The following is a 71,554-nucleotide window of genomic DNA, read 5'->3' as shown; positions in this document are numbered from 1 at the left end:
TTGGCTGAAGGCATAGTCATGTATCCACCAAATGTTGTTTTCATCTACCAAAATCTATTATTTCCTTGATTAACATAACTAGGAGGACCTTACTGATTTGAAAGCAGAGTGAAAAACCTTCTCAGCAGAGATCAAAGCCCTGGAGGGGACCGGTATGTACAGGAATGGCATTAACAACTAATCCCCTCTAATCCAAGATGACATCCTTATCGCATGAGGGCATAAAATGTAATTAGATTTATATAGTGCTATCTGCAGAGCACTAAGCAAATATTAACCAATCCATCTTCCCAGTGCTCCTGTGGGGACAGCCCAGTTACCCTGGCTGTGCAGGTGAAGAAACCAAGGCACAGGATGGTGCTCTAGCAGAGTCCCTTTCAGGAGAAGGCCACACAAACCATGTGCCCAGAAAAAAAAATTAGCAAAGCATTTATGACTGCTGGGTTTGTTTTCTAACCTTGCTTATGCCCCAGGTTCATCCCATTTCACACATGCTGCAGGAGGCACCTTTGCCAGGGGGAGCATTGCTGTTCTCCCCTTCCCTTGGCTATCCGAGGTTAATTGGCCCTGACATGGGTAATACAACTGATGGTCCTTGCCTGTGTGGAGTGATGCCCCTTCCTTTGGGACTAAAGCCAGAGTGCAGGTTTTAGAGCCTGAACTGAGGTCTCTCTCAAGTGCACGTGATGATGTGCAGGGAGTTCTGCCTCAGCCCCTGCCTGCACGATGCCTTTCAATGGCCTATGTTGTTTCTTTCTTTGGAGTCTGATCCCCTTTGGGCAGCAGGATCATTTTCAGCTGTGAGGGATGTGATCTTCTTATCAGTGTTGGTTAGCGTTGGGTGCCCTTGACAAAATGCTGCTTGTAATGGAGGAAGACACTTAAAAACAGCCACTGAGTTTCTCAAGGCCTTGGGATAGGATTATATTTCTTGGGCTGGCAATGCTCTCTGCTTTAAAAACAGTTGGATGTATTTGAGTGTGAAGTATAATTTCCTGGGCTTGACCAGTCTCTAAAATCAAAGGCACCCACCAAAAGGCTACTGGCATTTGAAGGACAAAAAGTTTAATAGGCTCCTCTCTGGTGGCGTTGTTCCCTTGACTTGCGGACATCACCCTTGAAGCTCTATCACAACGCACATTTATCAGAGGTCCTGGGAAGGGCCGTGTGGTGTAGGGTGAGGAGAGACAGTCACAGTGTCCTCCGGGTGCTCCCCAGCTCTGGGTCACCTCTCCCCACTGAGAGTGTCTCCTGGCACTGCTGGTGCAGCTGAGGGGAGAAGTGCTGCATGTCCTGCAGTGGGTGGAGGGAAGTGCCTGGGGCGGGGCATTGCAGCTACCAGGGCAGGGTTACCCACAGCTGCTAAGAATTCAGTGCCACTGCAGTTTGTGCCTGCTGAGGAGCTGCTGCTAACTGTGTTTACAATGGCCAAAGAATCCCTGTGCTAAGAGCTTGCCCTCCAACTGTGAGGCGGTTAAAACCCCAAAATGCCCAAATGCTAGCATGCTGCAGAGGAGGGAGCAATCTTTGTCCTTTTAGGCAGCTCACCTGACACTGCTTTTCTAGCTTTATAATGCCACCAGTGAACTGCTGTAACATGTGTGACTTGGCCAGTGCGTCCTCTAAGAGCCATTGAAAATGTTCCCTTTCCTTGCCCGAGGGCCCCTGGCTCCAGAGTCGCTGGGTTTCCTCCCTCTGCTTCTGGAGCTCAGGCTGCCCAGATTAAATCATGTATTGAAAAATTCCATAGCAGCTTCCGACCTCAATGAATAGCACATTCAAGGCCACTGGAAGGCTTTTGCATTATCTAGTTCAATGGTTTTCAACCATTATTTTTATTTTTATTTCCAGTAGAGATGGGAATCCCCCAAAAGTCACATCTATAGCCAGCTGACCTGCTCAGTGCAATCACTTTTCACAGGAGGGGAAATAACACCAGGAGCAACCTGGGCCCTTGCAGGGTCTCCAGATCATTGGCTGAAGTTTGCTGTAGCATGACCCCCTCATCCAGGAGAAGCCATGGGATTGCATCTGCTGGCATCTCAATCACCAGAGGTGAGAGTCTGCAGAGGAACTCCTTTGGTCACATTTAGACATGCCCAGCTGAGCTGGACCTGGAAGAGATACACCTTCGGGCTGGATCAGACAAACAAGGGATGATCTACAGCAAAGGAAACCTACATTTAGGTTGAAACAAAGCCTCAGACCATCAAGGGGGTGATAGCAGGAGAATAAAGTTTGGAACTGGAGCCTTGAGGCACCCAGAGGCACTCTGATGACCCATGGAGGCAGGGTGGGATGGAGAGATGGAAGAAGGCACTTGCTGTCAGCTCCAGGGTTCAAAAAGCACATCCCAAAGCAGTGAGTGGTCACCAGCTATGGAAGGAGATCAGGATAAGGACTACAGAGCTGTGTCCCTTCCCCTGTTTCACTGTGAGGAATCCTGAGCAGGCCCTGGATATACATGTTTTGGTGCCTGAATGATGGACAGACACATTTCTTCTGGTTGTGAGTATGTGGATGTGAGTGAAAATGGGTTTGTTTTAAAAATAAAATCCTCTTCCTGGCCTCCAAAATCTCATCTTGAGACTTGCTTTGTCACCATTAACCAGCAGGTGAGTATTTGAATATTTCCTATAGTTCCTCTGCAGATTTCTCACTGTGAGTATGCTGATGCTCTCTGTCCTTACCCATGCCCTGTGCTCCTGATTGGTAATATTAAAACACTCTGTGGTTTTTTGTGGTTTTTTGTTTGTTTGGTTGGGGTTTTGTTTGTTGGTTGGTTTTTTGTTTGGTTGGTTTTTTACTCTGAGCTTGGCGATTTGGCGTCTCTCACGTGTCTTCCTCAGTCCGTATCACTCAGGCAATCTTTGTATGTTCTTATAGTTAATCAAAATTTAGATTTTTCTAAGTGCTACTAGAGAGACTTGAGTTGGTGAAGTTATTAATATTTGCAACTGAGAGGTCTAAGAAGTTACTCTTACTAAAAGGACATTTCTTTTGACTAAGAGGTGCCAGTCTGTGCTTGTTTCCAACTCCTCGCTGCTGAGCTAGGATAATGCCTGGTGTGCCAACCCAACAGCCTCCACCAAGAGACATCTCTCCATATCCCCATCTTATTTACCATTGGCTTCCTCAGATTTGGGCAGTTAGCAAGCTACTTCTGTTTTGTAAATATTATCACTATGTGGGTTTTTTTCTGGAATTCCCCATGGATTCCAAGTCACACTGAACACTGGCACTGATGGTAAAGACTGTTCTTCAATACAGTTTATTCTTGGATTGCTGGATTAAGACCATGTAATTTTACTTACTGCTAAGGTTAGAAAAGTCCAAACAAGAAACCTGCAGGAAGAAGAACTCAAGAATAGTTTCATTTATGCTTTTGAAGAAAAAAAGCAGAGGAGGCATGTATAATGATAAAATCAGAATACTAGGAGCTTCAAATAAATGGAGACTATTGAAAAGCAGCTATGAAGATTAGATATAAATCTGCTTGACACTATCAAGTAGTGTCACTTTGGGTTTAGTCTATTTATTCATCATAAAAATAACGATACTGTCTCACCATTAATAATCTTGGTGACTGCTACTGCTCACACCAGGTGTTATGAGCTGGACACTGCTGGAGGGGCTCAGCTTCTCCTTCAGTGCTACCACCTCCCTTCTGTTTGTGTTAAGTGCCTTCCCAAGAGATGTTTTATAAATTGTGATCAAGTTTCCTAACCTTGTTTTGATAAGTGAGAGCAGATGTTTGGCAGGATTCATCTGATTCATCTCCAGTGTTTATAGACAGTGGGATTGCACTGGCACAGTCCAGGGAGTGTAGGATGCTGTGCATCCTATCCTAAACAAGTGTTTACATTATGTCAAACAAAGAAGGCGGAGTACACCTTTAAGTAACTAAAACTACCACAGCCTTATCCTATTTCACAGTAGTATTTACAATTTTCATATCTTTAATCTGTCGACAATAACCTGTCTTCAAGACAACAAATTTCTTTTGCAATGGGCCACCTGTACTTGTAGAACAAAACCCTTGATTGAATTATTCTGTGATAACAGAGTTGTTTAGCTGATGCCTTGTAAACAGACATGTCAGGAGTGGTTATTCCATTCCCTGCTCAGGATCAGTTAGGAGCGAGTCCATGTTATATTTCAGTGTCAGAGGAACTCATGTCCTGGGATGAACCAGCAAAACTGTTTTATGGACAGTATAATGGTGCATTTATAGGAACATATGCAGGGGTTGGATAGCAATTTTGTGTCATCCTGGCTCTAGAGATGGAAATGGAGGTGGTTTGTGCGTTAGACTTTTTAATCTCATTTCACTGATTGCCAATTCATCTGAGGCAGTTAATAGGTTAGGAGAAGCTGATGCGATGTCTGTCTCAGGACATAATTATTTCTGTCATTCCTTCCTTGAGCTGAAACTGAATGTTGGTTAATTGTCACTGATTGATTAAAGTAGAACAAAGGAAAACTTATTCTGGAAGTCTGAGACTTGTTTTACTGTGAAATATTGGAGTGCTTCTAGCCTAAGATAAAATCCTGCTGAAGACAACAGTTTCTGCTTGGTCCAGTGAGCCTCAGTTATATCCTTGGTGTTTGTTTTCTCTCTAGTCCAACAGCTGTTCAACAATCAAACCCAAAGGTGGCAAAAAACAGGTAATTTTTACCATGCTATAGCCAGCAGTACCAAATACTGTGCATCTGAACTGCTGCTGACCTTCCCTAACTACATCATGGGAAAAGTTAAACTAATGGTCCCCAGGAGGGTTGGGCAGTGAGGTTAGTAATTTCACTATGAAAACAAACCAAAAAGCCTTCTTTTGGAAGTGAAGACGTAGCAGTTCTGTGCTTTGGTCACTTGGATCATCTTATCTGAGGATATTCATTACTGTTCATGCCCTCAGATGCTATCCCATCCTGCTCTGAGAAGTGTTTATGAGCAGCACAAGGGTATCTCAGTGGTCAGGTGATTTGTGTATTGAAGAGACTTGAAATTGGTGTGGATTTGTCTTAAAAAATTTGGACACAACAGTGTTGTAAACCACTGCCCTAGGCTGTGTGGGAATGTATTAAAACTGTTACATTTCTATTGATCTCACTAAGGTTATTGTAAAAGACATATCAATGTACCACATTGTTCATATGGAAAGATAAAGGGTCTAGGTTAGATAAGAGGATGTTAGAAGAAAGGTTCTTCACCCAGAGGGTGATTGGGCACTGGAACAGGCTCCCCAGGTGAGTGGTCACAGCACTAAGCCTGACAGAGTTCAAGAAGTATTTGGACAACACTCTCAGGCACGTGGTGTGACTCTTGGGGCTGTCCTGCACACAATGAGGAGTTGGACTTCGATGAGTCTTGTGGATCCCTTCCAACTCAGGATATTCTGTGATTCTGTGATCTTTCTTCTTTCTTTCACCTATGTGGTTTTGACATTTCTGTAACTCCAGTATTTTTGTCAAACAATTCTTAAGTTTATCCCTGTGTGCATAAGAAGAAAGTGAAATCTCAGACTTCAGTACAGTGTATCCCACTTTGAAAGGGATGGCTCCTTGGTCTAACTGTATGGCTCTTAAGGAGAGCTAGACTGGGACTCAGCACTCTGGATCCATCACTGTCTTGCCCTTAAATTTCCTGTGAGGTAAGATTACTTGCTTGTTACCTCATGGTGATGGAATATTTGCAGATGTAAGGTGCATCCACACTCTGTGCCACCATAGGAAGTTAGTAAAAATGTATTTACTTGTTAATACAAATGTGTTAACTTACCCCACAAGACTTGCAGAGATGAAAGGTGACACCTTGTACAAGCAGGAAGTCTGGAATATCCTGAGGGAGAAAGAAACACCAAAAAAAAAAAAGCATTTGTAACTAGCAGTAGAGATCAGTCTCCACTGACCTCACCTTACCTTAACTTGCAGAAAACTTGTGAGGCTTCATTATTTGACTTAGAAATTGCTGTGCAGACGCAATAAAAAAAAATTAAAATGGGTTTATAAAAATTAAGGAAATAACATGTTATTAGAATAATTGTAAGAATTACTGTCATTGCAAAATTGCTTTTATGTATGGATATTCCAGCTGAGAATAATTACAGACAGACTACGTGTAGCTAATATAAGAAAACCACACTCCCTTTTCCAGTCTATCTTCTTCTTAGTTATGAATTTGTTGTGTGAATCATCTACCTGGAACATTTCTATATGAAAAACTTCATTTGATGAAAGCTTTGCTTTGAAGCAAAGAAGAAATATCATAATAATTATAATAATGGTCATTGTTTTATCATATTTTGAGTTTTTAAAAGTCATAGTGTTTGTGAGGGACTAGTGGTCTTGTATCTGTAAACTGTGATTCTGCTAAGGTACAAAGTATTCTCTGAGGGACTATTGAAAGGCATTTTGAGTACGTGAAGGATCTTAAAATGTTTTCCTATCACAGAATTTAAAAATTCTCCAAAGTGTCTAAGGGGAGATGAAAGACTCTGTAATGTACTTCATGCTTTGTACTGTCCTGCAACAGATAAATGCCCTGGGGTGGAGCATTTCAGACCTTTCTACATGCTCAACTGTGTCCAGTAATAATCCCAGAATAATTTAATATCTGAGGAGTTTACATTGGAGAGGATGGGTCTACTTGACACTGTTACTTTGCCAGGTCCCAGTTAAAAAAGCCTTTCCTCCAGAGTTAAAAATAACCACTTTTCAGTGGCTTTTTGCATAGAAATTTCACCAGGGCAGAACAGCATATGCAGTAGAACAGTATGTAGACATTTCACCATGAGTCTCTTCAGAATGTGTGAAGCTGTGGGCATCCTACATGTGCTTGGGTATTACACATGTGGGAAAGACCTGGACATTGCCTTGAGCAGGAAGGGCACTGTGGGCACGTACACTAAAACCTGCATCAGGACCACAGTATCCCTTGCAGGATTTCATAGACTTGTTGAAATGTTGGTGGGAAATGACCTCTGAATGTCTCTAATCTAAACTCCACCTCTAAATAGGGCTGGAGCCTCCACTGGATTGCATCAGCTATGGCTTTGCTGCTGGAATCTTGAACACCTCCAAGGATGGAGATGCCACATCCTGTCTGGTAACCTGTTCCAGTCCTCTAGTGAAGAAGTTTTTGTTAGTGCTCAGTTTAACTTCCAAGTCATAGCTTGTGGACATTGGCTTAATCACTGCTACTACTGAGAAGGGTTTGGCTTCATCATCTTTTTTAATGCCTTTGCATAGTGGGCTGTTACTAGGTCCTGTCTTGACTTCATCATCATCAAACTCAGCAAGACTAATGCCCTTAAGTTCTCCTCACAGAAGAAGTGTTCTATGCCCTGAGTGTTTTAGCAGTTCACTTTCTGGATCCCATCCAAATTCTCCACTTCCATCTTCAATGGGAGGCTCAAATATGTGCAGTCCCAGCAGCACAAAAGAGAAAGGACAATAACTTTCCTTGATGTCCTGCACTACAAGGAGTTGTTTGCCTCATTTGTGGCAAGAGGGATCTGTTGTTTCCCATTTAATCTGTCTTTCAAGGTAACACATGGATCATCCTCAGTAGGGCTGCTCTTCAGTTAGCTGGTTCCCAACCTGAACTGACACACGTGGTTATTCCAGCTTGGTGCAGGGCTTTGCATGGTTCTACAAAACTTAATGATGTTTCTCTTGGCCTCAAGTTTCACAAGATCCTGCTGGATCAAGGCACTGGTGCTCAGTATGCCAACCACTCCACCCGGTTTGGTGGTGTCTGCAAATCTGCAGAGGGTGACTTCCGCCTCTTGTTCAGGCTTTTAGAACTCTCTTTCCATGAGGAGAGAGGACACAGCCTTGGTTTGTGGGATCTATGGACTAGACATCTTCTGCCACCTCTTCTGCTTTCCCACACCCACCTCTGGCAAAGCTGGTCAAAGTAGTCAGTTCTTGCCTCAGCCCAGCTCCTGGCCACTCCTTTCCCCCTTTGCTTTCCCTGCTTGTGCTGACACCAGGGTTTGGGGCAGGGTGGCAGACCAGGCTGGTGGGCAGATGTGGGATACTCGCAGCCATCACAGATATTTTTGTCCTAGCTACAATTTTTCAGCTGTGGAAGCAAAGCTCCCTCAGACAGCAGAGCTGTGAGCAGAGCTGGGCTGTTGTTGGCTCTGGGTGACGATGCTTCGCCTCCTGCCACTGCTCCCCACAGAACACTGGGTGGTGACGGGGTACATGCTCTGCCAGCCTGGTGTGTGTGAGGGGGTGATGTATTCATGCTGTTCCGGCCAGGACAGCCGAGGCTGCTGGAGCTGGCAGCACACACGGTGACCTCGGGCAGAGGAACCGTAACTAACCCCCAGACACGTACCGGGCACAGATGTTTGCGGAGTCAGTGTCTGCTGCCGGCCAAAAAGTACACGATCTTTCTCTGTTGTTGTTATTTCTTTTTTTTTTTTTCTTAAAGTCATGTGCTCCTTTCCCACTAGTGCTGTCGGCTCCGGAGGTCTCTCTTGCAGCGATGTAAACACGGCTACTGTGTGTCCCTGCGATTGCAGCCCGTAGCTCACAATGAGGCAGCCAGTGCCAATAGATGTATAATGAGCATTTAAAAAGCACTTATTTTGTCATCCAATCATCGATCATCCTCATTGTGTAAATATTTTTTTTTGTTTCCACAACAAAACGACTTTAAAAGAAACGTTCACCAGGAAGAAAAATAAAATTGATTCTGGTGATAAAATCAGGACAGTCAAAATGATTAATATGACATCAGGGAAAGCTCGCAAATGAGGTTTAATTTCTGTGGCAAAAAGACCTCGTGGATACATCAGTGCTATGTTGTGCTTGGAAATTTAGTGGCAGCTGGAAATTTGATGGTGACCTCCGATAAACGAGAAAATGGTGAGAGTTTTAATGAATGACTTGAATAAGAAAATAAATAAGCTAGTCTGTGTGGTATTCTTCAAGATATTTGTTTTGCTATTAAGTTTGGTTAATGTGGTTCTCACTGTGTCATGGTGATCGTGTTGACAGCACATCATGACATATGAGCTTTGTGGCTGTTTGACTGTCAGGGAAGGGGATACATTACCTCAAACTCTCTAGGTAGAACAGGGAGGTGATTGTAATAGGAGGGCATCTGGAAGCCCTTGGCAGAAGATGTCAGAGATCGTAAAGATATAAAGCGTCCTGTGGATCGTCTTTGCTCTCCTCTGTCAAACTGGCCACAGAACCTAAATGAATTCCTTCCTGTTCACCTTTTTTTAAATTTTATTTTATTTGTGAAGAAAATTTAGTCTGGAATTACATCTAGAAAATGGGGATGAGGTAAGGGGGCTTTAACCACAAAATTTGGAAAAGTTACACTCATGGTTGATTACGTTCATTGTAGTGTGTTCTTAGCCTCACTGTTAAATTACAGTGTTTATTCTGTGGCTCTTGTATCTTTGTTGTGAGGTTTAGGAGCACTCTTATGAAATGTTGATTCCCCATGTGAATATTTATAGACTATGTTTGAGTCACCTCTTAATCTTCCTCTGGGTAAAACCAAACCAAACTCCATGTTTCTGTCACTATAAGGCACGCTTTCAAGGCCTTGCTCATTCTCAGTTTTTCCAGTTCAGTGTCCTCCTCCTCAGCTGTAACACATTCCTACTCCTGGTGGTAGCCACTGCCCAGAGCTGCTGGCCACCAGCTACACCCTGAGGTGCTGTTCAGTAGAGGGCAATGGGAACCCGCCTAGGCTGGTTTTCATCTGAAAAGTGGACCTGCATGGAATAGATGAGGAGACCTCAGGGGCCAGTGGGCTACCTGTGAGAGCCTGTACTTGCCACTAGAAGCTTTCCCAAACGCTGTCAAAGGCAAAGCAATGTTTTTCCAGCTTTTAGAACAGTAAGGGCTGTATAAAAGCTGTTACTTTCTTCATTCATAATATTGCAATTGATTAAAACCTCAGGTTTTCAGTCCTTTCTAGTTTCAGCCTAGGGAAGGTAGAGCAAATCAGCCTGTCACAGTTCAGTGACTTTTCTTGGTGATCTTGCAGAGCCCACTTAAATATAGTTCCCCCAAGAATTCCTTAGTTGAAGGCTGGAAACTTGTGAGCTGAAATACACACAGAGGGAAAACAAAAGGCATCATGCTGACATTTTTTTTATCTTAGAGCATATTCAGTTCTTGGATGACCATCTCAGTAAGCCTTCCCAAGACTCTGCAACTCATTTCAGATCCCTGCAATTCATCCAGACAGGTCGTAACTCCATGGTCCATGCATCAGGAAAGAAGTGCAGTAATCCCTGAATAACCTTGACTAATGCCATAATGAACTAATGGCAACTTTTGGAAGCTCTTCAGTACAGTATAATGTTCAGCCTTGATCCTTTGAGTTTATCTGGGCCTTCATGAACACAGAATTGCTGAACTGACATAGAAGTTCCTGTTAGACTTTTCAGAAGCAATTCAGATGTTTGTGGTGGGAGCCCTAAAGGTATAGAGATGCTTTGTTTCTTTTCAGTTTGGTGAGAGTTAAGTGTTTAATTTCTTTTACAGATCTAAATTTTTACTTAGCCATCTCTACACTGTTCTAATGCTCCCATGCTGACATCCCTCCAGCCCCCTGGCTAATGGGAACACCTTTCTTCTAGAGGATAAAGGGAACAGAATATGTGACTGTGTCTTAGTCACTTCATTGTAAGTTCTGCTAGTTTGTCTCTAAGTGCTGAGAAACTGATCAAAACTTCTTGACTCTCCAGTGAAGCAGATGAAGGTCATACATGTTTCCCACTCAGTGCTTAGCTAAAGAGATTGCAATGACCAGTGAAGCAGCAGAACAAACTTTTGAAGCAATAACATCTTAAACTGAAAGTGCAGATACTAATGCTTGAAGGTTTTGTGTTTGTTTTAGTTTTGGTTTGGTTTGTTTTTGTGTTTTTTTTGTATATGTGTTTGGGGTATTTTATTGTTGTTTTTCCTTTTTTAAAAAAATCAAAAGAATTTACAGAGTTAAATAATTGTTTCTCTTCATACCAGCTTGAACTCACTGGCACAGTACTTTAGTGTCCAGGCACAAATGGCGACAGAAAAAGATACTTATTCTTAAAATACCTCTTTTTCACACAAAATGTATCTCCAGGTTCTTCGTAACATTACCTCTCGCAGAAAAATCCAGCAAACAAAATATTCACTCAATCCCTTTTAATCATATGATCAAAGTATTTTACCATGGCAAATTGAACAAGCATCTAAAAAGAGAGATGAAGAGCAATGAGTACAGCAGAGGGAAGGAAATTACTTTGATCTGGGAGGGAGTAGGAGAGCAAAGGGAGGTCTGGGTGAGAAAGCTGTAGGGGAGAAGAATTCTTCACTGAGGGGCTGTGTTAGGGAAAGAGGAAGAGCAGATGCTGGGTGATCAAGGAAGCCCCAGAGGGGAGCAGAGGAGGACTTGGTCTCTATGATGTGGTGGATTGTGAAGATCAGGAAAGGGTATTTGATGCTGTGGTACAAGTTTCCATGCTGGGGGAAGAGCAGCAATTAGACCAGAAGGTGGTTGAAATTTCTTTCATGAGATGTAGACAAGGAATAAAGATGTCTTTTTCCTCAGATTTGGCTGAGCAAGGAATGGCAGGGACAGAAACATCTGGAAGACAAAGCTGCTGCCAGAGTGTTTGCAAAATTAATTAGCAGATCTCACCTTATTTTCTCCATTCAGCAACAGGCCAGAGAAGAAATAAAGCAGACTATTTTAATGTAATTTTTACTCCAACATATTTGCTTTCCAGAAAGATACTAAAGAAAATACTGACATGCCAGTCTTGATGAGATCCTTTGTTTCATGTGATGTGGTAATTTACTCTTACATTGGACTTCATATTTCTCCAGTTGGTGCAGCAAACTACTCAAACTGTGGGAGGATATTTACTGTTTAAAGAAGGACAGTTTAGCAAACTTTGTCTTGTTTCTCTGTACAAGAACTATATGTAGGCTTTGCTCAATCAAGGTCTCAGATGTTGTGTGAACAGAGCTAAGTATTTTTAAGAGTATAAAAAAGTGACAAGATAACTCCAGCCATTTGGCTTTGTTAGAACCAGGAGTTTGTCTAGCTGTGTAGTGACAGAGAAGGAGAAACTACCTTAAAGGAACATTGATTTGTGCTATTTCTTAATGTGAAACTGGGACAGGCAGATATAAACAATGCATCTTAAAAACTTTAGACTCATAGCATCTCTATGAACCTGCTGTTACCTTTCAGGTTACCTTTTCCTTCAGTTCAAGATACAAACAACCAATGCCTATACTATGTCTGACTCTATTTAGCTTGACCTAAAAATGATCTATAAATGCTGTGATAATATCAATATTCTATAATCATGGAAGAAGAATAGAAAAATCATCTGTCTGAAAAAACTCACTGGCAGTAAAATCTGACAGTGAATGCCAACAACTACCCTGAGTAAACTGGCTTTTTCTCAGCTGAAAGATGACCAGGAACCTGATGGATAAGGTTCTTCTTCTGAAAGAAGCGATTAAGCTCTTTCTCCTGAAAACTGATTGAAATATGTTTAATGACTCAAAATAATTGTTTCCATTTCTGCTGGTGGATACACAAGAGAAAATGACCAAACGGGGAACCCTTCTACCCTTTTGTTTCCCCTCCATAAACTATCAGACCAGAGGATTGATGGGACAGGAAGGTGCCCTGAGAGCAGGGGGTTAGGAAAATGATGGGTATGGGTAGCCTTGTGTGTGACGGATCAGGATCTGCAACTTGAAATGGCAAAGAAACAGATTTCTCCTTACTGAGAGGGGGAGTTGAGATAGGAAGCCCAGGAGGGTTTTGAAGGTTTAGGGGTGAGTTTAGTCCTTGACACTGTCCTCTTGTTCCTGCACCTCCTCTGGCAAATTTTGCCTCTGGCTCTCTCGGAAAACACCCCGACACAAAGGTCACATGAACATGAGGCACAGGCCGGCGTTAAGAGACAGACACCACTACAGCTAAAGCAATCAGCTGTCGTTCGCTCACTCAGGGACCTCCGCGGAACCTGAGCCGGGCTTCCACACAGATGTCGGATGGAGCTCTCAGGTCGCTCCTGCGGCTCTGCTTAAAGCCCGGGCAATTCGGAGCCCAGGGCAGGTCCAGCAGAGCCAGGGGTCGCCGGGGTCGCCGGGCTATCCACCTCCATCCAGCCCTTCCCTCGCCACGGCCCGTCAAACCCCGCTCCGTGCCGGGCCCGCCCCCGCCCTGCCCTCAGGGGCGGGCGCTCCGCCCCGGGGATGGCGGGCCGTGCCCGCCCGGGGGCCGGGGCTGGCGGCGGGGCGGGCTGGGGGAGGGCTCGCCGGGCTCCGGAGCTCCGGCACGGCCAACCCGCGGCCGCCGGGGCTGAGCCATAAAAGCGGCGGGAGCCGCCGGGGCCGCGGCTCCAGTTGGCGGCAGCCGTGCCCGGCACGCCTGGGGTGGGCAGCGCGGCCGCCCCCTCCGCAGCCCCAGGGACCGCCGCCGGGCCGCCCCCAAGATGCTGTTTTGGCACACGCAGCCGGAGCACTATAACCAGCACTCGACTGGCAGCTACCTGCGGTGAGTCCCGGGCGGCGGGAGCCCCAGCGCCCTGGCACAGCGGTCCGTGTGTGTGTTTGGGGAGCGGGTGCCCCCGCCCCGCCGCCACCCGCCCGGCGGCACCCCGGGCTTAGCGCCGCTCCCTCCGTCTGAGAGACCGCGGGTCCTTCTTCTTGGTTTTCCCTTTCTTTTTTCCTTCTTTGTTTTTTAGCGCCTCGTTAGACAGCTCTGTGCAGCTTTGCTTTACCGCTTGTGCCGGGTTCCCTCTCTCCCCTCCGTGCTGAGGTGGTGCGGCTCCAAGGGAGGAGGTGAGGCGGCGGCGAGGCGCTGTCAAAAGTCTCTGGAAAACGCCTGCTGGCAAACTGAGAAGGCACGCAGTTTTCTGGGGACGGGATTTCTTCCTCTGCTTTTTGGGACGATGTGTGAAAAGCTCAGAATTTCACTTTCTGAACTTGCCTAAACCAGCTTTTTCCTGCCTCCGCACAGTTGCGTTTAATTAAATGTGCCTAATTTAAGTACAAGGGCTGCTAAACAATAGTCTGTAACATGTGTAGCACAAACCCGTGTTTCCTCCCTCTAAGCGATGTGAAAGCAGGCAACTTTGGGAGTTTCCTTTTTGCTGGTTGCTTGTGAATTATTTGTTTTCCGAAGATGTAAAGCTCGGCCCCCAGCTGCTGTCTGCTGCCGCTGCTCCGCTAAAGCAGGGTTTTACTGAATTTTGACAGGGGAGAACCTGGCCGTGGCCCAAGAGCCTGACTTTCAAACGTACCTCCAAACAACCCCTCTTGGGGGAACATCGAGTTTGTCTGGGGAAGTACTTACAGATAATACTTCCTTTTCAAGGAGACACTCTATCTTGACTATTCCTACTCCCTATCAGTCTATTTACAAAGGAATATTTTTTTTTATACCCAAACAATAATCTCCCATTATCAAATGATACAATACTGTAAGATTCTTGCTTTCTGGCAGCTTCTCCACTTCATACAAGATTCTTCATGTCGTCCCTCTATATCAGTAAGTCAGTTTCACAGCATGTATGTGCCAAAAGTCTTGTTCTCTTGCTTTGTGCTTGCAAATCTGAGTAGTTTAGGAAAGTGAGGACGGCAGTAGCAGAGGAGCATCAGCATTGATACTTGTGTGTATTCTCAGCGTTAGAGAGTGTTTATGGTGCTCAGGCTGCTTCATTAACTCCATGGATTTGTAGCACAGTGCTTCTATATCATCAAGTCTGGGTCAGGTTTGAGTCCACAATTTAAATTTCGTGTAATTGGCCAGAAAACACATTCACTTATTTTTGCTGGCTTGATGCTAGCTGGGGGATAAAGGATACCTTTCTGTCAGGAAGGCTGCTGGTATGGTGGTGACCTGTCCGTGTTTTAGGAACAAAATTCAGCTTTAGTGAGTATCTGTTACTGTGACCATAGTGTTTTTGATTTGGTACTAAAAGCCCTAAAATAAGTTTTATGGCAACAATGCCCTCGGGTGTTTCAGGGAAGATTGGTTGAACAAAACCCTCTTTTTTTTTTTTTTTTTTGTGTAGAGACCTCTTAATTCTGGCCAATTTACTTTCCATGAGAATGTGTCAAGACATGCATTTCTAAGAGGGGCATTTTTTACTGAGCTGTGCCTTTCTGAAGGCTTTTCATACCCCCTTGTAGCGACTCTGCACAGGAAACTGAAACAGTATAATTCTTGAAGTTGCTGTAAGAAAAGTTTATATAAATTATACTTTGCAGAGATCAAAGGCTTTCTGTGTATCTGAGACATCCATGTAAGTTCTACCATACCTCAGTGGCATTTGTAGTTAGAGCAAGGTGATATTACAGAAAAGTCCTTGTAAATTTTCATTCAGTTTTTAGGAAAACCGGTACATGTTTTACTTTCTGTTCTGTCAGCTGACTGAACTCTCAAATAACTTCTTCTCTTCTTGGGTAAGCAACGGTCTAATTGTTGTTTAAGACCAGAACTGGAAAGTTTTAGCATAAAGGTGAAACTTGTGAGAGTTCTAAGAAGTTCACCTTTTTTTTTTTTTCTTTTTTGAGAGTTGACTATTGTGATGGCTTATATACTTAACTTAAAAATTCTTTTAAGCCTTCACCTCCTAATTTCCAAACACCTCTAAAAAGGTGAAATGTTTTAGAAGGTCCTAACCCAAAGCCATGGATACCATGGGCCATTGGTTCAAATGCTCCAGGAATAAAAATGTGATTGAATTGTGTGGCTTCACTGGGGCTTTAATATGGTGAAGTTTTTCGGAAACCAAATCATGAATTCCTCCATGCTTACCATCTTCAGCAATCAGACAGCTGTTCTGGCAAGTGCAGGGGTGCTGTCAGCCTGATGTAAAATATGGTATTGGTGGAATTTTGATTTCCTCTTGCCTACATTCCTCAATTGTTTCAGGTGAGGAGGTGTACAAATTACTCATCCCTAACTGTTAAACCCGGGCCAGACTTTGTGCACTGTTTCTGCTGAACTGCAGAAGTTTCGGGCTTTGGAGTTTTTGACCTGTTCTCGTCTGTAAAGCCGCACACATTCCAATGGCATTGTGCGGATGAGTGTGTTAAGAGCAAATGTTGGCATCCTGGGTGAGCAAGATGACTCTGGAGCACTATCAGATCCTGCATGTGTGTGGAGCAATGCTATCTATTTCAGAAATCTACTGCAGGCATTTCTGTCACTTCATTACTGTAGTAAATCATCACTAAGGAAAAAAACCCTCTCTATGGCAGCAGTTAGGCAAGAGCTGTGATTATGTCAGTAATGCCAGTAAGCAAATGGGGCTGGATGCCTTCGAGTGGGTGATAATATGGAGGGCGTGGGGCTGGAATGGAGAATGGAAACAGAGATGGGTGTTTCTTTTCTCCTGTTTGTGTCTGAAATGGCACATTTTGCTCTTTGGCTTTATTTTGCCATAAATAGGACTACCGATGTTTAAACCAGGCACTTCAGCAGTTTGCTCTAAACTGCTGCACCGTTTCACTCATGACCTGGGTAGCCTTCAAGGTTGTGGGTGCTGCAGGTGGATCATTAACTGAACAGGCAAGGCAAAAATTCTTAATGCCCTTTCAGGGAGCATGCCTGTACATGCTGGCGTGTGCCTGGATGTTTTTTCTTAAAGCTTTTTGTGTATGAGATAATCAAAAGGAGCAGAACTGCAGCCTCTGTAATGGGAATCTTAAGTCTTCACACATCTGGAGGAAATGGAGGAGAAAAACAATCTTATTCTGAATTGTCTCTGTGTTCAACATAATCCTCCTAATTTGGAAGGATATTAATGTCTTAAGTAGGTGGACACAATGATCAGAAGTGTTTGTGACTTGGGTAAGACTAGTGTGGTTCTTCAATATCAGACAAGCTGAGACAAGGATGCTTATTCCTGGCATCTCATTTTGTACTAATCAACTAATCATTTGTTGAGCTCTCAGCCTTGCTAATACCAGTTCTGCTTAGGGATTAGCGTGGGTTGGGATCAGCCTGACACTAAATCAGCAGGCAGGTCAGCATCAACATCTTGTAATGAAGTGAGGACAGGGACTATGTGCAGGTCCTGGTGAAGATGCTCCTGAACACCTGTGTGTGCATTTATGGAGGTGGCCCAGTGCTGACTTAAGAGCTATGTGGTTACTTGGGACCAGGCTTATTAGAGTGCAGGAGATCTCATGAGTCAATTAATCCAGCAGTTCATACCATTATTTATCTGAATGTCTCCTTTTTACACAAGAGCTATGTCTGTTCCTTGGCCTTGGTTGGTACTCGTAGACATTTTACTAACCAGGCATTCAGCTGTCAGAGTGCCCTTTCTTGCTTTTTTGTTCCTGAAAGGCTTTCATCTGAGAACCCAAGAACTCTTAAACACGTACTTCCACAAGGATGAAGAATCTATTTTTGGTATTTTTTTCCTCATCAACAAAACTGCTTAACTGAAAAGTAAATCTGATTTAATTTTTAAAAACATAAATTAATTCTCATACATTCTGTATTACCAGTGCTGTGTTCTTTTTTGTGCTGTGCTGCTGTCCTAAAGGCAGAAGTTGCCTGGTTACTTTATACAGGCAGAATTCTTTCTCTTTTAGCCATTTTAACTCTGTTTCTTCAGAGACCATCTCCATGAGAACCAAGTGCAGATTTAGGCTAGGATGTTCCATATACTCTTTGTGACTGAATGTGTGTGAACTGTATGTTGCAGAGATGTCCTTGCGCTGCCGATTTTCAAGCAGGAAGAACCTCAGCTGTCTCCTGAGAATGATGCCAAACTGCCACCCTTTCAGTACGTCCTCTGCACAGCCACATCACCTGCCGTGAAACTGCACGAAGAAACCCTGACCTACCTCAACCAAGGTAGGGTTTGCACTACACTGAAGAAGAGCACATTTCCTGGGAACAGTTCATGAGAGATTTAATCCCATGCTTGTCTCACCGGGAGGGCAGCGGGATGGGAAAAGAGGGATAGAGATGGGGAGGGGGCTTGAGAAAAAGAGGAGTATTTAAATTTTCATATTTAGATACCAGTTTATCAACTATTATAAAATAATGAAGTACCACTGATTTAACTGTTGACTTAAAGCAGTGTTGTAGCATGTACAGTTCCCTGTGGCCAAGTCCTGGTGAGATATCAGACAACTTAAACTGCAGCCATAAGGCCAGACTGATAAGCAGATGGGCAAACTTTGGGTTGGGGAGGACTCTTAACACTGCAGTTCCCCTGGCACTGCTGGAGGGCATTGCCAGAAGATAGTTAACAGGTATCCAAGAGCTGCTCTGTGATCTGGGCAGAGCATGACATCACTCACACTGGCTTGGAGATATGGCTCTGCTCAGTGCCTAACTTGACAAGTTGCCAGGGTTCAGTGCATCAAGGTCCTCTATAACTGACCTCATAGGCCGGTTTTTACTCCTGGATAAACAAACACTGTGTGTTTCTCTTTCTCTACACTTTCCCCCCCTGCCCCCCCCCCCCTTTGGCAGAATTCATGCAGACACATCTCTGGTTGGTGTTTGGCTGTCACTTTGCAGCACCTCCTGCATGTGGGTCTTGAAGGGATCAGACCTCTCCAGGCACAGATTATGCTAACATACTATGCTTATTTTCTGCAAGGCAGTAAACAAGGGCATTAGCCTGACAACAACCTGGAGGGTGTCTGCACTGTTACTGAGATCCTCTCCTGCTTCAGGGCACTGCCCCAGCTCTTTAAGCTTCATGCAGAGTAGGATGCTCACTTGACTGCCTCCCTGGATAGATTTCTCTCAATGCTGGTAGAAATCAGAGCCCTGATCTCTTTTGGACTCTGACCTTAGGTGCAGCTGGCTGCTGGATCTGTGGTGGTAGCTGGTAGACCCATGGAACCCCACAGAAAGATCATCTGAGTACTGCAGGCTTTACCCAAGGAGCCAGGTGTTTCCTGTCACATCAGCTGGCACTGTTCTGTGTCCCAGGATCAAAAAAATGCTTTGGATGCCTCCCAGTTTATCCATCTAAACACAACAGACTCCAGGAGGCGACATGGGGCATATCAAGGGTGAGATTGAGATGAATCTTCCTGTGAAACACGATTCTTTCCTGTTTTGGGATAAAAGATTTTGTTGTGAAAAGCAACCAATGGCCAAATATTTTAGCATACATGAAGCAGTGCCTGCTGTTTTACCTTGGTGAGGAGAAAGCTAGACAACTCTTTATACAATTCCATGAGTTTTAAAAAACTTTGACTGGAGTAGTTTATGTTTTTCTATGCAAAGTAAGATGGTTACTGCTCTTCAGATAAACCATGCTGTGTTTTGGCTTTGTCCTGGCTTGTTATTGCAAGGAGTTGTTTCTTGCTACAGCTTGACACAGTATTGACCTGTTTCCTTGGCATTTCTTGGGTATCATCTGTCTTTCATCCCTCAAGGAGAAAGGCGGGATGTGTTCTTGTAGAATGTACCCTGGAGAATATGAGGCTGGACAGGCCTGGAGGACCAAAGCAGAGATGAGGCTGGGAGGAACTGTGCAGTGAGGCAGAGTTGGTAAGCTGCTGGGAAGTGGGCACTCCATAGTTCTGTTGGCTTGCCACAGTGCATGGAAACAGCACTTTCTCCTCAAAGGGTGATTAGTAGTAAAAGGTGATGCATCTTCTGTCAGTTGAGTGGCTCACAACTTTCAGTTCCCCTTGGCAGGAACTCTGCATCTGCCTGCTACCTTCTCATGAGCATCCACACCTCACTTATTTAAGCTCCCAAGCAGTTTGTCTTCCTCCTTACACCAAGTTGCTCTGGGTTTTTTTGAAAAACCTCTTAAAATTCAAGGGTCTCTGTATGTAGATTGTTTGTTTGTTTCTTTTGGTTTTGTTTTTTTTGTGTGTGTGGGGTTTCTTTTTTTTTGTTTGTGTGACCTTGCAGTGTACTTGCTTTAAAAGCTGTTCTGCTCTACTCCAAGACGTTGTTTCAGAGTCCATGCCATTGGCTGCACTCTGGCTCCCAGCACTGACCCTCTCCCGTAGCAAGGGCAGACCTTGACTGTAAATTTGTCTGACATGTAGTTTGCCTTGATACCAAATCCATTAGACCAAAATCCCTTGCCTGTGCTAGTTAGTAAAAGGGGCATGGAGTGTGGTCGCATGTGGATATGAGCTGCTGTGAGAAACCTGTGGGTTCACTAGAGGTAACTACAGATACGAGGAGACAAGGATGCTGGACACACCTTCCAACGAGCTGTGGTCAGAGCTGGGGTGTCTAATTGCTGTTGGTGGTGATACCTTGGAGTTTTGATGTTTTAATTTTTTATTTTTGTAGACCTTAGAAGTAGTTATGTAGTAAATGTAGATTTTAGAGTAGCAGCATATTATCCCTTTACCCTTAACACACCAGCTCAAACCCCTGTTACCCATTCCCCTATCAATTCCCTAAATTCCATAGCCTGTTTAGTCTCTTTTTCAAGGTAGAATTGTAGAAGAACACCCTAACCCTACGGAACAAGATATAGCCATAGACCCAACAACCTTCAGGCCTAGAATTCTGGAAGGCCTCCAAGGACATTATGTGCTCTGAGGAAGATGAAGATGAAGAAGAGGGGGTCCCAAAACGCCCCCAGACCCAATTCCCAAGAGGCGTGGCGGGGGCAGAACCTGGGTGGTGGCTGGACTGGATTGGGTGAAAATCATTATAAAAACTGTGGACATCTGTATTTCGAGAGCGCGCGCGCGCTGGGGTATTCCAGAAAGCCTGGGGGCTCATTAAAACTTTTGTATCCTTATCTTATCTCCTACCTTGGAGTTTTGATGTTTTAATTTTTTATTTTTGTAGACCTTAGAAGTAGTTATGTAGTAAATGTAGATTTTAGAGTAGCAGCATATTATCCCTTTACCCTTAACACACCAGCTCAAACCCCTGTTACCCATTCCCCTATCAATTCCCTAAATTCCATAGCCTGTTTAGTCTCTTTTTCAAGGTAGAATTGTAGAAGAACACCCTAACCCTACGGAACAAGATATAGCCATAGACCCAACAACCTTCAGGCCTAGAATTCTGGAAGGCCTCCAAGGACATTACGTGCTCTGAGGAAGATGAAGATGAAGAAGAGGGGGTCCCAAAACGCCCCCAGACCCAATTCCCAAGAGGCGTGGCGGGGGCAGAACCTGGGTGGTGGCTGGACTGGATTGGGTGAAAATCATTATAAAAACTGTGGACATCTGTATTTCGAGAGCGCGCGCGCTGGGGGTATTCCAGAAAGCCTGGGGGCTCATTAAAACTTTTGTATCCTTATCTTATCTCCTGATATCGGTGAGACCATTGCCTTGGGTTAAAAAGAGATGAGGATTAAAAGGCTCTGTTGGAAAATTAATCCCATTAATAGAATTATGTTGTATGAGCTTGGGGAGGTATGTGAAGGGGACCTTGAGGCAGCCAAGGTTTCTGGAATCAATACTCCTGGCACGGCAGAGGAGCTGACTGACTCCAAAGCACTGTGACCCAGCTGCAGTGCCACAGACATCTCATGAAGCAGTTTAGACCATTCCCTACACCTTTTCCTCTTATGCTGACTGTAAGCCAAGGGACACCTCTTGCACCTTACCCTCTCTCTGTGTTTATCATGGCTTGGTCAAACACTGTTACATAAAACTTCCCGTCTTCCTTGTATGCTTGGGTGTTGGGATGGATTGCTTTAGCAAATGGGTAACTTCATTAATGAATGTCCCTCCACCCTGCCTGTGTGTCAGTCATAGCTGGCTCCTGGTAAGGCAAATAGAAAGACACAGTGACTGTCCCAGCACCAACAAAGCAATTCACATCCAGTGTGGTTACTTTTCCAAACTGTGAGTAGAGGGTATGGGGTATTCTCATTGCTAGATACTCTTGCCACTTGTTCAGAAGGAGCATCTGAAGAGCTTGAGTTCTTCACCACGCAGTAACTGATCTTTTGTCATTGTGAAACAGCTCTGCTTATTGCCCTGAAACACGTTCTCCACATGTGACTGGTTCAGTGGTGGTGAGTGGACCAGCTCAGGAGGTAGTTCATAGGCAGAACTGGACGGGATGAAGGTCAGGCCTGACAGAGCTATGGAATGTGGAAAGCTGGAAGTACTAGGTAGAAACTTGAAGGCCAAGTTGCGTAGCAGAGATAGAAGAGGAACCAGTGGAGAGTTTCAAGTGAGATCTGAAAGGATTTCTTAAGGGCTAGGAAGAAGGACTATCCAGTGGCTATATTTGTATTCAGGGGAGAGGGCTCCAGGCTTGTGGAACACAATGACTTCTCATGAGCCTTGCTTCTTGCTGGATAGATCCAGAGAGATGGCCAGTGGTGCTGAGGAGGAAGAGGTCTTTGACCTGGGCTTGTCACAAGAGTGGAGGCTGAGAGGACTCCTGAGCTGGAGACCAGAGCCCAGTGTTTCCAGCAAAGGCAGGGGAAGTATTTGTGAGGGAGCACAAGGGAATGAGTTTAGCTGTAGTGTTAAGTTGACTTGGGGACATTCAGCAGTGGCAGAGTCCCAAGCTTGTCTACTCCAGTTTGAAACCATGAGTGCTTGCTGGCCACAACTCTAGAACCAGCCTGTAAATGAAGTAACTAGAGTCAAATCCTTAGCTTGGTTTCCAAAGACTGACTCATTACACTTGTCTTTCCTGATCTCTTACCCCCCTGCCTTCCCACATTCCTTGGAAAACTGGAGCCAAATTGAACACAGGCTTAGTTTGCTATTCTCCTTCATTAAGAGGTCTTTACTGGATCTCAGGAGGATTACTCATCTGATGGGACAAAGTGTAGGCTTATTAGTATGGTGTCTCAACACCACTCCACCTTCAGTCTACAAAACTGGTAAAGGTGCTGTCCTCACATTAGAAGCTGCTGCTGGCATTTCTCCTTTGGTCAGGAATCACATCTGTCAACAGAGCTACACTGTCCAAAAGTCTGCAGCACAAACATGGCCTAACGTTTCTGGAGCTAGCCTGCCTTTTAGCACTATTTCAGTGTCTCTTGTGGATAGGGATTTTCAGACAAACAATCAACCAGCAACCATATTACAAACCACTGCTTTAGCAAGACAGTTTGATGCAGTGCATATTCCATGGTCTGCAGTCATATGGGGTGTGGTTTGACCATGGCTGGTTGAAACCAGTTTCAAACATGGAGAGAAATGGGAGCAATGAAAGGTGGTTCCAGAAATTGCAGCAGGAGGAATGTAGAGGAAACAAGCACTGTGTACAGTAGATCTGAATGCTAATAAATGTGAGGAAATAAAATCATTCCTTTAAAAAATAAAATGCCAAAAATCACAAAAACCTGAAAGTCATTGCTCAAGAAAATCAGCTTGTAGTGCCAGAACCACATGTGGACTTTGAGCTGTTCAAATCGTGATTTTGTTTCATGACCAGCATTAGGCTGGCTCAGAGCCTTGGATCTCAATTACTTCAAATAGAGGGTGGTTAAGGTTGATGGCAGAGGGTCACTGAGAGCAGGCTGTGTGACAAATCCAGCCCAGTTCCCCAGTGGTACTTCAGAGTAACTGGCCGTCACCTGCCTGTAAAGTTTTCCTGGGCTCTGTTCAGCTCTGCAGATCTGCAGTGTGTGACTTGTGGTTCTTGGCCATGTGAGGATTTTAGTATACAGCTGGTTAGGGTTTGGAAGGCTGGCCGTCTCTGCTTTACTGTGTCTTCCAGGAGTCAGCCTTATTGCCAGTCCTAGATGGTTCAGAAAACAAACAAGCCAAAATCAAAAACCATGAGAGTAAACCACTAACACCTGAGGAAACCTGGGATGATACTGGGAGTGTTGCTGTAGAGGTGCATGAGCAACAGATGCCTCATGGAGCTAAAGATGAATTAGTTTGAGTCTGGATCACACCTAAACAAAAGCCCCACATTTCAGTCCAGGCTGCAAAGGCATATATCCAGGTTCAAGACATATGTTCATAAGCTGGTGCACTTTAAACAGTGCTGCATTTAAAACCTGCTGGGTCTTGTCCTGTCTCAGCTCACTGCAGATGTGTTCTGGTTTCTCCTCCAAAGAAAGGTGTAGAAAGCACTGGGCAAGGAGCAGCTGAGGAGGACACTTTGGAGTCAATTGCTAATTGTTTGGGTAGGAGATGAAACTGCTTACAACCGAAGGCAAAAGAGAACCTTTGCCTCCCTTAAAAAGTCTAAAGTTCAAATTTGGTTGTCTAATCTTCTACAGCCAGAGAACCCAGTTTTAAACACTGGGATTTACAGTAAATGAAAAAAAGCTGTTTTGTATTGACGTTAACTCCTACGTAATTGAGTTTTTATGGGGTCACAACTGCCTGGATGTTTGTAGTTTTCCTGGAACAATTCTTTATTTGCCTAAATGAAGTGTAGAGAAGGCTGAGTGACCAGCTCTGGCTGGGTGTGCTTCTGGTTTAATTATAGCTCTGTTTGTGGGGATATTTTTGCTTTGTCCTGTGCTAGTCACTACCATCACTGACCAGGGCCTGGGCATTTGTAGGAGCTCTGCTGCTGGTGGCTTCTCCCTGTGGACATGCACTCCACCCTTGCCTGAGATGACAGGCACAACAATGCCTTTTGTTGTTGAGACTGAGCACCAGGTACTCCATGGTGTCTCCTCTCCTATACATCCTTGTTCCCTGATCGTTGTGGGCTGCCATACTGCTCCTTGACCCCTTTCCACTCTGTTCCTGGGTTTGGATGGCTTAAAAAATGCCTAACGAAGCTGGTTTGTCTTTCCCATATCTGAGACTGGCTGCTTGGTGTTTTTGGTTCTTGTGGTGCACTTCATATTCAGAAAAGGAATTTGTCTCCTGCCTGACTTTGAAGACAGCTCTGAGTAGGTTCTGGTGTCTCAGCCGAAGCCATTAATTGTGCTAGAAGCAATTTCCCCATATGTTTGGCAGCTCTGTCTTCACTTGGCAGCCCAGGATAAACAACCCTGTCTCCAAACCACACCATCCCTCAGCTCACTATGAATCTTACTTCAGATGACAGGGCACCTCTGCGTAAGTAGAGCATCTGACTTCTGTTGTCCCTAGGAAGCTAGAATCTCAGTTGTCTTTTAAGCAAGAGGCTGTTTTCTATTCTTTTTGTAATCCTTTCTTCTGTTGCTAACATCTGGATAAAATTCAAATGGAACTATGAACTTGCTGGACTGTAGCCTGTGCACAACTCCTACTGGAAGCCCCTAGATTGCATTTTCTTCTCCCATAAATCTTAAATATCTGTGAAGGAAGGGAGTGCTCAGAAGTTTCTCTGACTGTAGTGAGAAACGTGAGAATAACTGGAAGATTTTTCCCTTGTATTCCACGTAATTTTTTTACTTTACTCCATTACTCGTATTTACTTTGAGATTCCTCTAATTATGATAGTGAAAATTTGCCTGTGATTTTACAGGCTTTGGTGTTTGTATCAATGTACCTACCAAGCCGAGAAGATGTGGAAATTTTCCAATTAGTTTCCTCTAATTTGCAGTGTCCTAAAGGATCGCACTTTGGTAGCAGTAAAATGCTTGAGAAATACTGGAGGTTTGACATGATTTTTTATAGAAGTAATATACTTTTTTATAAGAGAATATACTTTTTGTTTTTCCCCTAAAGAGGTAGGGAAGAAAGCCACTTTTTCTCCCATTTGCTTCCTACCAAGAATTTAATGTGTGATCCTGAAACTAGACAGCAAGCACTGGAGCAATGCTCTTGTACTAGCTTGGTGCCACATTTGTGAGCAGTGTGGAAGGTACAGTGTGCTTTGATAGGGTGGTTGCCAATCACATCCCCTCCCCTTCCCTCTGGCAGGCACTGATTGAGCAGCCACATGCAGGACTGGGACTTGCTTTCTCCCAGTTTATTAACTGCAGAAGTGTGGTGAAGGAAGGGACATACCTAAGGGCATCTGAGGGAGCTGCCAGGTGGGGTCAGGAAACATACTCAGCTCTTCTGCATCCCTCCTCAGCACCCTCACCCAGGACCATTCTTTTCAGTTATCTGAAACTCAAGTAAATATTACACACAAAGCTACTCTTACAGAGCTATAAAACCTGTTGTCCAAACTGACTTAGAACGGGTTGAAACCAGAAAAAGCCTGTATTTTTTAGTTACACAGAGGGGGCTGAGGTTTTCTGAGCTGGACAGATGTGACTAAGATAATCCCGAGTGTTTCAAGTATGTGCTAGAGAAGTGGAAATACAGGAAGAAACTGTTTTCACAGTGTAGATAATTTTTTTCAGCTTTCAATTAGAAGTCCATAATTTCTTCACTGATTAATTTGTATTAAAAGTCAAAGTTTATAACATGGGTTTAGATTAGGTGGGATCCAATAAAGTAGATGAGGTCTATGCAAGAGAAGCCCAAGCGCACACAGTGAGTTTAGCACCTGGGGTGTTTCTGTGTCTTCTGGTGTGTTTTGTGTCCTTGATTCAAAGCTGGACTGTAGTCTTCAGTTGTTTAAATGAACCTCCCCCTCTTTTGAGTGGAAACCACTGTAAATGAGTATTTCTGTTTAGCTATGAATTGTCACCACTGTAAAATAGACCATCTTCAGAAGTCTGGGGAGAGTAGGGCTCTGTCAGATGTTCATGTAGTAAATGAGCAGTGAAATTTTCCTGCAGCAAACTTGGCTCTGAGGCATGTGTTGGCTTTGCCACAAGAAAGAGGTAGGAAAAGAGAAACAGGGGGACAAAGAAACTCCCTTGATTGGGGGCAGGTTGTAAAAGGAGGAAAAACATAAACATGATGGCAGTGAAGCTCTATGATGTGGTAGTAGAATTAGGAGTTGAATTGCTCTGCTGTGTTCCTGTGGTCTTGCGGCCCTGGTGGCAGCGGGAAGTAGAGCAGGTATCCTCGGTGCTGAACTCGGGACGGGTACCAGAACACGGTAGAGCTAAGGCACCTTTGCTGCCGGGGGAAACAGGCAGGAGGCAGGTGAAGGGCAAGACTCTGAATACTAAAGCAAGGTGTGTAAATTGTGGTTCTGACTGCCACAGTATGAGCAAGTTCAGAAGGAGACCATACAGGAGTTTAATGAGCATTGGTTGTGACTGGGCAGTTTAATGGGGATGCAATCTGGATACTGAGTATCAGAAACTGGGAAGATACAGCAAGGAAAAGGCACTGGCAGCATTCACTCTGCTCAGTCTCTGACTGCTGTGTTGAAGATAGGATGTGGGGCAAGATGAGCCTGCAGTGTGAGGTTGTCTCTAATGATCCTTTTGCATTTCCTGGCCCACAGCTTGTCCTCCTTTGCAGAATTTCCATGTTTCTAGTGTAGTGGGAACTTTCAGGGTGGCCTATTGTGTAGCTGGTGAATTCATAATATCCACTGGATAAACATCTACAGCATTTTGTCAAATGAGGCTGCAGCAAGCAACTGCAGAATATCTACTGCCATTTGTGGCTCAGGGATTGAGGATTCTGCTTTTGCTTCTTTTCCTGCAATTTCCACACATGGGACACTTGAGCAAGTCCTATGCTAATTTTTATTTTTGCTTGTGACTGGCTAAAAAGGTGTGGGTAATCAAGCATGCAAGTTCAGATGCCAGCTCTGTCACTCTTGTCTGTTTACCCTGGGGTTTTATTAATCTTTCTTGTCAGAAAAATCTTTGCCTGGTGCCCTGAATAGTTGTGTTTGGCTGTTTCAAAGGTGATCCTCCTGCCTGCTGGATGTGCTTTGGTTTGGGATGATAAATGCTTGCTTTTTTCCCTCCCCCTCCTTCTGCATGCTGCGTTTTACTGTCAGCATTCCTTTACCTTTATCTGTGCGCTCTTGAGGATGTCCATATAAAGTTGCTAAATGGAATTTTTATTGGCCAGCTTGGCTTAATAATCAAACAGTTTCCAGGCTGGTTCTGTCCAGTGCTGTGTGGATCCATTCTGAGAAAGAGGATTCTCTGTTGTTTTTCTTCTTTCCACAGATTTTGTAGGGGATATATTGCTTGGTCGAAGGTTAGGGTTTAATTAATTGCTGGAAAGACAAGCAGACTACTTTGCTAGATTAAGTAAGACCTGAGTCATATCAGCCTGGAACATCAGCATCCTAATTGGAAATTAGTGTATCGTGTCGGTGTATTGTGCAGAAAACCACAGAATGCATAGTGCAAGTGGCCCTTGAAACATAACACCAAAACAAAGAAAAGCAAGCAGGATATTGTGGTTGTGTAGCAGATACTTCTTGAACAAAATGTAACTTTGAGCCTGCAATGGTGATAATCTTTTTTACTCAGAAATTACCTACAATTCTGGATGGCTGACCAAATTCCGTGGAAATCAGTAAGCTGTTTAGGCTTGTACCTTTTGAGCAGGTCAAAGCATTCCTGTGTTGAACTAAATTATTTTTTGTCTGTAGTAAATTGTTGACTTTCGGTTCTTTTGTCCCCAGATTAAGTGCTCACACCTGCATTTCATGTGCATTAATTACCAAAAACAATACAAATTTAAAAAAACTAAGCAATCAATAAATCCTCCTTCAGATAGATGCAATTGCTTTATGAATTACCAACCAGAAGCTTTCTGGACCTGGGTGGTTACTGCTTTGCTGGATACTACTCTTGTTTGTAAAGCAAGTTGCTCAAACTCTAATCTAGGAGGAGATTGCATAAATTTGCTTTTGCTCAGGGAATGTCTGTTTAAAATACAAATTACAGTATATCATCACCCACCCAGGTTTTTATTGGTGCCCCTGAAGCTTTCAATGAAGAGGGGAGGCAAATTGCATCTCAGGAATTTGCTGTGGTTTTCTAAATATTTATTACTGTTCTGTTCTCTGCCTGAGGTAGGAAAAGGAGGGTTGTGGTGAGTGAGGGGAGCGCTGGTTGGTATGGACATGCAGAGGCTGCTTCAGCATCAGCTACACTGGGGATTTGTTTGCAGAGTGTTCTTCTCATTTTAGATAGTGACAGAGAGGCTTTAGGTGCCCCATGTGTCCAGTATTATACTGTGACTGGTGGCCAGGCTGGTCACCAGCTTTGAAATGATCTCAAACATGTGTTGCCTATGGTGGTGCAGCTGTGGCCAGTGTTGAGAGTGTGGTAGGAAAAGGTTTCAGCACGTTGCTGGCCTTTAGCTCTGGGTGATGACTATCATTCTGCTAAAGGAGAATGATCTAAAGCAGCCACCACTGCTCTCCATTGCCACAATTGTTTTTTTTTGGGCTATATCTTCCATCTGAGTCCACTGGATGTTGAACCCATATCAACTGAGGACCAGATACTGCAATCAAATCACTGCAGACTCTCAGCACTGGCACCCTCTGCCGCTGTCTCCAGCTTTTACTGCCAAGTATTGACTTGGAAGGTTGTAGTCTGACCTGTATTAATCTCTATTTCCATCTCAGACAGATGGAAAAATTCAGTATGGGGAAACTCAGTATTTCAGCATTATGTTTTGGGTTTAGCTACTTAAAGTCTGTCTTGGGAACTGGAAATACAGATTGCTTTAGTCATACTTGCTGACATGCCTCTTTACAGATTTAGATACCTGACTAAGAATGATCCATTACTGATTTAGTTTTATCACAAAATTGTCAGTCTATGCCTTCCCGTGCTGGTGAATCAGTGATAGAGGATTCATGGATGATCTGTGTATCAGAGCCTTGTGTGACTTCTTTGCCCTCTTTGACGCCAGGAGGAGTTCAGCTTTCTTCAGGTTAGGTTGCTATTCACTTTATTTCACAAAATGGTTTTGTTTTCTCATGTCCAAGTGACCATTCTTTAGGGCTTTTTTTCCCCCTGCAGTTATAGTTACAGGGAGTAACTCACTATTACTGTATCACAATTACTGTAATTCACTATTTCAGGACTTTTGCTGATAGCGATGGTGAAAGACATAAGGTGAACAAGGTTTGGAATGTCTTTTTCAAGGAAAAGGTATAATCTAAGCAGTTTTGTGCTATAACAGTACAAGTATCTGAATGCTGTCCATGCTAACAAATTGTGGGTACCATGGGCCACAAAAAATGAATTTACTGGAAAGCTCTAAGGGGAATAAATTCAAAATCAGTACCAAAAGATTGATATATAAAGGAACTTTGAGAAATTAGGATCGAATTCTCACTGACAGAGTTTCACAGAGAGGGAAATAAACTGCATGTTTTCTGAAGCTTGACTGGGAGCAGTCTTGTTTCATAATTGTTCTGTATAGCAACTAGAGTTAAACATTCCGAGTTCAAGGGGAAAGCAGTTAGCATAAAATACCATTTTGATTGAGGTTTTTCCTGGCACAAACTGCATTCCAGGACCTCCATCAGATGACCCATATATCTTTCATCAAAGCATTTTATTTCCTCTTTGGCTTTCTGTTTAATATTAACTCTGTCTACACTGCAGTTTTGTGGTGTGTGTTTTTTTTTTTTTTTTTAGTAGGCAGAATCCGTTTCTAACTCCATCCAAGGTGAATCACTCCTGTCAGATGGAGGGAGATGTGTGGTGCCTGCTGGCTGCCAGGTTACAGTACTGTTCCTATCCCATTAAGTGGTGGAAGATGCAAGCTGCAGAGTTTTTGAGTGTTTGATGCTACTGAGAAAGGAGCATGGCCAATGGTTTTATGCCTGTTATTTTCTTTTGTCTCATTGGAACCACAAATAAGTGAATCAGGCTGACAAAAGAGTAAGAGTGTATGAGTACATGAAGGTGTCCCAAAAACCTGCGCATTCCTGAAGTACTTGCTGAATGGCTGGCAGTACTTCTGGTTTGACCATTGCCTTCCTCTGTAGCACAGCTCATGTCACTAAATTTGGCTGTCCCTGTTAGTGCATCTGAGTACAGTCACAGATATCTTTTACTGTCTTTTGGGTGCTCATGGTCTCAGAACCATAATTAATTTTCTGTAATGATGAATTAGCCTTGTATTTGCATGGGAGTGAACTGTAAGTGCAAGAGTTGCTTGGCTGTGTAAATTGGTTTGAGATGAGGAACTGTATCACTCCATAGCTGGTGAAACCTATCCCCAAACTGAACCATTGAGCAGCCAGGTAGTTCAGAGATAAACATGTGCAGCACATGCAAATACATAGCACAAGAGACGTGGCACTTAGAGACATGGTTTAGTGGTGGACTTGGCAGTCCAAGGTTAATGGTTAGTCTTGATGATCTTAAGTGTCTTTTCTACGAGAGAAAACCCATTTTATTAACCTGACCCTGATGTTTTTATGCTAATGCAAGAGCATGAATTAGGCAGGGTAATATGCACATCTATCTAAAATTTGCCAAGTGAACAATATTAACATGTATCAGTGGGAATGTTAGAAAATCTCTTGAGTTAAATTGTGGAAGAACTCAGTTTCAGGACTGAAGTTTACAAAATGCACTTTTGTTATCCAGCAGTCTTCAATGGCAGGTCACTGTTGTAATTTTGTTTTACTTATGCGCAAAGAGATGGGTAAAGATCAACGCACCTTTCCAGTGCTTATTTTGGTACTTCATATGGTTTATGCTCTCCTCTGTCTGTGCCCTAAGCCTCTTGCTGGATTTAAGGGTCATTTCCTGTTCACAGAACTCCAATTAACATCTGTAGGAGTATTGTGCAAACACTGGGAGATTCAATATGGCCTCTCTTGTTCCCCTCCCCTTTTTTCTTTTTTTTTTTTTTTTTTACTACCTGCCAACTGAATAAGCACAGTTAACACTGTGCTCTGTTGATGTGGTCTGTACCTATGCAGGTGGGATTCTCAAAAGGGAATCTCCCTGTAACATGGTGCCTTTCCAACACATCTGCTGTCGTAAGTCTTCCATTTCTGTATCTGGATCCAGAAATGTAGTGTTGTTGTCTCTGCTGATAGGAGCTGCTTGAAGGGAGAGATATCTGCTCTGCAGTTTTCTGCAGGGCCAGCTCTGTGGAGATACTGGTTGGGCCAGAAAACCCAAACTGATCTTCTTGGTGCCTTGTCATACCCTGTACATTTTTCAGGAAAAGAGAGGATAGCAAGATAAACAAGAAAAACAAGAAATAAGGTATACATGTACTCCAATAATCCTAATGATCCTGTCCTGTATTGGTACTGGCTGCAGGTTTATTGTAAAGACTTGGTGTAATACAATGAGCTTTTATACTGTTGTAGTAATTTGTGCATAAAGTATTGAGACAGCAGTCTCCTTTTTCCGCTGTCAGCCTTGGAGAGAGATGTTGTTTCATAAACCAGTTAGCTAATTTCTATAGAACTGGCTAAATTCCTTATTCTGAGGGTGATGGTGGGGTGCTGGAGTAGGAATTCCCTTCCCAGAACTGGTTCCTTGCACATGCTATAATACCCTGCTGCCTCCACACACATATTTAAAGGAGTATTTATGCCCTGGGCAGCAACTTTCCAGGCTTTATGGAACAAATTTTATATTTCTGGTTCACCAAAACACCTTAGGGACCTGACTGCTCTCTGAAGAAGGGGAAGATTTTGCCCAAGTTTCTGTCCTCTGCAAAATAGTGCCTAGATGTGTTGAGCCAGCATCTCTTCACACAACCACTGCTTTGGCAGAATTGCTTTGGCAGAAGGGACAGGCAAGGGCAGTGCTGTCACAGCCGTGTGACGTGGGTGGACAACTGCCTTGAACACCTTGGCGGCTTTCTGGAGGATGACCAGAAAAGTGTAGCAGCCCTGGGAGACAGCTATAATTGATGCCCTAATGGAGAGATTTTAGTTGCCAAATGGCAAACCTTCCCCTCAGATTTCTGCTGTGCTTTAGTGCCTAATGATTACTGGGGCAAATGCATTATGTTAGCAAAAATAAGCTTTCCCTGATCAAACGTATGCTTTATCAGCCACATAAATGCCAGCATGACTCTCTCATTGCTACAACATATTAAACACCTTGGAAATGTTTCCTTAAACTCTAGGTCAGTCTTATGAAATCCGTCTACTTGAGAATAGGAAATTGGGAGAGTTTCAAGATTTAAACACAAAATATGTAAAGGTAAGGAGAAATATAGATTTCTTTTCTTCCTGCTATTACACACAGCCTTTAATGAAGGGCCTGACCTTGCTCACACTAAGACAATGGAAAACACTTTGCCATTGTTTTTAGTGGGAGTAGGGCTGATGAAGTTGACTATGCAGCTTTGCAGGGCTTCAGGGGAACCTTTATTCTGTTTGTGATCATGACCCCAGAGTTTCACAGTGAATATTGGGTTCAGGGGAATCCCAAAGTTCAGTGGTGAACATGGTCAAAGCTGCTGAGAGGCAGACTTGTCTCCCTACTTAACCCCAGCAACATGCCTGGGTTATTACATGTCACATGGAGGGCCCAGGTGTTTACATTGTTCTACCAGGCAGATTTTGCATAGCTCCAGTTTACTTTGGTAATGGGCATTATTATGAACATACAGAACTTGATCGTTTGGTTTGGGGGAAGATTTTCTTTTTTTTGTTTCCCCCACTCCCAAAACAATTCAAATTCAAAAACTTTGGTCCGGACCTTGATTCTGGATCCAACCTTCAATTCTTGACTGTTCTGCCTCGGGATTTCTTTTGAGAAGTGGAGACCAGTTGCAAAATTTGGATTCCAAGCTGGATTTCAAATGTTGTCCAAGTTTAGGCAGTTCCCTATTTGTCTTTTGGCCCATTTCAGGTAGTGTGTGGATTGGGATTCAAATTTTGCAGGTGTCCCCACTGTGGCTTGCTTGCTTCTTGAAGCTATGGTTTGATTTAGACATTTCTCAGGTTCATTGGCAAAATTTGCCCACTCATTTGATATGGAAGTCCCCAGCAGGAGTGCGGGCTTGAGAAACTGGGATGTTAGGGGTCATTAACTCGTATAAGTGTAGCACTCTGAATATACAAAAGGATATGTTACTTAGGAGTACTTAGGACTTGTCTGCCCTGGGAATTGCCTTTATTCCAGCCTTTTTTCTCCAGTTATTGACATGGCTGCACCATTGCAGGCCAGCTTGCTGTTACAGGTGCTTTCCTATTCCACACTTGTTTAACTACACCTGGGCAAATCAGTGACTGGCTGTTAATGGCTGGGATCAAGTTTAATTCCCACTGACAAGGTGTCAGGACATGTTAGCTCCTCCAGTGCAGGGACAGGTGAGCTGGCTTCCACATTTGCGAATCAGAATGGGATATACTGGGGTTGGGACATGGTACAGACACACTAAATATTACCCCTGTATGAGCCTTTTTGGGTGTGCAGGCAGCATAGTGATGTTTACATGGCATGGCACCTAAGATGAGGTGCTTCTAGTGCTTCCAGAGTGAATCCCAGAAAGCTGTACGGGACTGTGTTACACAGTATAGATGTGCCCTGTGAAGGGGGAAGTGTGTTTCTCTCTTACTCAGGGGTCCCTTAAGAAACTGATAAACATGGTGATGGGTCTCTTAGGTGGACCCTCGACTCTCCTCATGAATGGGGGTGAGAAACATAAGAGATCAGCTTTTGCTTCTACTCTGGAAAACAAAAGTCATCTCAAGAGAAGGGACTTCTGGATCACAGTGTTAATATTGCTGTCTTTTCTTAACAGAGCATAATTCGTGTAGTTTTCCACGACCGACGCCTGCAGTACACGGAGCACCAGCAGCTCGAGGGCTGGAGGTGGAGTCGGCCTGGGGACCGCATCCTTGATATAGGTGAGGATATTTCATTACAGTACCTGTGCAGTGTTTGGAAGCTGAATGATGTGTTTGCATGTGTGCTTAGGTTTTTTTATATCCTACTGTCATAGGAATCATGTATGTCTTTGGGTGGGAAGGAGATCTAGCACTGTGGCACCTACAAATAGATGTCTCATTGGTGGCTTCACTTTTCACATGCGTCTTGTAATTGTATGGAAATGCTTTCTCTTCTTCAATTTAATATTTTTAAAATTTTAGGGGTTTTCTTCTACAGATATTCCGCTGTCAGTTGGTATCTTGGATCCCAGGGCTAGCCCAACCCAGTTGAACACTGTTGAATTTCTCTGGGATCCGTCAAAGAGAGCTTCAGCATTCATTCAGGTAAGAGAGAAGTGATATTTCTGGGGTCAATACAGTAGTTGGATATCTTAAAAAGACCTGAAGGGTTAGAGTTGCCATGACATGAAGAAGAGACAACGATGTTAATGATGATATACAAACTCATGTGACAATCTTGTAATAATCTGTAGGATACTCACTAAACCAACTTGCTGGCTGCTTGCTAACTTTGGAGTACTACCTGCTACAGCTAGGATTTTCTTTAAAAAGTACCCAGACACTAATGTTGCTTTCCAAGTGTGGGTTTTGTCTGGAGGGAACTGTTCATAATCTTAGTTTTGCTTGGTTTCCTCTTTCATGAGTATTTCTCATTCTAAACACCAACTATCTGTTTTAAAACTGTATGAAGGATTTAATTAAATCAAAGTATGCTTTTCCTGATGCCCTGTTTCTTTCTGAACTGCTTGTTATTCTAATAGTTTTGTCTTGAGGAATAGAACTGAAAACATATGAACTCTTCTGCCTTTCTTAGTTTGTTGGGAGGAGCCAAAACATCATGTTTGGGCAATTTCTGAAGTTCAGGTTTGCAGAGGTTCCAACTGTCTCCAGAGATGAACACAGCTTCTGTTTTGCCAGGTACATTGCATCAGCACAGAATTTACTCCACGGAAACATGGAGGAGAGAAGGGGGTGCCCTTCCGGGTACAAATCGACACCTTTAAGCAGAATGAAAATGGTGAATACACAGAACACTTGCATTCTGCCAGCTGCCAGATCAAAGTGTTCAAGGTATGAGGTAGTTTTGGCTTTGTCATCAACTAGACTAAGGCACAGGAACATGCCAAGGTTTTGAACTATGTTGGAGTGATGCAAATAGTGGAGTAAAAGAACAGAATTTTAGCTGCGTATGCTTAAGATCCTAAACAGGACTGTTGTGCACAAGGTGGCATAAAAAATGAACTACACAGCAATTCTAGTTAAATTGAAATGATCCAAGTGCTGCACCATGACCTAGGCCAGTCCATTGTGCCTCAAACACTGTACGAATATTGAGATATTGAGGATATCCACAGTGTTTTGATGCTCGTAGGCAGTCAAGACATTATGGCATTTCTGGTTTCTTTGATTTAATCCTCCCTGAACAATAAGAGTGTATCCTGGAGATCTTAAATACATTGTAGATGAGGGAGGGTGGGAGGTGTTTGTGGGGTTTTTTTTGTTTGTTTGTTTGTTTTGTTTTTTGGTGGTGGTTGTTTTTGGGTTATGTGGGGGTTTTTTTTGGGGAGTGAGCTTTGTTTGTTTTTGTTTTTGTTTTTTTTTTTTGTTGGGTTTTCTTCAGTAGAGTTTCTTTCCATGCAACCTCGGAGAGATTCAGAGAGAAAGCATCTCTCAAGCTCCTAATCTGGGCATGGCAGACCTGTAGCTACTTAACAACAAATTTTCCATAGACCCGTTTTCTCAAAGGATCTGCTGCTCCAGTTTTGCTCCTTTGAGCAGTGTCTTTCTTGTTCCTGGAAAGATGGTACAAATACCAGTTGAGATGCATAACTGATGGAGCTCATGATCTGAAAGGATTGAAATCACATCTCAGGACTGTGGTCAGCCTATTTCAGAATTGCAGTAGGCTTTCATGGGTGATGTATAGAAACAATAGAGGTGCTTGACTAATTTTTTTTGTCTAGAAAATACAGATCTGATCTTGTTTCATATGTAAAGTCCCCATAAATCTTAAGGAAGCTTTTGTGAACAGATTAGATAAATCTGTTGGCCTCTGTCTCCAAACTTGTAGTACTTGGTGTAAGGGAGAGCCTGTGCTTGTGCTTGTAGCCTAAAGGAGCAGACAGAAAACAGAAGACTGACAGAGAAAAAATGGAAAAGAAGACCACCCAAGAGAAGGAGAAGTATCAGCCTTCCTATGAGACAACTATTCTCACAGAGGTAAAGCGTTTTAGACACATTACACTACATTATGTTGGGAGATAAATCTGAGAGAAAACAACCTCTAACTGAGCCCTGGAGACTGTCTTGTGGAAACATGTGTGCTGAGGTCTGATGGAAATTGAGAGAGGAGTAAAATTATAAAATGACTCTCACTGTTGAAATTTATGAAATATGCCAATGTTTCTTATGTTTCAGGGTATAAACCAACCCTTCACAGCCTAGCTTTAAAAGAAATTATTTTCTCAGTATTCTCCTGTGTTCCCAGGCACTTGTCATGGCCCTCAGGTGCCAGTTGTATGAGGTTTGGTTTGTGTTTTTTTGTTTGTTTGTTTTTTGTGTTTTTTTTTTTTAGAACTCTCTGGCAAAAGTTCATGTTTGAGTTGGGGCACTTGAGCAGATGAATAGACCTGTCTGATGAAATGATTAATCTGGTTTTCTGTGAATGTGCCTTTGAAGCTACTGTTACATACAAGATCTGGGAAGATTCTGGGTTGTACTCTAGGAGTATCTTGGATGTCTTATATTCTGATGCATCTGGTGTAGTTGTATGTGTTTTTACCCCTCCCTGTCATTACTAGGGTATATGTATAAATTTACCCTAGGCTGCAGAATTACTAAGCAACAGGACTCAAGGAAAGCACTTAAAAGTGCAGTTCAGTCTCCCTATGGGAATGTCTTGTCGTTAGGTTTAGTTCTTGGTTTTTTTGAAGTGGCTTGCTGGACTTTAAAAAATGATGTTAATTTATTTTTAATTTAAATCAACTTCCTGTTTGTGAGATCCAATCCCTCCCACTCAATTTTCCTCATGTTGCCAGGAGCAACCAGCATGTTTTCTAATTGACAGACCTAATTTTACTGAGTTGGCAGGTCCCAAACTCTCCTATGAGCTCTGCTGCACTTTGACATATTGCACGGGGAAATGTGAGTTGCCAAAGAGTTAAATATTTGCCAGTGCTTGTGGAGATGATAAAATATTTGCTAGTGTTTGTGGAGATGATAAAGCTGCAAAGCTACACTTGTCGTCTTTTTATCATTGCAAACAAGGATACTACAGGGCATTTTCTTGAGCTCTTGATGGCAGGGGGTTCCAAAGGGGTAGATTCTCCTACTGATTACGCTGGCTTAAATTCAGTCACCAATTCTAGCTGGGTTACTCTGGTTTCACCCTACTGTAATGGAATGTGGAGTCTGACCTATATTTCTGAAGGCTTTTAGTAGCTTTGTGTCTATCTGTCTATCTGTCTATCTTAAATTTTCTCCATGTAATACCCATTTATGACTGGAGCTGTTTGACTGATCGCCAGAGGCTTTAGCAGGCTGGTTCAGATTCTGCTCTTTCACTGGTATAAACCTGAAGCAATGCCACTGGAGCGTATTTGTCACTCTTGCCTGGATTTAATTAGGGATTTATAATTGAGACCAGGGGTGTTTCTGTATCATTGCTGCCTTCAGTCTGAGTTGACTTACTGGCGTTGCTCTGACTTACAGCTGTGCACACTTTGGCCCAGTGTTATTTGGGGACAGGCTTTGTGAAATGGGAGAAAGAAATGTGGAATGCACAACTGGAATCAATCTGGCCCCCTGACAGCCCGCTTGGAGAGCAGTGTAGAAAATCCATGGCCCATCTCCTCCTCCCAGCAGGAGCGATGAGCTGAAGTTAGTGGCGTGGCAACAGCATGAATGTGGTATTAGAGGAGAATCGAATCCTTTATTTCCATCCTTATGAAAGTATCCCTGCTGCCTTTCTCCCAACAGTGCTCTCCCTGGCCAGATGTGCCTTATCAAATGAACAATGCTCCATCTCCAAGCTACAACAGTTCTCCCAACAGCTTCAACCTCGGAGATGGGTATGTAACAAATAAATGCTTTACCTTTCCTGTCGCTATGGTAGCCTTTGTGTGCATAAGCTTTCTGTGCCCATGCATTTCATACCCTGGAAGAAGAGGTCGAGGACCACCCTTTCTAGGAAGGGGGAAAGAAAGTATGTCCTAAAAGCCTTTTAAGACCTTTTGTCCAGCAATTCCCTGTAATTTGTATGTCCACTGTTTATGCAGTGACTGTAAGGTGAGCATCAGAGGACCACCAGGGCAATTCCTGGTGAGAACACACCATACCCTGTACCAATTCCCAGTATCTTCTCACAAGCTTGTTAGAGGCTTTCAGCACCTCTTTAGAGTTGTCATTTCTTCCTTACCTTCTATCTTGAGGTAGTTTGAGGTGCTGAATTCCCAGTTGAATGGGATGTAGAGAGATCCTGCCTGGGGCAAAACAACCTGGGTTTTGAGAAGCCATTTCAGAACAAAGGACTAGTGGAGGCATGTTTAATTCATTAAAATAACCATCATAAAGAAACAGTTCTAGTGATCCTGAAATGCCTGAGATGATAACTGATGTTAAATGTACAGCAGGGTCCTGCAGTACTTCTGAGTCCTCCCTGCAGCACACTTTCCCCTAGGAATTTGCCACAGGCTTTTCTTTTTATTCTGGTAGGATTCTTCCCACTAATTGCCTTCCCACACAGCTTACTAATTGATCTGTGTTGTATCACAAATTTTCAATCAGTGGCCTCAACCTCAGAATAAGGAGAAACATCGAAATTACAAAATTTTGTGTTAGTAAGAGATCTGTTGAGCATTTTCTTCCAGTTGTAGATTATTAGCTCTTTGGTAAAGTCTCTGATGTGTTAAAAAGTCCTGTCTATGTTTAGGAGGATTTAGTAGAAATGTAGTTTTGTGTAATATAGTTAAGTTGCAACTTACTGTGTTTCAAATAACGCTAGGATTGAATTATAAGGTCCTTTGTTCAATTTTTATGAATTATTTTTAGGTTATTTCTGGCTCATAGAAATTTTGAGCCTGTAGGTTACAATTTCCTTGCTTAGTTGATGTTACATTAGTGAATCACCCATATACAAAAGCTTGAAAGAGGTCAGTAAATGTGAGTTTTTCCTCTGTGTTGAGTGTTGAGTAGGACCTCAGCTGACCGACAAAAGGCTCAAGTAGAAAGTATTTTTTTATTCTTTTCTTGGTCCAGGTTTTGGACACCTTTCTAAAAATCTGATAGAATAAAACAAGTTGGTGTGTAACTTGTGAAAGTTGAATCAAATAGAGGAGAGGGAGAAGAGGATTGACACTAATGTAGAATTTAAAGTAATGTGTTTTTTTTTTCTCTTTCAATTTTATATAATTTCTTTTAGCAACAGTTCTCCAACTCACCAAATGGAGCTCCTGCCTCCCAGCAATGATGTAAGTACTTGAGATCATGTTAATGTGGTGCTTTTCTCTTTTAGGACACTGGTGAACAGTTCATTTCAAGACCTTCTTATTCTTTTTGCAATGTAGCATCTCCTTCCTTCTGCTTCTATTCAAGATGCCCAGCAGTGGCTTCATCGTAATAGGTTCTCTCCATTCTGTAGACTCTTCTCAAGTTTTTCGGGTGAGTTTAAACAGTCCAGTTATTTTGGCTTTTGTTCTCTTTTGTGAAAGTGCAGCTCATGCTTCCTATCAGTAGCATCTGCTGCTGGCCACTGTTGATGGGATCACTGGTCTGATCCAGTGTGGTTGTTCTTTTGTTCTTAGATTAGTTAGCATTTGTCAAAGCAGTTTGTAGACGTACAGAATAGGTAAGGAGGGAAGAGAATTAATTAAAATGGAAGGGAATTCTTGAGTTCATTAAGTGCAACCCCCTGCTTGAAGCAAGTCCAGGACCTTGTGGAGTTGCTTTTGAGTATCCCCAAGGTTGGAAATTCCACAATCTCTCTAAACAACCTCTTCAAATACTTAATTACTCTCGCAGTGAAAACATTTTTTTCTTATATCTAATCAGCATTTTCCATCTTCTGTCTGTTGTCTCTCATCCTGTCCCTGTGCACCTTTTGAGAAGCATCTGTTTCCATTTTCCGTGTACCCTCCCATTAGGTAGCGGTACACACCAGTAAGATGGTGGAAGGCGCAATTGTTGGAGATGTTGAAAAAATGAGGAGCCTCTCTCTGACTTGCAACATGATTAAATAACCCAGTGAACATGACAGTTACAGAAAATTGGGTCATTTAATGGCCAGAGTTAAATATCTAACTTGTTTCTGAGTTAGCTGAATATTTTCCAGTGCAGCACTGCTCTTTTGGCAGCTTCTAGCTCTCTGTTTCACAAGGATTGATCTGAAGTGAACACCTCTCTGAATTTGCAGCTTCTCTGTGCAAATCTGTCTGGTTTAATTTTGTGGATTCTTCCCCCTGCTCTTTCCTGCTGTCCATACACACAGTTTGGATGCTAAGATTTGCTTAACTTCTGAAAAAAATCAATTTGAAATATGTAGGTGCTGACTTACTGAAGATGTCCAAAGAAGATTTTGTTCAAATCTGTGGACCTGCTGATGGAATTCGGCTCTTTAATGCAATTAAAGGAAGGTTTGTATTATTTCCTTTTTTTTATTTATTTTTTTATGACAGCATCCCTTGGTAATTTCAGTGTTAAATAGAAGTTAATCCTGGAGCTGTAGCATTTAGACTTCCCTAAAATACTTCAGAGAGGTTATCTCAGAACCTGGAGATCACAATGGTATTCAAATTCAAGCACAGCTCAGAAATGTTGCCAAAATATTTAGAAGCATAATGTGAATCTCCAGTGGTTTATTTGCTACCAGCTGATAGCTTACATCCATTTCATGAGAGACACAGCCTACAATACCCTATGTTAAACTTCCATCAGAGGTAACAAACAACAAAACAACAAACCCTGGAGCCTCAAGTGACTCTTAAATGTACTTTCATTGCAGTAACCTCATAAATTCTGCATCTGGGCAGGATTTAAATCAGTAGAAGCAGATGTGATGAACTGCTTGACACCTGCTGTAAACTGTTTAACCTTTTCAGGATCAGATAAGACTAAGGTGCTCTACTCTACCTCCCAGGGGTCTCCTGATAGATGTCCTAGGATATCTAGTCACCAGCAACAAGATTGTCCCTTAGTTTGTTATTTATGCACAGCCTGAATGATTCCATCTCTCATTGTTTGGTAGACAACTTGAAACAGTTCTAGATCTACTAAATAACTTACGACTGTTTTTTATTAATCCATAGAAATGTAAGGCCCAAGATGACAATTTATGTCTGTCAAGAACCAGAGCAAAACAGGTCCCATCTCCACCAAAAAAGAGAAAATGGAGATGGCAGTCTTTGTGGTAAGTTTTTACGTATGGATCTCATTAAACACTTACCTGGTAAGAATGCTGCTTTCTGCCTGAGATCCTGTGTGAGATGCCATAGTGTCCTGAGTGTTTGAAGAGGTCCTGTTTATCCCAGTTCTGCCGCTTCAGTTATAGTTTCAGGGCCATAAATTCCAACTGATACCATCTCCCTGGGGAACAGACCCAACTTAAAACCTAGCTGCAGAATGCCACAGCAAAACCTTCATTCAGTTCTTAGTTGGGAAAAGAGCATTAAAAACTGCCCTTCTGTCCACAATTTACTTTAGATTATGTCTTCTCTGGAAAAATTCCAGGAAGTGGAAGGTCAGTAGGTCCTAAAGTGAGGTTCTACTTCTTGAAAGTTCACAGCTTTTGGGGACTTGTCATCCCTCATGGCATGATGTACAGTACAATCAAATTGGAATAGAGATTGTCCCTAATTCTTTCACTTAGTAATAACCAGGCACAACTTTCCTACCAGGTTTCTATAATTTGGATTGGATTTATAAAACAATACTGTCACCTGTAGTTAACTTATACATTGTATGCTTTAGTTTGAGACTATGTGATTAGTGGGTGGCATCTAATAAAACACTGCTTTTATGTAACGTCATATCATAAGTTTGACATATTTTTTTAAAAATGTCCAAATCAGTAGAAGTAGGTTATCCAACAACATTAACATCTTTATGAGAGGGCTTTTATAGTGCCCTATGATGCATGTTGTCATTACTCCCTGTGTTTTCCTCTAGGTAAAAGTTGTGAGTTCTTTAATTGCCCACTGCATCCAAATACAGTTTGGGTTTATTTCTGCATCAAGCTAGATATTTGGGGAATATTTTAAAGGAACAAAGCTTGTTTATCTACTGCCAAGACTTGAACCTTCATTTTAAACTCATTTGGTTGTTGATGCTGAGAGCATCTTGGTACAATCTGCATGTGCTGTTCTGTAATTACTTTCAATTTGTTGCAGTATATCATGCAATCTTCTTAGAAGAATTGACCACGCTGGAATTAATGGAGAAGATTGCAAACTTGTACAGCATTTCTCCACAGCAGATAAATCGGATCTATCGGCAGGGACCTACAGGGATCCATGTATTGGTGAGCAATGAGGTAAGGGCTTAATGCAGACTTTATTGGAGCTGTAACAATTGTCTGACTTCTTGATGCTAGAGTGAACTTTCAGATACTGGAATGCATCTTCAAGCATTGCAAAGTTGCTAATCCCAACAAGTTAAAGTAAATACTTAGAGCAAATCAGTCATGCATTGCATTGATTTTGGTGTGGTTTCAAGACCTTTGCTTTGTAAAAGAGGTTGGGGTTTTCTGTTTGGTGTGGGTTTTTGTTTTTTTTTTTAAGCAAAACAAAACACAATAAAATTGCTCATTTGTTGCTCCATGCAACTACCTTAAAGGAGGTTGTAGCAACATGGGACTGAGTCTCTTCTCCCAAGTAACAAGCGACAGGATGAGAGGAAATGGCATCAAGTTGCACTGGGAGAAGTTTAGATTGCATATTAGGAAAAAATCTGTTCACTGAAAGGGTTGTCAAGTGTTGGAACAGGCTGCCCAGGGAAGTGGCTGAGTCACCCTCCCTGGAGCTGTTCAGAAGATGTGTAGATGTGGCACTTATGGGCATGGTTTAATGGTGCACTTGCTGGCACTAAGTCAGCATTTGGGCTTGATGATCTTAGAGGTTTTTTCCAACCTAAATGATTCTATGAATTTCTTTTCTTTTTTTATTACGTACACAAATTTTGAAGTGAGGATCTAAAGTAAGAACAACCTTTAAAATTAAATAGGTAAGTTTCCTAAAGAAGACAAGGTTGAAAATCTGTAGGGCAATTAGTGTTACATCTTGGCAAGTGATTACAGCCACTGGGTTAGTCAGTGCCATAGAAGTGCATGCTATAATTTAATGGACCTCTGCTAGCTGTTTGTGTCCCATTATAGGATGGCTTAATTTAGTCCATTCCATTAACTTGGAGGTTAATAGTGAGTTGCCCTTCTTCCTCTTTTCCCCCTACTAAATTACTTACTCATTCATGCACTAGAATCACTTAAGGAACTTCATTTATAAGAAGCATTGTTAAAACAAATGAAGCAGAGCATAGGTCTCAACTGGTGCCTAAACTGAAGGCTGTAATGCTTATTCCTGAAGTCTCCTTGCTATTCCAGCCTGATTAAATCTGAAACTTTGATGCTTTATGGATGCAAAATGCTTGGAGGCAACACTTGGTAGGGGAATTACATGAACTAGCTTGGGTATAAGGCTTAAAGTATTTGTGTAAGTCAATTATTAACAATGTCTATGGCTTTTTAAACATTTTTTCTTGTTTTAGTACTATAGTGGGAAGAGTGAGGCACTCTGTGAATGTACTTCATGCATCGTTAGGCAGAAAAACACAAACTGGCCAGTGAAGTTTGATTTGCAGGAGCAGTGTCTGGATGTTAAACCCAAAAGAGAATATAGGGAGATTAGTCTAAGCTGAAAAGAGTATTTTGGTGTGAGAACTTTGAGCTGGAAAGTGCACTGCTTGAATGCTATTCAGTATCTAGGAAAAGGCTTTTTCTTAAAGCTGGATTTTATGAGCTCATCAGACAGGTTCTGGTCCCATCTCCCTCCTTTGAAATTGTGTCCAGCATCTGCTTCAACTGTATGAGACACCTCCTGATGGTAGCTCACCTTCTCTGTCCCACATAACTACTCTAAGATGGGAGGAAGCATTGACTAAGGATGAAGCTTAAATGGGCTTTTCATGTTTGATCTGAAGTCATCTGAATCTCTTAACTCACCTCTTTATTTAGGGGTGTCTCTAGAACCTGCACCTGTTCTGAAAATCCAGTTGTTTCTCATGAATAACTCAAATAGCTTTAGGTTCTAATCTTTATTCCTGTGATTTGCTTTGCCTCTCATAGCAGTTTCACTGAGATTCCTGTTGATGAAATACAAACAGGTAAACAGTTCCTGCAAGCACAGCATCTGTACTAATGTCTGGTCAAAGTAACCAGGTGGACACTGCCAAGATTGCTTTTCAGTAGCAATTCCTTTATGCAGCAAGGAGTTCATTTCCTGGGGCTCACCCACCTCTAGGTGTTACTTAAATACTAATGTAAGCTCAGCTGAGCTCCATAGTTTAGCTGAATGTGTTAGATCTTAGGAAAGAGTCTATATTCATCCAGTCTGAACTAGAACAGCTTCACTGAAGGCAATTAAGAGCATGATCTTTAACTGAATAACAGGAGTGGTACAAGAACCTGCAGGATCAAGAGCTGCAAAGAAGATGGTAAAATGCTGAATAAGCTAGAACAGCTCCAGGCAAGCACTTCTAATATGAACATCTCTTAAACACACTAGCAGCTGCAAGGACCTTAATTAATCAGTCATATACTTCAGTAATCTCATGGGCAGGGTTACTCAGGACTATGTAGGACTAGACACCAAATTCTGTTTGATACCTCTCCTCCAAGTCTATACTGATACTGAAGAAACTTGAATTTCATTGCTAAAAATATGTTGTGTTGGCTTTTCTGCTTTTGCCCTTCAGATGGTGCAAAACTTCCAAGATGAATCTTGTTTTGTTATCAGCACATTAAAAGGTAGGTACTGCTGCTGCTATTACCTGTGGCTCTAAGTATCATTCATGCTTTCAATTGCACTAAACATTATCACAAACTCAATGCTGTTATCCTGAGAAGATAATCTAATTTAGTGTAAGTTGAGGTGTTGACTGCACTGTGATAGACTGATTGATCTTATGCTTTCCTCTCAGTTACAGTGTTTACAATAAAAATGTCATAAATCCATTGATACCACTGACATAAATAAGCAGAAAAACTTATAGTAAAATTATAAAAGATGACAGTATGTGGGGTTTTCTATGTAAATTATTTGTCCTAGATGCTCAGGATGGATTTTCATGGGTGGGTTGTGGACCAAGAATATAAACTATTGTAGACTACCTTGGAAGAAAATCTGAAGTTCTATATCTCTGATGTGTCCTAGAAGCAATGAAAATGTGCTTTGCATTTCTTTGTTACAGCTGAAAGCAATGATGGCTACCACGTCATTTTAAAATGACCGTGCTACACAGAGAGACTTTGACAGCCTAAGATTTTAGTGCCTCACTGAAATTGCTACAACCTAGACTGGAAACATGAAGAACCTTCTGGATAAATGCTCCTGTGAACTAAGAATTACCAAACAGCTTAAGGAAAAGCTTGCTTTTACAGATATACATTTTTGGTGGTGTGTGATTTTGGTTTTGCTATTTTTTTTTTTTTTTCTTTTAAGCTGGAGCTGAGAACATCCTCAAAGCTTGTACATGTTTCTTCCTCCCTCCCTTCCTCTTCAGTCTTAAAAGTCGTAGAGGTTTCTGCTTATTACTTAGAAACATCTGCCTTGTACTAAAGGGAAATGAAAGATAAACGAATCCCAATTCTCTAGAACCCTCATGGTTGAACGAATTGATTTACTTACTGTTCTGAGTGCTCTCTTGCTTTCAAAACACACCCTGTTGCTGATGGATGTAGACTCCCTGGGGCTTCTCTTTTACTCCTTGAGGTGGAAGGCTTGGGGCTACATCCAAAACCAGTTTGGGCAATACAGAGGATGGGTTTGGTGCCCAATCTTCAACTAAAGTGTCAGCTCTGGAAGCCCACACTTAGCTGATCTCCGCCTGCAGATGTGCTCAAAGTCCAGAGACCTTGGTCCTTCCTGACAGACCTTCTGTAATGCCAGTACAACAGAATAATTTTTGGGGGGTTCAAAGGAGGACAGACAACCTGAGCCAAGCAGTTCAGTAGCATACCTCTATCTTAGAATAGTCTCCCTGAATGGAGTATATGAAGGTTTTCTGAGGAAATGCTTTGAACACTGAAAGTTGTAGTGCTCATGACAAATTCATACTGTGGATTTATTCTACTCTACAAGGTAGAGATTAGTTACTGTCTTTACTGCAACTGGGAATTAGGTTTTATAATCTTAAGGAATTTTCTTCCTATTACTTACTAAAGTAAAACAAATAGTTTTGATCAAGTCCAGGTAACAGATCATCTTAGTTGCTGCTTCTTACATTCTTCCTCTTTCACTCTTACTCCTGTTTCCAGTATCTGTAGCTATAGTCAACTCCACCCTTCCTTGGCCTTTTGGGATGCTATCCAGGCTCCATTAAGCTAAAAAATTGGCTCCCACTGATGTCAAAGGCAAACTGGATCACACCTTTCTTGCATGGATGAAACCATTTCATTTTTGATAGCTAAACAATAAGGCTGTTTCCCAAACTGAATGTCTATATAGCATCAAAATCTGATTCTTGAATATTTAATTTTGTCCTGAATCGACATGGAAAACTGAAATACCAAACATTTTCCTGGAATGGAAATTTTTCAAAAAATGAGAAATTGTCAGCTGGAAAACACTGAATAAAATGTTCCAGCCTTTTGAAATGGAAACATTTAATTAAATCCATTTGGCCCTTAAAGCAGCATCACTTTGAGCTACTGTTGCAGCCCTCAGAAATTATCATTCAAGTGCCTTGCGCGCTGTGTCCCCCTTGGGGCTGAGCTCTTTGGCTGAATTACAGATCCCATGATGCTCTTACCATGGGTTAGTCAAACAGGGAATGCGTCATGAAGGCTGGAGAGGTGCCAAGGGAAAGAGGGGGCCATGGAACCCTTGAATTATAGCTCCCAACTGACACTAAAGGAATTCAAACAGACATGGACTGATATTTTTCTGACAAAAATTATGTGTTTCAAGTTTTCCCAACAGAAATAAACAGCAAAATATTGAGAAAAGCAACCTTTTTTTCATTAAAAGCAGCAAGTTTTGTGCAAAAAACCCACCCATCCCCACTGATTTTTTGCTTTTTTTTTTTTTTCACCGAAAATAATACTAGAATAGAAAAGTTGTGTTACAATGGGAAAACCTTCAGCCAACTCAGCTAATTGAGTAACAGTGCCTACTTAGGCACGATCTTGCTCAACTGGCTGTCCTGGATGCTCCATGAATTGTAGTGTTTCTCCAAAAACTATGCCTAGGCTTTGGGACATGGTGATTCCTCCCTCTGAAGTAAAGGAATTGAAGCTTCTTGGTTGAGGACCAGGTTGCACAGGTGAGGAGAAGCGCCTGGCTGTGGGCACTGGGGCTTCCAGGTGGCAGCCCCACAGTTACAGCTGCCTTCCAAAACAGTGAATAAATTCCAGATGTCTCTGTGAGTAGACAGGAGCAGTGTGCCCCTGTGTACCAGGAACTGTTTGGTTTATGTTGTAGAAAGTGCTTTTGAAGATGTATGTTTGCTGTGCTTTTTCATCCTTTTCTGTAATACTGGCCCAATACAGGGTAAGGCTGTTATTGGCATGTGACTCAGGTGAACCTGACCTCATGAGAAGGGTTTAAAATAGACCTTGAAGTAGCCAAGAGTGCAGTCTGTATCGTATCCACTTAGATGTGGTAGCCCTGTAGTTGAGGGAACACAGCAATGCTGAAACACAGCAGAGTGAAGAAAGGGTAGAGGTAGCTTTGCTCCCAGAGTTAGAAACTGAGATCGCTTTGCTTATTTTAAAAAGTCTGACTTCTTGATTCTCTAAGAAACAACTCTTTCCCCTAAGGAATTATATGCAAAAGCCCTCATAGTGTTTCATTAACACTTGCTTGATCAATTTTGAACAAAAATAAGTCTGTTAGGGCCTTGCTGTATTTAGATTTTTTAAAATAAAATAATTTTATACTGATGAGGGTGAATTTGACAATATCTCTTGCTTTTCTTTGTATGCTCTAAGAAGGTATACCAGAGCAAGCAATCCCATAGAATCTAAATACTGTCCTACTGGGTGGGCTCTGCTGTTTTATCTGTGTTAGCCTCTTGTAAAGCTGTATAGCTTTAATATGTGTAATACTGACACTTCCTTGACAGAGTAGTTCTAGTCCTTGTTGAACCTCTGTAGTCACAGCAGAAATTTAGGGGTCTATGGTCAAGTAACGTACACCTCCATGAAGACACAGCTCAGCTGGTTTGGTGTCTAGGAGACTGTTGAATTACTGCAGCTTAGAACTGTAGAATATCTTGAGTTGAAAGGGACCCATAAGCATCACTGAGTCAATGCCCTGCTCCATACAGATGTACCCAAACCTAAACCAGATGTCTTAAGAGCGTCATCCAGAGCATCCTTACTTTTTGGGCTCTGGCAGGCTTTGTGCCATGATCAAGGGCCAGGGAAGTCCCTGGGGAGACTGTTCCAGTGACTAACCACCCTCTCAGTAAAGAACTTTTCTCCAGTGTACAATCTGAACTTGCCCTGATTCAACTTCCTTCCATTCCCTCGCATCCTGTCACTGGTCACCAGAGAGAATAGATCAGGACCTCCGCCTCGAGAAAGGTGCAGAATGTATCTCTGGTGTCAGGAAAACATGTTGCACCCTTTGCCCTTGGTCCATGATGCTGTGTGACCAACTGGTTATTTTACAGGGGCAAACTGGCCACTTGTGGCTGAGGGGGTGGTGCATGTGGTAAGGGCAGTGTTGATGTGAGGCTGGACTGCTGAGGAATCTTCCCCTCTGCTTCCCAGAATCTTAAAAATAAACCTTGCCCTGTTGAAGCTGAGTTTGTCCATGCAGGAACCATGCAAAGCCTTCAGGATTTATGTTAGTAGCTTATGTGAGGAATAAGAGAGAGAGAGATACTTGTCTCACCTGTGTAAGTGCCAGGTAATCTCAGACCCTCCCTGTGGCTGCAGAGGGTCTGTTGCCCCTGGAAGAACTTATTTGAATTGTTTGTGGATGTGACAAGCTTCAGAAGGAAGCTTTTGTTTCCTCAAGACTGGAGGAAGCACAAATGATTAGTCTGGGATAGATGTCTAAATTCTAGACAGGTTAACGGCAAGGGAGGTGAGTAGCTCCCGCTCATCTAAACATCCAAAAGAGTTTTGCATTTACTTTGCTCCTTAGTGTCTGTTACACTTATTTTTGCTTTTTTTGTTGTTGCTCCTATTTCTTTTTTAAAAAGCAACAAATGAAGCTTGCTGAAAGTGATTTAAATGAGACTTTTTTCAGCTATATGTGAAATTTGTATGGCAGACCTCTCTAAGGACTGGGTTTTAGGATAACAATGAATGAATGATATGGTTTCCCAAATTGTCCAGCTCTTCAGTTGTATGTATGATGACAGCCACTATGAGTAGAAGTGGATTTGCTGGGAATGAAAAGGCAAAATCATCACGTGATTTATACCAATACTCCAGCTAGTACTGCAAAGTATAAACCCATGTTCTCGTCAGATCTGTACTGTCTGTTTGAAATGATTTCATGAATTGTGGCATTTTCTCTATTAACTGAGTAAATTGATACATATCAGTTAGTATGATTCTGGTGATGTCCTGAGAACTCATAGAAATGCCCATGATACACAACTGCAGGGCAGGGAAGGGGTGAATAATCTTGTGATAAAAACTTGACCATCTGACTGAGGTGTCAGGACCGGTGCTATTAAAATGAAAGCTCCTGTTCTTTCAGCTGGCCCTGCATGGTTAATTGACTAAAATAGAAATAATCATTCAATCTGGAAAACACTGAAGTTCTCATTGTCTTAGTTGAAATTTAACGTGCTGAAGTTTAAAGACTTGGATGGTAAAAGGATTCTTGCAGTTGAGAAGCCCTGAATGGCACTCTCCTTATAGTGTAACATATACATATATATGCATATATATATATCTACATGCATACTGTATCAACACATATCTGTGCTGAGTACATGTGTTCTTTGGCTTTAACTGGTACTCTGCTTTGTTTAATTGCAGTTCAATGTAAATGACTCTGGTTGATCAAGCTTCAAAACCCAGCCATTCCTTGGGTAGAATTGTAAGAGTCCATAATAGAGACTCTAGGTGATTTGGACACAGTACACTTGGAGTGATGTAAATTGGGTGAATTTCTGCAACATAAATCCCAGGCTTTGGTAAAGAAGAGCATCTTGTTGCACTAACGCTGCAGTTCTACATTGCAGCTTCTGAAAATTAGTTAGAATAACAGAGAAATAGAATACCCAATGCTTTGTGAACTAGTAAGGCTACTCCCTAAGCAGAACAACCATATGATGACCTTTCCTAGCTCAATGTTGTATTGCTTAAGCATTGACTGTAATTCTAACAATCATCTGGTGGATGACTGGGACAGGTTTTTTTGTCTGTATTTGTTTTGGGTTTTTTTGACTTCTCAAAGAAATGCTTATATTCAGACTATAGCTTCTCTTTCTCCTCCAGTTATGAAATGGTTTAACTTTATGGTACTAATAGAAATATTTTCATAAGATTATAATCTGTTTGACAGCACAGGGTACTCAGAGTGGGGAGTGTTTGGCTTTGATCATCACTACTGTGGGTGAATATGAGAAGGTAGACTGTGTCTGACATCCTTGCCTCTCTCTAACAAATGGGTTGAGCTAGTGCCTAATTTTTTGTGAATTTTTGATTTGTACCTTTTTTTTTTTTCTTGCCATTCCCTCAAAATTCTGCTCCCTGATGGGGGATGCATTGGTGAGTAGATGGTGTGTTCATCTTCTTTAAGTAGCCTGGTGTTGTCCCAGTTTGCTTGGGGTGAGTGTTTATCTTTCAAAGGGCTGGGGAGTTACCTCTCTTCACCGACAGTGCAGCTGTTCGAGGCAGGCGATGCTGACCACAAGGTTGGCATGACGGGCAAGGGCGAGTGGAGGTGGGTCGATGGGAGGCTGAGGCGTTACCAGTTGTGAGTAAATACTGCCACACTCTTTGTCTTTTTGTTTAGTTTTCGGGGTTTTTTTGTACATGAATAAAAAATTAAAAAAAAAAAAGAAAAAGAAAAAAGCATATTTTGCACTGGCTCTTGTACTGTTGTGCAGAAGAAACCTGTATCTAGAATCTGTGCTCCAGTCAAAATGCAAATAAATCTGTTTGTAAGAAGCACGGGTTTGGTCTCTGCTTTACTTGGTGTGGATGGGCACAGGAGAGCCTTGGCACCGGCTCCTCCTTGGTATGCAGCTGTAAGGTGCTGGGCACCCTCTCGAAACGAGTGGGAGCAGAGTTTGCAAAGTGCTGTCGAGAGAATGTCATCTGTAGCCAAATGTCCTGCAGCATTTTCTTCGAGTTGGGAGAGACTTCACTTCTCCGCAGCACAATGCAGTGACCAGTTCATGTTTAATCCAGGTCAAGGCATGAGGAGAAATGCCTCATTCTTGAAGATGCTTTGACAGTGGGCATATGCTTTAGTGAGAGCACAAGCTGTGCTGGATGACAGCTGGCTTTGGTCAGAAGACACGAGCGTTTCAGAGCCTGGTCCTTGGTGACATCAGAGATGAGCAGAGTCCCTCCTTGTAGCAGTGCTCTGTCCCCTTTTGCAGCTGTGAGACACATGCTGGAGCAGAGGCAGTGAGGTTTGGATATGAAGCATTCCTGGTGGTTTGGGTGGAAGAACTTAATTATCCTCTGAGGTTTAAGCCATAGATCTAGTAACATACACGGTCAGGAAATTAGCAGATGTTCAGTGTCATTTTCATTCAGTGTCAGTAGGAGAAGACGAAGCCCAATTTGCAAACAGTGTCTTCCAGCAGCCAAACTTCACCTTAAGGCAAAGAAGGGGGAATAGATGTACTACCAGTGTATGGGTGCTCCTTAACCTGAATTGACCTCAAGAGCAATTTCAGATCCTTTCCTTTGCTGAAGAAGTGTTCGAATCACAAAATTGTAAAATGCAGCTTGGGCCTGTAAATGTATCGGTTCATATGCAAAGTATAAGGGCACAGGCAATGTTCCTTGATAAAGGTAGATGACAATTCAGTATTTTCCCCTACTGGTGACATCCCTGAGAAGAGGAAAGGGACTGTCTATCCCAATTTGTATTAGCTTGAAGTTTCTCTGGAGGCAGAAGTCCAGCTTTCTGGGGCCTGGTATTGTTGAAGTGTTCAACTGCTCTGTGCATGGTTAGGCAGCATCAAGTGTCACAGGGCTGCTGGGTTCAACACAGCTTTAGCACAGGTTAAAATCCATTGCAGGCAGCAACGGGGGATCTGGGTAGGCACTTGAGAGTCTAAGGCTGGCATTTGGGCTCTCCAGGGCTGTCTGGAAGGTGCTGAGTGTGTGAGGTCACTGGCACCAAGTGCTTGTTGACTTGGTGTATGTATGAGCCCTACCAGCTGCAGGGGCCATCCCTGGGACTTTCAGAAGGAGGAAGTGAATTCCTCCCTAAGCCCCCCAAGGTGTGTGGTCAAATGCATGGGTAGTTCCCACCAAGCTCCACGCAAAATTGTCCCTCATCTGTAAACCTGACCCGTGTGCTGGCAGGGGTTGGTAAATGCAAAAAGGAACACTAGGAAGGTTTTTACCTAATAACAAGGGTTCAAGGACAGGGAAATTGGTAATTCTTCACAATTTAATTTCTGTGGGTAACACACCAATAGAGAAACTTGCAAGGAAAAGACTTCCAAGGGAATATGCCCAGAAGTCAGTGGCAGCTGTAAGCCTGGATGGGAGCAGTAAAGAGCTGTTCATGAGTGAGGAAAAGGAAGACCTAAGACTGTAGCTGCTTAGTCAAAGCATTGACCTAATCTCATCTAAATCCTCAACAGCAAGCAAACATTTTAAAATTAATTTTCCAATTCACAAAACAATGCAGTCTTTCAGTTAAATAGATTAGTCACAACTATGGAGCAGGCAGAGAAATAATATCTGCCATACACTTTCTGTAAAGAGGCTAAATGCTTCCAGGCTTACCTGGGTGGGAAAGATTTGACACTGCAATAATTTTTTTAATTTTTTATTTTAAGTGTCTTACAGCAGAAGCTGGTTGTCCTGGTCAAACTGGAGTTTCAGACAAGTGTAGACTTCCCTGCTCCCCAGATATGTATGGCCTAGGAAGTCAGGCCTGTCCTGCCCTCTCCCATTCCTTTCCTATCCTATGCAAAATATTCTATTTTTGACTATTGCAAACAGTACCACTATCCATTTTGCAGTCTAGAAAAGCCATAGTTCTGATTTGTCTCATATTAAGTCATAAGCAAGTATAATACAGCTGGAAAAAAGTTTGATTAGCAGGAATCCAAAATTAGCTGAGCACATTAGTGCACTGAGAAATAATTTTTCCGATACTGAGAATTTAAATGCTGAACTTAAGATTATGCTCTAGAGAGGAGACATGCTAGAAATATTGGATAGACTAAAAAAAACAACAACAACAAAAAAGCAATGCTGGGAGGAACTTTTCTGTGAAAATATTTTCAAAGCTTAATATCTCTCAGAAGAAAAAGTTCCTGGATGGGTTGGCACCACTTTGGGAATTAAGATCTCCATGACATCACCTAGCAGTTTAACCTGTGGTAGTAAAATGAGGGAAAAGCTGAGTAAAAAGATGAACATGACTTAATGCAGGAAGGAAAACCTGGCTGAGGCTGCATGGCCAGAGCAGCCCAGCAAAGGAAAGCTCAGTGCAGAAGCGTGGAGGCCACATACATTAGGCCAATTGCGTGCTGCAGCACAGCTGTCCCGAGCACAAAAAACATGGTCCCAGACAAAATTATTCCAGAACCACCCACAGTTTCCCTTTTCCATCACTATTTACCTCATTTCACAGCATGCCTATGAAGCCACGGCTCTTGTTTCTCAAGCAGCCATAGTTATTTACTGTCACATGTGTGTCATGAGAGAAATGGAGTCCAAGTAAGAACATGGGGATTAATCTGGTGATTGCTGAAGTGATTACTGGGGTCAAAAAAGGAGCTTTTTCAAAGGCTTTGGCTCCCTTTTAGTTCCTCTAGTCCCAGCTGATGGCTTTGCAGCATTCCCAACGTGTCTGAGGAAGAGGAGTGCCTGTTCCCAAACAAATGCAGCCATGCTGCTGGTTTAAGTGCACATCCACCCCCTGAATACAGTGCTCAGAAGCACAACCTACTGACAGCCTGCTCATGAGGACACTGCTCTCCAGAGTTGTTTAAACAAAGTGAGTCCACAAATTTTGTAACCCACCTTCCTTCAGCAACAGGAACAGGGCTGGGGTATTTTATTTCTGGTCGGTGTGTCCTGTGTCTGCTTTGAACAGAGCTGAATCCCATTGGAAATGGCCTTCAGTCCATCTGCCAAGGGGAATTCAAGCAAACCCACCACCATTAGTTGGTGGTCACTAAGGCAAGGAAGCAACTTAGCCTTCACTTCAGCATGAATCACTTTTAACACCACGAGTAGAAAGTGGCAACACACTGCTGGCTCATTTCAAACTCAGCTGGCTGGCAGCAAATGGCTCACCTGTGAGAAAAGAAACATTCACCCTGCCATGTTGTTTCTGAGGCAGTGCCACGCCCTTTGTTTGGCTCGAGTGCCCACAGCCAGATTGACCTGCAGTGGCCTTGACAGCTCCCTGTGGAAGGAGTGGGGACCACGGCGATCCTGCTCGATGTGCACAGCTGAGCGTGTCTGCACAGCGAGGAGGGTCCTGCTGCTCTGTGTGAGTGATGCAATGCTGGACTCAGTTTTGGGCTGGTTTTATTTTGTGCTTCTCAATTCCTGAAGGGTTGAAATTTCCATCTAGTTGTGGTGGTGATTATGGTCACCTGCTGGCCAGCTACGCAGGCAAAGCAGCTGAGAAAATGAGCCTTTGGGTTCTTTCTCACGTATTTTGCTTGTCGCCTTCATCAGGGTGCCAGGTGGGTGGAAGGCAAGGAAGCCTCTTATAAGTAAGTGTTGGGGAAGAAAATGATGGAAGATAATGAAGAATTACACTTTTTTACCTACACATTTGGCTTTTTGGGAGGTCTTGAAAGGAAACCAGAGCTGGAAATCCCCTTTCTGCCAAAGCTGGGAGAATATCCTGGGAGGTGTAAATGAGCCAGCAGGTGTTCCCAGGAGTTTTAATGTCCCAGATGAGCCCAAGATGGGGGTCAACCTTACTAGCACAGAGAGAAGGAGCCCTCCTTGCACTTGGTCAGGAGACCTGACTTTATAAACCCCATCACTTTTCTTCCTTGGTTGTTGTAAGAGGGGTGGTGCTGGAGTAGGAGACTCATTCCAGGTGAGTGGCTGAAGAGTCTGGACTTGTGTGTTGTTACTGCTAGTGTGTGCTGTGCTTCATTACAGAAGCATAGACTTGTTTTGTTGGAAGGGGCCTTTAAATGTCATCCAGTCCAACCCCCCTGCAATGAGCAGGGGCATCTTCACGTAGATCAGGTTGCTCAGAGCCCCATCCAACCTGGCCTTGAATGTTTCCAGGGATGAGGTGCCTACTACCTCCCTGGTCTGGTCAACCTGTTCCAGCGTCTTGGAACCCTCCTTGCAAAAAACTTCTTCCTTATATTTAGTATAAATTGAATTTCCCTTAGTTTAAAACCATTACCTCATGTCCTATTGCAACAGGTCCTGCTCAAATGCTTTTCCCCATCTTTCTTATAGTTCCCCTTTAAGTACTGAAAGCTGCAGTAAGGCTCCTTAGAGGTCTGTACCAGGTCTCACAGCATGAAAATCCCTATTGCTTTCCCCTTTCCCAACCCTTACACCATTTTCCCCACTTCTTTGTCCTTCTCTCTCATTTCATCAGGGCTGTCAGTACCTAGTTCATGCCAGCTGTGATACAAGGCTTTGCTGTTATAGCAGTGGGTGCTACTTCCTTTGGAATGAGGTTATGGCATAGTTTGGAAAAGTTTTGTGATGGGAACGTCTACTGATCCTGATGGTCTCTTTCTAGTGAGTGGTGCTCCACCTGCACTTTCTGCCTTACTCCTTAAGGGTCTGCATGGCTTGAGGTTTTGCCCATCGGGTTGTGTAAATGAGACAAATCCTGAGTGATTCAGAGCAAAAGTCATCTTGTCTAAGCTGTCTAGGGGATAGAAACAGGCACACAGACAAGTAATTTTCAGACCCCAAACCATAAAGCCAAAGCCTTGGTATAGCCAGCAGTATTGCCTGCAGCTGTAAACTGTGCTGCTCCCTCGCAGTGTGGCTCACCTGTGGGTGTCTAAGGAATTACCAACCCAGTGCTGGTTGTGTAGTGCTTGGCATTGGTGGAAGCTGCAGAGGGATGCAATTAAATTAATTACAGGCTGGTGATTTTGCATTCAATGAGATAATTACTCATGAAAACTGGCATTATGGATGAAACTTGCTCCCAGCCTTAGTATCAGGTTTCACCATCTTGCCAAAATGTGTGATTGACGTCAACCTGGGATTGTAACAGAGGCTATAAACTCATAAGCTCATAAAATAATTTAGTGTGGAAGGAGTCTTCAAAAGTCATCTGGCCCAGACCTTTCTCAAAGCAGGACCAGTCCAAAGGCTGTTTGGTGTTGTGCAGGGTCAGCAAGGGGAAGACCATGGCTGGCACCAGCCAGGAAATCCAACCACAGATCTTAATACCTCATTCTTGCCTCAGATAATCTATGAATACCTTCACTAAGAAAAGGTTTTTGTCTTTCCAGAGTTGGGTGGGAGAAAAGTAAAATAACACAGGTGTGCCAAACCATAATTATCTTTCAGTTCATCCGTTAAGAATGCCTATTTAAAAATTAAATTAGGATATATTTGTTTACTTAACAATTTTCCCCAGCGAATAGAAAGAATCTAACTTGGCAACCACTTTCTACTAAGTTGGGCAGTTCTTGTGGTGATGTATTTTCCAGCTAACATGTAACTTGTCAATGGAGCTGAACACTTCAGACTTTGCTGGCTAACAGTATTGCTTCACAGGGATGGGTGGGATTGGCAGTGTGAGTGATCTAATGGGCTTTAAGTTGGGGTGAAAGTGCAATGGATGAGCTTCTCCATATTGCATGGATGTCACCTTACCCCACATGTGCTGTAGTGCAAGGCAGTGTAGTCTGCATTTTGAGCAGTTTGAGGAGCCTGTTCTGTGAATGCATTAAATCTCCAAACTAGGTTCTAGTGCAGTTGGCTGTGTGCTGCAAATTCCCAGCTCTGTTTGCTTGCTTTGGTGTCCCATGAAACCTGAATGTGAGAGGTTGCATTACCTTGGCATTATTTTTTGTACATGGTGAAAGAACACACAAAGAGGAGGAGAAATCACTGTGGATTAGCAACTAAGAGATGCTTATCCTTAATTTACAGCCTTGAAGTAAGTGAAGATGCAAGCTATTTTCCTTTCAGTACTTCTTCATTTGGATGAGGAGGCTGCAACTGGCAGGACTTTCTGCCCAGAAACCAAGATAAGTCTTACAAGCTGAGCCTGCTCATAAGCTGTAAGCACAAGAAACATTGCATGGTGCCTTCATGCCTTTTCTTTGAAAGATTGTCTTGCATTCCTTCAAAAAGGGGGAAATTCTAGAGCGTGCTTAGGCAGTTTCCTAAATTATCTGAGTTGTGACCCTGGGCTTCACACTGAAGAGCCCAGCTCTAAATGCAACACACTCAGATGGACATGAGACAAACCTTAGAAAGGTTTTGACCTTTGAAAGACCTAAAATGTGGAAAATGGCATAATCTGATTATGATAATAAAAACAGTTACATATTTCATGTTTTTCTTTATTTAACATCTTAACTGACACATTTGCTACTGTGAGTAGTCCCTGCCAACATTACTGATGATTTGTGGATACCAGTAGTACATGCTGCTGTGGAATTTAATTTTTAAACTTTCCTCAAACAGTCTACCTATCTATGATACAGCTTTTGAAAAAGAGAAGAATTTTGTTGTGTGTTGTTGTTTTTTTTTTTTTTTGGTGTTTTGGTTGTGGGGGTTTTTTTGTTGTTTTGTTTGTTTGTTTGTTTTTTTGAGTAAACCATATTTAGGGTGAAAATACCACTTCAAAACTGTGATTCAACAAATAGTAAATTTAGGTTTTGCTATTCAAAAATACTCCTGCCTCATTTCCAAAATGGGATGTTCTGACACAGACTTTTTATTTTTTTCCCTTGGCAAAGTATTATTTAATTCATTGTTCACCGCAGTAAATTAAGGGCAGCAGAGCAGGGTAGAACACCAATTGCCTAAGGTACATTTTTGTTTATCAAGTTGCTTAGCCTGTACGCTTTGTTCTCACTGCTTTGGCTCTGCAAACTGCCTTCAGAGCAGGTACCTGACCTAATGGCTTGGCCACACCACTGCCATATTTGCAGTGGTGCAAGCTGCTGGTCCTGGCCTAGGAAGGCTGGTTTTGGACAGCAGGAGAGTCCCTTGTGCCTTCAGCTAAGAAATAGTACAGAAAACCTAGAGAACATCACTCAATTTTACTTGAACTTTGGGCAAGCTGGTTTGTTGAGCTGCTCTTGTACCTTGGGTCCCTATGTGTCCCTCTTAGCTAAATTATCAGTTGCTCTGCTGGCATTGCTATTAGATCTCTCCTCATGTCCTGGATTCTTTTCAAGAGCCCAAGGAGGCCAGAAGGTGCTCTTTGCCTTGTTCTGTGAGGGGAAACTAAACAAACGAGGTTTAGACTTAGAGCCTATAAATTATTTGGGCACCTGACTCACCTCCACACCATTTGGTGCCCAGATGCTATTTTGGATTTGGAGAGAAATGACTTACCTGTGGGCTCAAGACTGTGCAGAATACCTTATATGGCTGAAGTCAGTGGCATAAGATATGGGTATTACACACATAAGTTGAAAGCACTTTTAAAAATCCAGTCTTGGATCATGTTTTTAAGTATTTTGCTTTCAGGAGGAATGAGACCAGAATGCAGGGCTATCCTCATGGACTTTGCTGTAGCTGTGCCTGGCATAGGGCAAGGGCATCCACAAGATCCATGGAAGAAGGCATTAGGTTGGATAGATCTGGATGTCTCCTGATTATGCTTGCAGCATCCCAGGGACCAGATCAGTCAAGATCTGTAGGGTTAATAGGAACTTAGCATTAGGTTTAAGCCCAGCCTTTGCTAACTAGTCTGTAACGTTTGATTTCTTTATATATTTTTAATGGAGTGTCTTTCAGAGAGCTTAGGAAGACATGGTGTTTGTCTAGGGGAATTTAATGTTGTTAAGGATGACTTTTCTTAATGTGTGACAGTCAGCCATGCTTGGTGAAGGTGTCCTCGTTCTTGCAAAAGTTGCTGAGGAAAGAGCAGAAATTTTTTTACACTTTAGTAATACTCGGATGGACTTTTGAGGGATTGATGGTCTTTTTTTCCCGCAGAGTCTTTCTGGAAAAGGAAATTCTGTAGTGTGAAAATAGTTTTGTTCTGTCAGAATCCTGTGAACTGAATTAACTGCACTAGTGAAGCATGGTTAAGCTCTCTTTATTGCAGGGAGGAGGTGGGCAGGGTACGATTGCTTGATGTTTGAGGTTTGCACATGCTGTAACCATGAGCATCACTTCAGTGGAGGTCAGTGGAACAATGCTGTGTTTTACAGAACTAGTCAGGGAGTGCATCCCACCACCCTGAGTGACATATTCACTATATGTTCTTGAGCAGAACTTTCCTGTAACACCATGTAGCACATGATACCCAGTAACATTTATCTTTGAAGGTTTACCTGAGCACTCTCATATTCCTAAGCCAATATAGAGAGTTCATGGGTTGGTAAAATATTTTGCCCAACAAACTATGACTGAGATATTGGGTTGATTTTGCTGAAAAGCTGCAAAATTGGATGAAGTATGTGTTGTCCTGCAGCTGAAAAGCTTGGGTGTTTATATCAGCTTCCTTGAGAGCCACTGGAACAACACTTAGAGATGCTACTGAAGAGAAACTCTTGCTGTAGCAAATAGTGGGTGAAATTATTCAGGAGTACTCATGCTCACAGAAATTCTGCCTTTGGATCTATTGATCTTTCTTTGTGTGTGCTCCTTTTCCACCTAATTTGGCACAGCTCTGTTGCCACTTGGTTACTGATATTACAATGCGGGGGTTGATAAGCACTTGCCAGCATTCAGGAACTTTCCATTCCCACACTTTACAACCCCTGGCCATTTTTCAAACCTGTCATTTGAAGCTGTTTGAATCATGAGAGAACAATGACAAGTGACGGAGAAAGTGTTACTCCTGATGTTTGTCCAAGAGCCTCCTTTGGTGCAATTACCAGCTGGGGAGATAAAAAGTGTGGTGCACAGAGTGTGTTTGGATGATGGTCAAAAATAGAGGTTAGTGCCCTCCAAGAGAAGCTGTAAGAGTGCTGGATCAGCACCAAGAAGTTACAGCATATTACTGGGCCCTCCACATGGGAAAACAGAGCCAGGGATGTCCCTGGGACAAGGAGCAGGGAACCCCAACTTCTCCAGTTCCCACTGTCACAGGAGATTTAAAGCTCAGAGGTGGGACTCCCAGCTCTGTGCAGGCAGGAACAATATTTCATCTTGACACACAAGGAAGGTAAGGGCCATGGGTAATCACCAGCTGGTGCTCTGACATTTCCAGCCTGCGTTTCGTACGTCTTCAGAGACTTTGTGATCTTGTGAACTATCAAGAGGTAAAATCCTCATGAAGACATTGTAGAAAGCCTACTCTTCACTTCTTAGCTCACTAAAGTAAACCTTTCCTCCTCTGTGGTCCTGCACACTGCCTGGGTTAAGGTGTTGTCTGGCTGGACAGTCCTAGGGATACATGAGTGTGTTAATGACCACTCACTACACGGCTGTAGGTAAGACCAGAAAACACCCACTACATGGCTTCCCCTTCCACAGTATTTCTCCTTCTCCCTCCCTCTGCCCTTTTTCTTTCAGTTTTCCTACATGGGATTTGCCCTACTCCTGCTGCTGATCCTGCACTGCTTGGCTTGGGATGAGCTTGTCTGTGGGTTGCTTGGGGGCGAGCTCTTGCACCAGGAGGTCTCTGTCTGCAGCACTGACCCACAATACATTCCTGCCCTGCATCCCAAAACCAATCTGCCTAGCCTGTGGTGTGCAGCTTGTGCTTTGTGCCAGTGCCTGCACAATGACTACTCCAGGTTAGAAATAAATTACTGGTCTTAACTTGGGAGAATTTCCTGATGTGGTTAATTTCATGGCTACAACAATGAGTACACTGGCCCAAGACAATGTGTTTGAAATGGCTGGGGAAAGAAAATGCATATGCAAGTATGATGGTAGCAGTCTTGAATGAAATGTGTGTCTTGTCCTCCTTCAGACAACACCAGAGAGGTCAGCAACAAAGTTGTGGTACTCCCTGGGTGTCTGGTTTAGTTTTTCAGGGGAGTCTGAATGAGAGTCCACATCTCCATGTATTAGCATCTCCCCGAGCCTCTGGGAGTAACCACTCTGATGGTTTAACTTCATCCCCTTCCTACCACAAAGCTGTGGCTGCTCTCTTCGTCCTCTCATCTCATCTCCCAGGGTGTCTCTGGCTTAAGTGGTGATGAAGGCTGCATTGTCAGAGGGGTGAGCACTTAAAGTGTTTCAAGCAGGGTCAGTTGCCTAATCTGATTCTGAATACCTCCCTCCCAGGCTGCTGAAGCCCATCAGAAGGCAAGACTGGGGTGTATGGCTTGGCTGTGTCCTGCAAAGGCTCAGACTAACCTTAGCTTTTTGCTGCTCCATAGGGAAGTTGATCTCATCAAGCACCTTGTGTATTTGACTGAAGTCCTCAGCTAGGGATGAAGCAATTAACTAGTAAAGGTATCTTAAAAAACACAAGCCTATAGAGAAACAGAATAAAAGTCTATTGAGGGAACAGGCAGCAGCACAGATCCAGAGCTGCTTGCATCTTTCTGCTGCGAGTCCTGTGCAGCACATGTACTTTAAAAAGCAGTATGAGCAGCATCACCACTTGATATAGACTGTTTGATCACCCAATGGACTCTCCCTGTTTTCATGCTTCCACTAAGTACAGCTCCTTAAAAGACAAACAAATCCATGCTCTCTTTATTTTCCCTTGAGAGAAAGCCAGAAAACAGCCAAAGCCCTCAGTGTCTCTCAATGACTTTGTTAGCCCTCTCAAAACATCACACTATGTAAAGCTTTAGGATTGCTCAAACCAGGAAACATCACACAAAGAGCTCTCATTTTTCTCTGCAGCAGACATTGAGTCATGGGTTTTTAGGAATAAAGCTGCAAAACAGCTTGATGTGGGTTTTTCTGTTACCAAAAAACGACGCGTTAAAGAATTCAAGATGCCATTTTACTGAAGTTCATGGAGTGCATAGAAGTCTTAAGGTCTTCTACCTGCTTTGGCACATAGATGCCAGCACCATTAATTCTGCTTTACTTCTTATGTGCAACTTCTTCCATAAGGTTTGAATCAGGACTACTTTTTCAAGATGAGTCATGGCTGCATGAAGTTCTAGCAAGAGAGCATGACAGCAGTGGAGGCTTGGTGCATGCACTGGTTAATCATCACAGGTAGCCCTGCTGTAGCAAAACTAGTTTCACATGGGATTTGGCACTGCACAAATACAAACTGGGAGATGTGGTGGCTTGGCAAAAGTGAAAAAATTGATGCACAGACCAAATCCTTGCACTGCAGTATTTTTTTTTTTTTTAGGTATTAACTGGAAAAAACCCAAAGCCAGAGTGCCAGGTCCTTCTGCAGGGCAGCATGAATTGTAATTTTTGTTTAGTCCTGACTTCTGTAGTCCTCCTTGATAGCTGGTTGTTTTTGCAGCAAAAAGGGAAGCCATCAGCCTGTTGCTTCTTTTGGGAGGGGTGAGTGATGTGTGGGAAGACAGACTCACTTAATTGCTTTGAACTTAGAGCAGTGCAAATTTTCCTTATTGGGCTGACCATTTCTGAAGAATGAATGAGCTAGTTTGCTTTAGGCTGCTCACAGCCTTTTTGCTCTTTGCAGGGTCCAAATGCTTACTGCAAGGACAGAAATCCATCCTTGTAATTTTTGAATATGGGCAGTGATACAGAAATTTTAGATTTTCAGAAATGAAGGAGAAAGCTGCTAATCTCACCGGATTTGGAAAATTGTCTTTCAGAACTGAAAAATTTACCCCTATCTTGCTTTTAGCATGAATATTACTTGCTGAATGCAAAGAATAATTTTCTGGAGGACTAATGAATGAGAATTAATAAGGGACTTTTTTTTTCCTGGAAGAATGTACTATATCATCAAACTTTCTAGTAAAGTAAAGAGTGTTTCAGTTACCCTATAGTGGGAAACTTGAAGTTGAAAACAAGACCAGTCAGTTCAATTATTTCTGGCTATGAAAGGGACACAGGCATGTGCTATCATTTGTGATGTTCTTCACCATCACCTATCTAAAGTATTTATAAATGCTGTGACTATTGTTATGGATATACATCTTAATTCTCAGTAGGTCATCACTTGAATTTCACTCATATCCTACTTGCCTTGAAGGGATGGAAAGGATTGTAGGTAGAATGTACAGGTCATCAAGGCAAATTTTGTGGGTAAATCGGGTCATCAGGGCAAATTTTGTGGGTAAACACATCATCTTTTGTTAAGCTGGCTATTATATTTGGAAGAAGTCAGTAGGTTTTTAGGCTTCGAAAGAACAATTCAGCAATACTGTCTTCTTATAGGCATTGCCTTGCCTCTGCTCTTGGACCATCACAACCCCTGCTGTTTTCCCAAAACATTTGTTCTTTTAGTTGTTTTCAAGAGTTATTCAAAACACTTCTTGTATTTTGTAATCTGCAACTCAAAATACAAACAATACCAGCTTTGGCTTGTGTTCAGCAACAATCCTGATAAGATTTGTCAGGATCCTCATCTGAATAAGTTAAAAGTAATTTCATTGACGCAGTTCAGTGGTATACCAAAATACATCAAGATGTCATTTATGACATACTTGTTCTCTTACTTTGGCTCAATCCGAAGACATAAATAATTGTAATAGATTATTCATAGTGTTTTAAGGAAAAAATGTTCTGATCATATGTTTTAGGTTTCTTTCAGCATTCTGCTTTTTGCTGCAAGGTCTGGAAATAATTAAACCTACTAGACCTGAAAAAATGCATATGGAAAGAGTAAATCTGGAGGTAGAACTTCAAATATTTTATATTAAAGAGAGTGAGGAGTGGGTAAATAACACATTAAGATGAGCCTGGGGATCACTGGCTTTGGGTCCTGGCTTTCTGTAGCTATAGATTATTTACAAGCCTCCGATGAGCAAGTGGTAACTGGACATGGCTTCTGTTGTGAATAGTTTCTGGGAGAAATATCTGAGAGTCATAAACCCTTCTTGTCTGGTCAATGGGACTGTGTTTTAGGCTATGCTAATCTGTTCCTCTTTCCATATCTCTGCTTTATCCACTGAGAAGGGCCTGTTTCCTTACAGCTGCAGGCATCCTTTTCACCACGTGGTTTACTTGTGGCAAACGTGCCGTGCCCAAGCCTGGGAAAAATTATTTTCAGGCATGAACCAAACTTGTAAGCGTAAATAGCCCCTGCATGAAAGGCTGCTCTACCCTGAACACCATTTCTATAGGTCTTACTCACTGAAAAAGGCAGATCCAAGGTCTACACAGTGAATGATCCCAAAGCTGGGGCATCAAAAATCTGCTTTGAAACCATAATGAAGATACAGAGCGATTGAATAGATTGTTATTAACCATATGGATATTTTTAAACTAAGAGGCTAAGTGTGACATTAGTCTCCTTGAATTAGGAATGTGGGTAATGTTGATTGGAAATGTAATTGTAGCTGTATTAGTCTACTGATGGCAGGGGAACAGAACTATGGTGTATGTACACTGTTACTAGATCCTGAATGGCTTCCAAATAATACTGGAAGATAATTGTCTGTACAGCTAGGTCTGTCTTTCTGCTTGTCAAACCTCTCTGCAACCACGTGGAGAAGATTTTTATATTTTAAATCTCCAGGATATTCCAATGCCTCCTGAGCTTGCAGGAAAAACTCTAATTATTGCATAGCTCCAAAAACTCTGGACTGTAAACATTTGTATATCTCCATGGGAGGAATACAATTCCTGTAATGAACAATTAATGCAGGTTCTTAGGAAACAGGAGAGTTTCCACTTGATATCTTAAAGCTTTTTAAGAAAGCTCAAGAGAAGGTGTTGTTCACTTTTTTTTTTTTTTTAATTATTCCTGGTCACACACTTCGTGTATAATTTGAGAACAATCTAAATGAATACTGAGATTCAGGATTGTATTTTGGTGGTGGATGCAACAGTAGTACAACTGTCACAAGAATGTTAGGGATTTTTGGATAAATTATAGAGTAAAGAAGGTGGTGGCTTATATGCTTTGAGCAGTGACTGTTTTGGTGGCTTTTTTAGTAACTCTCAGTCATTTTGAATGTATTTTTCCATGCACAGATTCCTTCCATTACAAACCATGGCCTGATAAAAATATGACATTAATATAAATTGATCATTTTGTTTCACAACATCAGACTCTTAAGAAGAGAAGGACTTAGCAGTGACATGCAGAATGTAGCATTTTTTCTTGGCAGAGGTGGGCATTTCACGTCCCGAAAATCAAATCAAGATTTATAACAAAACAGACATATTTTCTTGAAATGAATGAGAGGCAGTATCTGGTCAGGATGAGTAGCGTGCTCATAAACAACCCTCAAGCTTTGCTGTCTGACTAGATCCATCCAGCGAAACTTCCTTCAATTCCATCAACAGACTCGAGAACTTTTGTAACTGCAGAAGTACCCCTCATGCCAAACATGAAAAAGGCAAAAGGACGAGAGTGGAAGTGGGTGTGTTGGTGAAAACAAGGCAACCTGAAATCTTGTCTGGTCTCAGATTTTTGAGAAGCTGCCTTGTTATTTTTTGGTGGGGGAAAAAAAGGATTTGCAGAAGATGCCATGGTAAAATGTTATTTATAGTTGTTCTTATTGTGAGCCCTAGGGAAGGGCTTTTTCTGGACCCAGATCTCCACTAGCACTACTGGCCTCTTTCCTTTGTGCTACTGCAGAGAAAGAAGCTATAGCAAAGCTGAGCTGGAGGCAGAAAGATGGAGCAACAGCTGGAAGCTGATAGCTGCTTTGGGACCTTGTTGCAGGCTTTAGTTACTATATTCTTTCCTATTCACTGTTTTCTTTTTTTTTTTTTCTTTTTTTTCCTCTTTTCATATCCCCCCCAACCTCTGTCAAACTTTCTTAGATTGCAAATGCCAAGGGCTAGTTTGAGATAGACACTGTCATTAAATTTTCAACTCCTAAAAATTACTGCCAAGCAGCAATCCACTTCAGGACTAGTCTGAAACTCAGACTTGATATAGTGTGGCTCCTTATGGAAGGGTTTTTTGGGACTGCAGTGCTAGGGAGGCAAGCAGGCAGCTGCATGGAAGAAGTTGGGGTGTTATTCCCATGCAACCCAGGGAGGAAGCTGTCTGGGATGGGTTGTGATCAAAGAGGGCTGCATGAGGGGACAATATGGGATATCCCCTAAGCCCAAACTGAAAAACACTTTCTCCCACCCTGCAGATCTGAGGGAACTGCTTGATGCCACTTGCTGCTTGGATGGAGCAGTGAGACTTATTGTCTGTTATCAAGAGCCATGCAAATTGTTTAGGATGGTTTGTCATCTTGGTTACACTGTCTTACCACAACCTCAATCTTTGCAAAAAGATACAGAGAAGCAGAATTGAGCTCTGCCCTTGCTTGTAATCATGCAGGGCTGTAACTTGTGCCCCTGTACCTCTGATGACTGACTGTGATGTCTGCCAGTCACTGTACTGGAGTGATTGCTTTGATGTGCTTTGACTTCTCACCTGGGCTCTCATCTGCTCCTGTTCTATGTGAAGGGGCCTCTCCACTTTGCAGCAACCCATAGAGGTTTTGTGACCTGAGCAGAGGTGAAAAAGGTGCCAATCAAGCCACTGCAGAGCAGTGCTGCAGTACTACCCTTGTTACCTTCCCCCTTCTGAGAGCCTGGTGCCTGCTGTTCAGTTTCTACCAGCAAGGTCTCACAGGACAAGCCCTCTGCATCTAACTCTGGTCTGTTGTCCTCTGTGGTCTGATGTCCTTGATGCTCATGTGGTTGGCTGGTGAGATGTCTGGGGAACAGCATCTTCCTCCTTGCATTTCTGCAGAAATGTTACATGTCTGAGATGAACTATGTTGTTTGCATGTCAGATGTCACGGGGCATTTTCACAGCTCTCCTGGCAGGCACAGCCTTGGCACATTGCAGGCTGAAGAGCTGCCAAGGGCAAGCATTTAGAAAAAAAAATAAAATAAAATAAAAAATCCCTTGCAGGCAACTGCCAGAGTTTGGTGCCAGATTAATCAGAACTCCCCATTGTCTCTCTGAGACAAATGTTCTGATTAAATCTATTGTTGTTGGGCTTGATGGGACAAAGTGTTACTGAGTTACATCATAGCTATAATGTGGAAACTGGAACACAGCACAATTTATGGTGGAATGTTCCCTGGTATTGTTCAGAAATATCACCACAGAAGAAGTTTGTGGGAATGATTATTTGAAAGCTGCTGGTCCAACAGTGGCTTAAGCCCAGCTCCAGGATGCCCAGCTAGGCTCTGCTCCATAGCTTAAGTAAACTACTTTACCTCCCTGCCTCTGCTTTGCCCTTTTTGAGCAGTGGTGGTGGAGTGCTTGTCTGCCTTCCTGCAAGGATTTGCTCGTTTCCAACTGGCTCTGTTTCATGCACCTGCGCTGGTGTTGCAGACGTTTGCCATGTGTGTTGGACTGGTGAATTTCTCTTCTTTCTGTCCAACATGATCATCATGTTCTCATCACTGCAGCATCTCAGAGACGACTTGGAGTGACTCTGGGTACTGCCTGCTGGGGCAGAGCCTGGCACCCACTGTGTCCACAGTCTCCTCTTGCAGGTCTGCAGTCTAGCACCACGTGAAGAGCAGTTTAAGGCTTACCTGCTCCTTAAACGTGGAAAAGAAGCAAGCAAAATGTGGATTGTGCAAGAGGCAACACTGATGACACCTCAAAAAAGCTACTGCAGGGCACAAAAAAGGCAAGAATCAAACTGTCTCGTCTAGCCACCTTATGTGACTCTTAATAAAAGACATATATATCCATGAGACATGTACTGCATGGATTGGATCCAGATTTCCTGGCTCCCATCCATCTTCATGCAGACTGAATGCTGCCTGGTTCCTGCTTGTCCCTAGTTTGCAGGACTTACAGATGTGACAAAGCATACCAGATAACTTAAGCAACCTTATGATCATCAGTATTAGGCTGAACACTGACATTTGAAGAGGTCAGCTCTCTCTCACTGACAGTTTTGTGTAGCAAAACAACAAGGTTTGCATGAGTGCCTTCAGACATCTGCTGATGCCACCTCTGCAAACAGTCATTGTCTCAGGGGACAGGAGACAGACTGGACTAAAGGCACAGAAGACCTAGTAAAGCAAACAGCAAGGCAGTCAGAAGTCTTAAATGCAGTCTAGGTGGGATTTAGCTGGTCAGCTTTATAACAGTAGTGGATCATAGTCTCATCTCATGTCTGTAATTCTTCGAGATGCTCTAGGTTCCCAAACTTGGAAGAAAATTTATACGTGATGCTAAAAACACTCAGCCTTTGACAGCCCTCCTTGACCTGGTTGAGTCACCTGCTCAAATGCCTTTTCCCTCCTTGTGCAGTTTGGGGTGGAGAAAACAGACATGCATCTCTGAGGTGCAGTAGTTGCTGCAGGTGCTGAAATCATGTCTAGTTCTTTTGAACACTGAGTCTGCTGAAAAGCAGTCATGGTGATGCTCAGCTCTTATGCATGGAGTTCTGTTTGGGAAGGATACATGTGTAAAGTTCTTGGGCATATTACAACTTTATCTTGAAGACTTCTGAGTAATTTCCTCGTTTATAGGATCTTGTATCCATGAGGAGAGTTATGGTCAACTGTGACTTACTCTGGGATAGGGAGCTCCAATTCAGAGTTGCACAAAGTAATCACAGGAAAGTAAATGTTTTGTAGTTATATGAAAGCCCCGATTTTCTTGAGGAAAGACTTTTGTTTTTATTTTAAGGACTTTTCTACTCCAAGTGGCCAATATAAATTTGCAGGACTCCAGTGCTTAGAGTAAGGTGGAGAATAAAGTTTTCTTTAGGATTCTGTGTCTTTTCTAATATTCTATTGTGCTGGGTTCAGATGAAGACAGATCAGGGAGCTGGGTGTGACCTGGGCTTTAGCAATATGTATGAGTCACCTTCAGTGGGGCTCTCACAGGCACATCAAATGTTGGCTCATCAGGTTTGACAATTGGAAAAGAAATCCTTGACCCTCAATCTCACTGTATTTCTAAACAAGGGAGGAGAATGGACAGGACCAGTGGCTTTACCTGTTGTAAAGAAGTGTTCTGGTTGTAGCAGAAGACTTTCCTTTCTTTCATCTCGTCTTTATTTTTCTCTCAGTTTTTTTGTTTACAGGGAGAGATGTGCAGGGAGAGGGTGATTTATAAGCTAAAGAAATGCAACCTGTGGCATCAGTGGGCAAGCTTTCATGCTGTAATCACCTAGGCTATGTCATAACTTTTTTAGTATTTTGGCCATAAACACACAACTCTCACTTCAGACACAAAGACCATGACATATGTTAATTTTGCCTGGCAGTATGTGCTTAGAAAATTAAAGGTTTCTTTTTGTCACATGTGTTTAAAGTATTAGCTAATTAGAAAGGAATGTTAACATATGGTGTTAACCACCAGTTACAACATAAGAGCAAAACTAAATCTAGTAATAGTGAAGTGGCATAGGCCAAGTACCTAGACCAGCAGACAAAAATCATTAGTGTTACCAAAAATGGTTTGATACTGAAAAACTCAGAGCAGTTCAGCTCAAAGCTTGAAGATTAACATTAGGACCAGAAGTGTAGACAGAAATTAAAAAATATAATAAAATTATAGAATCATTTCAAAAAGAGAGATGACTGTATGGATTACTTGCCTCATCAATTGATGAAGTTAGCTTGAATACCAGCTGGTGAAGCTATACCACTAATTTCCAAAAGCCATGGCAACTTACGGCCTCTGACAGCTCCCTTTTGGGGTGTTTAGAGAAAGTCTTCGTCTAGATCTGAGAATGGGATAGCACATTCAGATCTGGTAAGTCATCTGAGCTGCAAACTCAATGCACCAGGCACAGCAGAAGATGTAAAGCTTACCATTAGGGTAATAAATTGTCTCTCTGTATAGTAAGCAAGAGTTACTGTCCCACTTCTGGGTTTGTGGACTGGCTGTAGCACTGACAAAGGTAGGGACAATGCATAGAGTTATGGGATGTATCCTTGGACAATGCAAGCAGCTACAATGGAGGAAACTGCTGGAAATGTGTGCAGTGCTGTCAAGAATGTATTCAAGATGATGTGAATTATGAGTGTATGTTCTCTTCCCAGGAGGGGAAGAATAAAACAGTCTAAAACTGTTTTAAGAATGGCATCTCAACATAGTCACAAGGACACCACAAGAAATAAAAAAATATTAATTGGAGGGCTTCCAAAGATGGAAAATTATTAACCCAGAAACTCTGCTTCTTCCAGAGAGTAATGAAATTAGAGAAGCTCATAAGAGACACGAGGAATGGGGGAAGGAAAGTCTACTAGCAGTGAACTTGATTGTGGGACTTAAGCACAGAAACTAAATATTATAGCAATCTATAACCAGGTAAAACAATGATCTGGATTATTGGTGTTAGGGTATCTGGTGATGTAATTTTTGTCATCAATGAAAATGAAGGAGAGAAAATAGCTTAACATACAGAAGCAGTGAAGCCTTCCTGAAGGGAAAATAATGGTGAAAAGCTTGATGTGTGCAAGGAGAACAAGCTGCCTTCTAA

At 42.6% G+C, this 71,554-nt stretch overlaps 1 protein-coding gene across 2 annotated transcripts; it reads left to right on the top strand.

The window, feature by feature from the left end:
• The first annotated feature begins 13,400 nt into the window (after positions 1-13,400).
• On the top strand, positions 13,401-51,896 carry TFCP2L1 (transcription factor CP2 like 1). Of its 2 annotated transcripts, XR_007632017.1 has the most exons (16): positions 13,401-13,546; positions 17,718-17,869; positions 32,779-32,855; positions 34,405-34,510; positions 34,770-34,876; positions 35,471-35,623; positions 36,662-36,772; positions 38,531-38,622; positions 39,972-40,020; positions 40,117-40,210; positions 41,091-41,181; positions 41,854-41,954; positions 42,934-43,076; positions 43,727-43,765; positions 45,512-45,563; positions 46,007-51,896. XR_007632017.1 is itself a non-coding variant. In XM_050339544.1 (15 exons), the coding sequence occupies exons 1-15, from the start codon at positions 13,485-13,487 to the stop codon at positions 46,042-46,044; spliced, it is 1,428 nt and encodes a 475-aa protein (XP_050195501.1). In that variant the 5' UTR covers positions 13,401-13,484; the 3' UTR covers positions 46,045-51,896. The 2 variants fall into 2 exon arrangements, 1 of the variants encoding a protein (XP_050195501.1); XM_050339544.1 differs by lacking the exon at positions 43,727-43,765.
• Positions 51,897-71,554: the final 19,658 nt, after the last annotated feature.

Source organism: Myiozetetes cayanensis, unplaced genomic scaffold (genome assembly GCF_022539395.1).
Source record: "Myiozetetes cayanensis isolate MyiCay16 unplaced genomic scaffold, myiCay2020 scf9, whole genome shotgun sequence".
Classification (NCBI taxonomy): domain Eukaryota; kingdom Metazoa; phylum Chordata; class Aves; order Passeriformes; family Tyrannidae; genus Myiozetetes; species Myiozetetes cayanensis.
This window is presented reverse-complemented; position numbering and strand designations above follow the sequence as displayed.

What these genes read in the sequence shown, in the direction of transcription:
- TFCP2L1 (XM_050339544.1), top strand. Translation starts at nt 13,485, where the DNA reads ATGCTGTTTTGGCACACGCAGCCGGAGCACTATAACCAGCACTCGACT. An exon ending in TAAACACAAAATATGTAAAG is followed by an intron (nt 32,856 to 34,404) that starts GTAAGGAGAAAT and finishes TTTTCTTAACAG; the next exon opens with AGCATAATTCGTGTAGTTTT. An exon ending in TTTAATGCAATTAAAGGAAG is followed by an intron (nt 41,182 to 41,853) that starts GTTTGTATTATT and finishes ATTAATCCATAG; the next exon opens with AAATGTAAGGCCCAAGATGA.